Source organism: Myxocyprinus asiaticus, chromosome 1 (genome assembly GCF_019703515.2).
Source record: "Myxocyprinus asiaticus isolate MX2 ecotype Aquarium Trade chromosome 1, UBuf_Myxa_2, whole genome shotgun sequence".
In the NCBI taxonomy this organism is placed as follows: Eukaryota; Metazoa; Chordata; class Actinopteri; order Cypriniformes; family Catostomidae; genus Myxocyprinus; species Myxocyprinus asiaticus.
In genome coordinates, this window is record NC_059344.1 from 48,725,040 (window position 1) to 48,790,301 (window position 65,262).

At 36.7% G+C, this 65,262-nt stretch overlaps 1 protein-coding gene across 1 annotated transcript; it reads right to left on the reverse strand.

Annotated features, from left to right (window-relative positions):
• Positions 1-24,939: 24,939 nt before the first annotated feature.
• LOC127446648 (very-long-chain 3-oxoacyl-CoA reductase-B-like) lies at positions 24,940-60,375 on the reverse strand. Its single transcript, XM_051707747.1, has 12 exons — positions 60,073-60,375; positions 33,457-33,503; positions 32,974-33,049; positions 29,927-30,034; positions 29,700-29,764; positions 29,533-29,577; positions 28,460-28,494; positions 27,390-27,471; positions 27,066-27,131; positions 26,688-26,837; positions 26,085-26,187; positions 24,940-25,267 (listed from the first exon to the last, which is right to left on the reverse strand). The coding sequence occupies exons 1-12, from the start codon at positions 60,224-60,226 to the stop codon at positions 25,230-25,232; spliced, it is 969 nt and encodes a 322-aa protein (XP_051563707.1). The 5' UTR covers positions 60,227-60,375; the 3' UTR covers positions 24,940-25,229.
• Positions 60,376-65,262: the final 4,887 nt, after the last annotated feature.

Below are 65,262 nucleotides of genomic sequence, written 5' to 3' on the forward strand. Positions count from 1 at the left end.
GGTGCAGTTTCAATCTCTCCCCCTTAGATCAGGACACTTCACACAACTCATAGAAGAGGCACTGACCGCACAGAGAAATGCCAGTTTCAGAGTTTGTAATTATTACATGATCTGCTTCCATATTATTTGAACTTTAATAAAGCTATAATGCATTAAATAAAACTGCAATAAAGATGTAATGCCAGGGTGTTTCCTTTAAAGAGCTCTAGCTCCACTTATTCCACAACGAGAGTGCTTCTGTATTTACTTATTTTGTATTTTTGCATTATAATTCCCTCATACTTATGATCTATATCACCTGAAGCTGTTTAGAAAGATTAGAGTGCATCTGGACTGTGAGCTGTGTTTTCTTCCTCTCCTCAGTCAGGCACGAATTGCAGTGCTGCTCTCGCACGTCATCATCATGTAACTTTAAATGAGATCAAACGACTATTCGACAACAAACATTTTTGTCAACAATTTTTTATTGGCAATTTTGTCAATAACGTCGACTAATCATTTCAGCCCTATTCTTCAGCTCAGATCACAGTCAAAAAAAAATATATTTCAGACTGGTCAAGCTGATGTGCATGGACGTTCTCAAGTTAACTGACAGGCAATGTCTGCATCTAAAAGGTGTTTGACTCTTTTAATAGTAAGGCGGGACTTCCTTTTCTACATCCACCATTTTAGGCATTCCAATTTCTCCCATTCATTTAAATACAAGTGCTCTGTCTCAGGTTAAATAGTCTCTGGTCTAGTTTGGAAGAACTTAACTGGCTTGCACAAAACCCAGACCTGAACCCCACTGTAAACTTTGGGATGATTCGGAATGCCAAATGTGAGCCAGGCACATTGCTCAACAGGCACATTTGGGTGTGATGTTTTGGTGTCCACATACCCTTGGCCAGAAATATGTGAATGTGTGCACTGTTCATGTATAGTATATCAGGGTTGTGCACCATTAAGAAGTGAATAAAGAATGCCAATTCAATTCCAATAACATTTCTGAATTTGGACTGAATTTGAATTGAGGAAGTAAAAAGGATGTAGAATTGTAATTAGAATTTGAATTTAAGGAAGTAGAATTAAAATGGAATGAAATTAAAAAGTTATTTATAAGAGTGTTTTTAAGTTCTTTTTTTATAATAAATTAGATTTTTAGTATAACGTGAAACATGTTATCACATTGTCATATGCATAACAAATGGGGTATTTCCAGAAACATTACACTGTATAAAAAAAATAAAAATCAATGTTCTTAGATCAATTTAACAATGCTGAAAAAACACTGAAGGATTTACTTGATTATTCTTGTTTTTTGGGCTTAGCAACTTCAAGAAATGCAAGTAATGCACCTTAATGCAGCTTTTCTATTACAACATACTTATTCGAACCAACAAGCACAGCAGCGAGTTGGATTAATGCATTTATTTCGGTTCAGATTGGCCTATACAACATGTTTACATGGTTCAGTCCCATTTACCCTCTTCCCAGCATGCACTGGGGCTTGAATAATAGTATGGTTCCATTGTTTGGCCATTTGCAAGCTTTTCTTTACATTGCTGATGTTGATTTTGTTTTCATGGTATGTAACTTTTTGTTTTGTGATGTCAGGACGAGTTTGTTTTTCTAGTAAAATTATCAGTATGTTGATTGTTAACCTTGTTGTGTTTTATGTGCCAAGTGTTGAGGTCTGTGCATTTTAAAATACTTTATATGTTTTGTTTTTTTCTCATAAGTGATCGTGTGATTAGTAAAAATGTGAAATTATTGGTTTAAGAGAGCAAGCACATCGCTCTCCATGACATATACAGTACGTTTATAGAAATGTACATGTAATGATCAGATTGAACCAATTAAACCATGTAAAAAAAGGAAGAAATAGGACTGAGTTTAAGAAATCTTATTTCAAATTATTTTAATTTAAATGTCATTGTTAAATGTGTACAATTAATATGTAATATGTACAGCTAATATGTAAAGAGAAATGCCAGTTTCAGAGTTTGTAGTTATTTACATGACCCATGAGGCCAGCGGGGGAGTGGGTACAATCGAGCTTAGGCACGGTACAAGGAAACTGGGCCTAGTGTGAGTATGCCCTTAAAAAAGCAATGCAAACTTAATTTATGTTCTACAAACTCATCACTTTTTATATGATTAAAAATCAATAATAAATACAATAAAATGTAATAATGTTTAAAATGCCATCAGTAGAAATGTTTATTTAATTTGCTTCACTATATTTAATATAGAGTATTTTATTTTATGGACCTTGGTGGAAGAACACTTAATTTCCAGGAGTGCTCTAATTTACTCAATATATTCATTAATATGTTATCTGAAAACAAAGTGGTGGAACATTTTTGGTGATGTACAGCAAAAACAAAAAATTTTGATGGCTATGTTAATTGTATTTTATTATATTTGGGTTTTTTTTAGATAGAAAGATTTATGTCCATAGTTAATATATATATATATATATATATATATATATATATATATATTATTATTATTATTATTATTATTATTATTATTATTATTATTATTCTACCTATTAGGAAATAAATAGACATATTAGGTAAAAAAAAAATATATCTATATAACATAAATGTTTGTTAGAAAATGTATCTTGGACTAATGAAATTGTGTAGTGTGACTGTGTTGAATTTCTTTGAACTGAAATTCAGTAAATTCCACTTCCTATTATTCAAAGTCAAATTCCTGTGGGACGTGGCCAGTTCAATTCAAATTCCACCTCATCAATTGAAAGAAAGTTAATTCTGAAATTCTAAATTTTGCACAACCCTGATATATGTGAGTGTGTTTGTGAGTATGTGTGGTTTAATAAATGTGTAACATTCAAAGAATGCTGTAATTAATCTTACCTGTCACTAGAAGATATGTAGGGGAAAATCAAAGAGTGTTAGCATAGAGGTTAATACAGAGTAGCTCCATGAGTACCTGAAATGGCAATAAGCCAAAAATCTAATAGTTTCATACATAAATATGCTAGAAGGACTCTTTTTTCATTTAAGACCAATACCATTCATCATTTACTCATAAAGAAATAATAAACTATAGAGTGAGCTCAACAAAAGTGGTTGTAAGAGACCTGGACAGCACCATTATAGATGAAAGCAGTTCATGAATATCAAACTCCTCGCAGCAATTTGTTGGGCAACTCAGTTAGAAAAACATTACATGCAATGCAGGTTTGTTGACCCCCCGTTAATAAGAATAGCTGCTTGATAATGCAGCATGGGGAAATTTGGAGCCCTGATTAGGGTTGCTCAGTTTACCGCTATTAACGAAGTATCGCATTACCAAAAAAATTAAAACGGTAAGATATCATCTTGTTGCTAAATTCGGTACCATATTACAGTATGCTGTCGTAAGCAAAATGATATGAGATGTGACAACTTTGAGATCATTAAACAGCAAAAGGATGTAATTTAATGAAATAATATACAGTCACATGCTACAGAATGAACAAGAGGTGACGCTCTGCTCTGTCATATGATTCACACGCACAAACACACAAACACACTCAAACTTGTTTTATATCATTGTGGGGACTCTCCATAGACTTCCATGCATTTTATGGGTTTTATACAGATCTAACGATAATTGCTATTCCATAACCCTACTCCTAAACCTAACCCTCACAGAAACCTTTTTGCATTTTTACATTTTCAAAAAAAAAACATTGTTTAGTATGTTTAATAAGCCATTTCCCTCGTGGGGACTGCTGGCTGGGCCCCACAAGCTAGGTGATCTCAGGTTTTACTATCACAATGTAATATAAAAATGTACACACACACGGGAGCACATGGCAGCACGCATGCGCACACACTCACACAGATGCACCACACACTGCTGGTGCTTAATTTTCATGCAGTGTGTTTATAGTATAAACGGCTGTTAACACTTAAATGAACTCTTCGGGAGCAGCTCAGAGATTTCAGCTAGAGAGTTGTGATGGGAGTATCCCAGCATTAATGAGAAGCTTGATATAACTAACCTGTTAAAAACAGGAAGAACTCAAAGGTCTGTCAAAATAAAAGTCCTGCTAACATGAACGCTCTATTCAAATGGATGCGTGAAATTGAAGACAGACAAATATAACTACTGTATAAAAATGTAATATTCAAAAAGTAGCAATAATACTCATAATAACAATTATGTAATTTTAAATGCCTGTATTATTATTACTATTATTATTATTATTATTATTATTATATGTAAGCAATATCACAGACACAAGCAGCCTTGTGCCACAGGTAATCAGATTTTTTTCATTAATGTTTTCATTAATACTGTGAAACTCTGTTGTGCAGCATTTTATTTTACCAAATATAAAATTGCAATTTTTTGTAAAATAAAAACAAAAACAAAACAAAAAAATATATAAATATACACCTATAACTTGTTTTGAAAAAATAGTAGGTGCCCAATAAAATATCAGTATACTTATCTAACATGACCATCTAGTTTAAAACAGGTAATTTGTTCACTGTTCATACAGATAGTATGAACAGATAAATGTACACACACTACCGGTCAAAAGTTTTGAAACACTTACACATTCTTTATTATAATTTTTTTTTTCACATTTAGAATAATAGTAAAGTCATCAAAACTATGGAATAACATAAATGGAACTATGGGAATTATGTTGTGACTAAACAAAATCCAAAATTAATCAAAACTGTGTTATATTTTAGCATCTTCAAAGTAGTCACCCTTTGCCAAGAATTTGCAGACATGTACTCTTGACATTTTCTCAACCAACTTCTTGAGGTATCACCCTGGGATGCTTTTTAAACAGTACTGATGGAGTTCCCATCTATGTTGGGCACTTATTGGCTGCTTTTCTTTATTATTTGGTCCAAGTCATCAATTTCAAAAATGGTAATAAATAATGAAATAAATTCATATGGTGGCACAATTATATTTTTGTCTACAAAACTAATTTCAAACATTTAAGCATTCGCCTTCAGATCAAAAGATTTTTAAGATCATGAGAAACATTTCAGTCAAGTGTTTCAAAACGTTTGACCGGTAGTGTGTGTGTGTGTGTGTGTGTGTGTGTGTGTGTATATATATATATATATATATATATATATATATATATATATATATATATATATATATATATATATATATAATATTTTTATTTGATTAAAATTGTGTGTATCAGTTTGATTAAACAACATTTGATAATAACATTTAATTAAAACATTTAACATGGAATCCAGAAAAAATGTAAACGGAAAACGCATAATTTGTATCTGTAAGACTTTATGTAATTCTTTTAATCAAGTCATTTTCTGTGTAATTTCATCAAAAATCTGAGGCTTTTTATTTGTTGATTATAGTATCGATTTAGTATCGATACCAAGGTACCAGGGCTGGCATCATACCGAAGCCAAAGGTTTGGTATTGGAGCAACCCTAGCCCTGATAAGTTGTTTCCAGACAAAAGCGAACAGGCCTCTAAATGATGTGGCCCTCTTCTCATGCATAGTAATGGTTCTAAGCTCTGGCTCACTAGGCTTGATTTCTTTATCTGCCTGCCTAATTATCAAGGCATGAGAAAGGTCATTTTGCCACTAAATTATCTGCTATGCATTTGATTACCTAGACTTCTTAGTGATTGAGCACTGGATAACCTTGGCATTCAGAAATACAGGCACGGTTGCAAAAGGGGTGCCTCTTAATTCACACTTTTAATTCAAAGAATATCTTCTTTATATCTACACTTGCATATTCTTGCTTTGGTGCATCTTCTCAGTATATTCCAGTGTATTTCTATAATATAACTGAGGCCTCAAAATTATGATCTCTTGCATATTATTTCCTGTTGTGTGAGACTAATATCATTAAAGGTCAGACAACTTAAGGCCCGAGTGTAAGTTTTTTTATGTTCCAGATTGAATTGCACCTGGCCGACCGCGTTGCCTTTCTGAGTATACTCTTCTGACCACGAGCAAATACGAATGTGTTCGATACATGTCCAATACAGCTGATTGTGATGCATACGCCAACGATGCGCACAGACGTGGACCGTGTCCGCATGTCAAGAAAATCTGGACTGTATACGCATACTGTGCACAGAGCGATTAGCAATGCGGACAACTGAAGTATACTCAGGCATTTAGATTAAAAAGCAATACATAAATTACAATTAATAATAAATACATAATAATAATAATTATTATAATAATAATTATATATATATATATATATATATATAATCTTCAGTTTTTTGGCAATTTCAAGCATTGTATATATATATATATATAGACACACACACATATACAGTATATGCATGGTATTACTATCTGTATGAACAGTGTACAAATTACCTGTTTTAAACTAGATGGTCATGTTAGATAAGTATACTGATATTTTATTGGGTACCTACTATTTTTTCGAAACAAGTTATAGGTGAATAACTGCATGCTCTGTGCTGCTGTTTCCTATTTGTAAATAAGTGGAGGTCATTTCATAAGACACACAAATGCTGGAATCAAGGCCCTGCAGTAAAATATGCTCAGATCTCCTTGCAATTCCAGTAAGTCTGAAAGTCTAGTCATAAAGCAAAACTTGAGATGCCCTTCCTGCACACTTAGGGTACAGAGGTTGGGACTGTTGATTTACAATTCAAATCAACCAAATTTCGTGAATGTTTGGCAAGAGTTATCCTCTGCTAAAGGGCAAGATTAGAGCTATCTGCATAGAGCAAACTAATCATAAATAATTTGACACCAAAAATGACTTTTACGTTTTTATTGCCATGCTGTCATATTTCTCCTCATGTCAGACATGCAAATGTTGCCCTGCTGTGGCTTAATTAGCTCCTCAGTCACACAACTGTTTGCTGATCACACGCTAGTGGAATTTTCTGAGGAGAAAAAAGACCTCAAAGGGGTTTAAAGGAATAGCTCACCCAAAAATGAAAATTTGCTGATAATTTAGTCACGCTCAGGCCATCCAAGATGTATCTGAATTTCTTTCTTCATCAAAACAGAATTTAAGACTTTTAGGATTTCATTTCAGGCCTCCTCCTCTAAACAATGCAAGTGAATGTACTCCATTTTTTGACGGTCCAAAATGCATATTTAGGGTGCATCAAAATAATCCACACGACTCCAGTCGACAAATAAAGTTGTTCTGAACCCAAATTATTGATTATTTTAAGAAACAAAACAATAGTTATATATTTTTAACTACAAATATTTGCTTCCGTACATCTCTGTGATGTGCGCTCATGAGAGGGATGACGTAAGCTCGTTGGTAAGGTCATGCGTCACATGGAGGAGTCAGGAAACACGTCATTGTTTACAATAGAAACTTGCACAGAGCACAGACCAAGCGCCTTTCACAAACCAAAACAGTCCAAAACTATTTCAAAACAATATAAAATAAAATAAAAAATAATTTCTAAATAATAATAAAAACAATGTAAACAATGATGCACTTCCTGACTCCTCCTCCACGTGACTCGTGACCTTACCAATGAGCTTACGTCATCCCTCTCATAAGTACAAAAAATGGTACAAAAGCATGTGACCCTCATAGGTACACCCAGTGTACCTTCATTACATCTTATGGTACCAATATGTACCATTTAGGGACAGATAAGACTTTTTAGGTACTTATACTGCATGTACCTTTTGCACGTTTGCACTTTTTTTTCTGACAGTGTATGTAATGAAATCATCATTATATACAGTACTTTGCAAAAGCACATTAGATGTTTGACAAAAAACAAAAAATAATTGTCTTAAAATTTAATATCTTATGCTTTAGTGTGTGAATGGGAAATAACAATTTTCGTTTCCAAAAATGTCTTGAAAATAGAATAGAATAGAAATAGAACAAGGAGCTTGAATGTGTGTAGCTGGTGTTGTGCTCATACCTCCTTGGCTCATTCACAGAAAACACCATTATGAGCAACACTCTGTTTGTAGCAGATGCTAGCGAGCATAGCGCTAATTAACTTTACCATGAGGCACATACAGACTACACAATTAATTAAATAGCAGCCTTTTGCAGCTTATCAATCACTTTAGGTCATGTAGCCTCCTGTTGTACCGGAAGTGAGAAGCTACCATCAGAAACGGCAAGGGCTTCAATAAAAACTCCATTTAAATGGAAGAAGTTAAATACATTACTACTGCATAGTTTTGTACAGTAATATTCACTGGAATACTACAACTAATAATAATAATAATAAATCAGAAGTAACTGTATTATATTCAAGCAATATCTCAGATCTTTTATACTCTGTTATGCAGCACTTTACTTGACAAAAATAACTCCAATGTTGATTTTGGATTGTGCTGTGAGGTTCTGTATAAAAGGGCATCTCATTTGATAAAAAATTATAAAATATTATGTTGAAAATGAATTATTCTATTTACATTTGATAAAAGTTTTAATGAATACATTTTGATGATAACATTTAAATAAACTGTTAACGTGGAATTCCGAAAACATTAAACAAAAAACAGTTATCGTTCTGTCTATTAATGAAAAGAATCGGTACTCATTCTCATTCTAGAAAAATGGAGTTTGGACATCCCTACTTATTCCAGCAACCTCAAACTTTTGTCCTAAAGGGCAACCTGACACTGTATTTTTTTCTGGTCCAAAGGTATTACATATGGTTCAAGAGCTGTGCTAATTCCCTAAATCAGGTGCATAAGGGGCATTCAGAATGGAACAAAAATGCTTTCTTAGAATATCTTGAAGGGCAGAAATTGGGTGCCTTTTAATTAGAGAACTTAAAAAAGGCTAAATAAAAACTGAATAGATGACGTTCAGATTCCCTGTCTTCTAGGAAATTAGATTTTCTTTCTGTGTTTTTCAAGTCTTGTCTGAGAGAACACTTCATACCACTCTTTAATTTAGTCTTGTGTTTCAGGTGGTTTGAGTGAGAGGTGGCTGTAAATAGCATTTGCATTTGTTAGTTTCATCCCTTGTCTCTGCATTTCCATTGAGTTAATATGAGTGTGTGTGTGTGTGTATATGTGTGTGTGAATTTCCTATTTTGGTGAAAATGGATTTGGGCTCCATTAGCTGATTAGCCGTAAAATTACATTATCTCTCAAAATGTGAACATAAAGCCAGTCATTTGAAGATGGATTACCCTTTGCAGAGAGACCCTCTCCCCGTCAATCACTTCCAGCAAGGCTTGTGGTCTAATATATATATAGTATATGAATGATATATAAACTCAGCAAAAAAAGAAACATCACTTTTTCAGGATACTGTATTTTAAAGATAATTTTGTAAAAATCCAAATAGCTTACAGATCTTTATTGTAAAGGGTTTAAACAATGATTTCCATGCTTGTTCAATAAACCATAAACAATTAATGAACATGCACCTGTGGAAAGGTCGTTAAGACACTAACAGCTTACAGACAGTAGGCAATTAAGGTCACAGTTATAAAAACCTAGGACACTAAAGAGACCTTTCTACTGACTCTGAAAAACACTAAAATTAAGATGCCCAGGGTCCCTGCTCATCTGCGTGAACGTGCCTTAGGAATGCTGCATGGAGGCATGAGGACTGCAGATGTGGCTAAGGCAATAAATTGCAATGTCCATACTGTGAGACGCCTAAGACAGCACTACAGGGAGACAGAAAGGACAGCTGATTGTCCTCGCATTGGCAGACCACGTGTAACAACACCTGCACAGGATCGGTACATCCGAATATTACACCTGCGGGACAGGTACAGGATGGCAAAAACAACTGCCCGAGTTACACCAGGAACACACAATCCCTCGATCAGTGCTCAGACTGTCCGCAATAGGCTGAGAGAGACTGGACTGAGGGCTTGTAGGCCTGTTGTAAGGCAGGTCCTTAACAGACATCACCGGCAACAACGTCATCTATGGGTACAAACCCACCTTCGCTGGACCAGACAGGAATGGCAAAAAGTGCTCTTCACTGACGAGTCACGGTTTTGTCTCACCAGGGGTGATGGTCGGACTCGCGTTTATCGTCAAAGGAATGAGTGTTACACTGAGGCCTGTACTCTGGAGTGGGATCGATTTGGAGGTGGAGGTTCCATCATGGTCTGGGGCGGTGTGTCACAGCATCATCAGACTGAGCTTGTTTTCATTGCAGGCAATCTCAACGCTGTGCATTACAAGGAAGACATCATCCTCCCTCATGTGGTACCCTTCCTGCAGGCTCATCCTGACATGACCCTACAGCATGACAATGCCACCAGCCATACTGCTCATTCTGTGTGTGATTTCCTGCAAGACAGCTTGGCAAGTTCTGCCATGGCCAGCGAAAAGCCCGGATCTCAATCCCATTGAGCACGTCAGGGCTAGGGCTATTCCACCCCTGAAATATCCGGGAACTTGCAAGTGCCTTGGTGGAAGAGTGGGGTAACATCTCACAGCAAGAACTGGCAAATCTTGTGCAGTCCATGAGGAGGAGATGCACTGCAGTACTTAATGCAGCTGGTGGTCACACCAGATACTGACTGTTACTTTTGATTAGACTGTTACCTCCAATTGGCAACGCCAGCAGGTGGGTGTGTCTTTAAGACCAAGCCTCTACAGTCTAGAGGGGGTCCAATAGAATCTATGTAGAATCTTGAATTGTATAAGTTGCACCCTTGCATCTCTAGATGCAGTCTTGATGTTTTTTAGAATCCCAGCCCACACTCCATCCTCCAATACCAAATTAAAATATTTGTAATTATAAAAAATTATAATTATTATAATAAAAAGATTTTCGAGCGATGTGGACAGGTGGGCTTCATTACATTTATCAATGATTGGGAAGGTTAATGTTATTAAAATGAATTGTATTCCAAAATTCAACTATCTGCTACAGTCTCTCCCTGTAGTTGTCCCCCTCTCTTATTTCAAGCAATTTGATAGCATAGCGAATCATTTATTCAAAATTAACTCCAACTAAATCAGACAAATTTGCTGGAAATAAAATACACAAATACGTAATGCCCTGTTTGGGCCACTGGAAGGCGCCCGGCTGGAAGGCCGCTACTGGACAGTATGCTGTCAGAGCCAAAGCTTCGGATTTAGCCCAATTGACATTGTATCCTGAGAATTTGGAAAAGGAATTAATAATTCTGTGGAGGCAAGGCATAGATCTAGTAGGGTCAGAGAAAAATAATAAAATATCATCTGCGTAAAGCAGAAGCTTATGCACCATACCTCCCGCAATCACCCATGGAAAATCATCCTCCTTTCTTATCGCGGCTGCTAATGGTTCCAGGGCAAGACAGAACAATAATGGGGAAAGAGGGCAACCCTGCCGAGTGCCCCTATTCAGAGTAAAATAATCTGAAATTAATCAATTTTTTTGTACCGCTGCTACAGGTTGTCTATAAAGTAACTTAATCCAGTCAATAAATGTACTCCCGAACACATATATTCCAAAATCTTAAAAAGATAATCCCATTCTACCATATCAAATGCCTTTTCGGCGTCAAGTGAGATGGCAGCGACCGGAGACTGATCATTCGCTACTGACCACATGATATCAATGAAACGCCTAATATTATCAGAAGAGCTACGACCCCAAATAAACCCCACTTGATCTATATTTATAAGAGGTGTCATAACCTTACTTAATCGGTTAGCCACAATTTTTGCCAAAATTTGTACATTTAGCTGGATCAGGGAAATTGGACGGTAACTTTTACACTCTCTTGGATCTTTGTCCTTTTTAAGAATCAGTCTGATCAGGGCATGTGTCTTGGTTGGCGGAAGCTTCCCATTCTTTAATGATTCCGTTTAAACTTCTAACAAAAGTGGAGCCAGTTCTGTAGCATAATATCTAAAAAATTCAGCAGCAAAACCATCTGGCCCCGGAGCCTTGCCTGTAGGTAAGGCCTTAATTACCTCGTCAAGCTCCTCCAAGGTTATCTCAGAATCCAGAGAATGTTTTTTGATCAGTCATCAATTTAGGGAGTTCTAATGGTTCCACAAATTTTCTAATATCTTCATCAGTAGATGAAGACGTGGAACTATAGAGATCGAGATAGAATTCTTTAAAGGCATTATTAATATCAATGGCCAAGGTAAAAATTTCACCACCAGCAGATTTCACTGAGGGAATGGTAGAAAAAGACTCTCTCTGTTTTATATATCTAGCCAAAAGCTTCCCTGCTTTGTCCCCCGACTCAAAGTATGACTGTCTTGCCCTGAATAGCCAAAACTCCACTTTCCGCAATAAAATAGTATTAAATCTGTATTTCAATCGGGTCAGTTCTCTGAGGCCATCAGACGACATTCTGCGCTTCAGCTCTGCCTCTGCACTTTTAATATTCTCTTCCATCTCCATGAGTTCTCGTGCTTTGGATTTTTGGGTGAATGAGGCATACTGTATGATCCGACCCCTAAGAGCAGCCTTTTGTGCCTCCCAAGCTACGCCGACAGAGGATACTGATGACCAGTTGGTCTCCATATAAACATTGATTTTAGTCTTTACCATTTGTTGGAAATCAGGATTTTGCAAAAGGGACACATTAAGGTACCAACTATATGATTTATTTTTCTCTATATGTGGCAACCAACAATCAACAACAGATGAAATGAGGGACTTAGATATATATAAAACAAAATCTACTCTAGAATAAATCTAATGGACTGATGAAAAAAATTTATAGTCCCTACTAGTTCAAAAGTTGCCAAATATCTGCAAGACCAAGATTTTTACACATCCTGTGAAGCATCGATGTTGCTCTAGGGCACTTACACACTTTTGCTGCACTATGATCAAGGACTGAGTCCATCAAAAGATTAAAGTCTCCTCCCAATATTATAACATGAGGGGTGCCAGCAGCTTGCAACATCCCTTCAAGATCTATAAAAAAGCCCTGATCATCAGTGTTAGTTGCATAAATATTAGCCAAAATCAACCATTGCCTGCTAAAACAATAATGACTCTTCCTAATTTATCTTTAATCTGTTTGAGAAATTTGAATTGTAGATGTTTATTTATCACTATAATGACTCCCCTGCTCTTACTTGAGCCAGCACTAAAGAAAACATGTCCACTCCATATCTTCCCAAATTTTTCCGCTTCCTGCGAGAAGAGATGTGCAAAACAGATTTTAAATCTGAGTTTTTATTTTTTAATACTAAATTAATTTGAAATGGATATACTGTATTTGTAGACAATGGTCTCAGCTAACAAACCATGTTAGTGAACAGTTTTTTATAAAAATGACTCTTATGAAAATTGAAATTTTTTCACTTCATACTGTAACTTTCATCTTACTGTAATTTGTGTCAACTCCGTCAGACACACTAAAAAGCAAGCTATTATAATTGTATCCATCCAACAAGAGTGTAAAATCTTTAATCATCTAATAACAGTGTTCAGTAAAGGAGTAAAGTGATAAAGTACATTCTATACATTAATGTTTCTGTTTTTACACTATTTTAAACATTCAGACGGAGTAGACAAAACTGAATATTTTTCCATCTCAACCATGTTTTGTACACTGGAGCCATTCTGTTTTTTCCTCAGTTAAAGCTGCCTCTATAACCTAAACTAAAATGCGAAAATTATTCCACAATTATTAACAGAAATGATCACAATGGGATGACAGAGTTGAACACAGAGACTTAAACATTGTTTGTTAAAAATATAAAAAAAATATTAAACTTACCAGACCATGTGTCCTAATGTTGCATCCACCATGAGCAGGAAGTGGGAAAGGGTTACTCAGAGTTTTAGCTGACAATGACACTGTCTGATTTATTCAGGATTATAAACAAAGACGCAAAGTTAGGACACAACTTTGATAGGCACTTTTTTATGGAAAATATAATTTCAGGTTTACTTTATATATTATATATTTAATTGATATATTACAGATCCCTACGTTTCATTTGATATTTATATTTATGAATTTGTTGCATTGTTAAGCACTTTGCTTGGCAGTTTAACATTGTGACCTCTTTCTGAGAAGTATGAGCATGCATTTAAAAAAATAATTATAATTTTTTTAAATATAAGTAATGAATGCCCTGAGTATACACATTTCCTTTAGATGTAACTTTTTCAGTATTTTTATTATTACACATTTCTTGATTTTTAACATAAAAATGACTTTTTTATGTTGGACTTGTTTTGTCCCTTGTTTCAAGAATCAGTACCAGATTACTTTAGCTCGATACTTCATGTGATTTGAGTCGAGGCCCAATCACAATGTTTATGTATGTAGAAAATGTTTTTCCTCTGTAGATCTTTCCTCAGGTGCGTGAGAAAACTAATCACACAGAGGTGTTGTGATTTCATTATGCACAGTATAATGTGCCGGCTGGGAACCCTCTGGATAATCAATGAAAACCTGATGTAAAAGATGAGTTTGCCCTGTCGCATTGAACTATTGTCATGTATAGAAGATCTGTAGGGGAAAGAAAGACAGAAAAAGAAAATGGCTCTGCAAGTTGTTGACATAAAAGAGAATGTCACATTTACATTTCAAATTAGTGAAGTGGTTGGGGTAATGCTTTTCTCTAATTATTTAGCCCCAAAGATTACAAGTGGAATCGAAGAAACCTTGGCTCTGTCTCACAGTAATACAATAAACAGCTGTCTGTAAACTGGAAAGGTGGTGCTTGTGTATGCGAGCCATACTATACACATAATCTATTATAATAGCCATATTTTTTGTCTAGGTACTATTCAATATGGTTTCAGTCTCATTCTTTCTCACAATCTGAAATACATTTCAAAAGCCAGTATGGATTTGCCTCATTCTCCCCAACACTATGCAATGAGAGCCAATAAACTGAAAACAATATTACTAATGTTTGTGAGGGAGAATACATCTCTTAGAGACAATTTCATTACATTTTTGAGGTTGTTGCTAATATGAAGCCTTTTTAATGGGCTATAATTTGAAGTGATAAGAACAGGGATCTGAATAGCCCTACTCTCAATTTCCTTCTTGGTTCTTATGTCTCTTATTGAATTGACTCTTATCAGTCTTTCCCTGTACCAACATTATCATAGATAGATCAAATGAAAATACTCCAGCCCAAAATGTATTGTCCTTATGCTCTAAAAAAAGAAATTCATTTTCAGTCTTATAGCAACATGACCAAGGATTCACAGTTAATTCACACAAAAAAGAATGAAATTGGAAGCTTTTCTTATTTCAAGGCCTGAATTTCTATGATTAATTGTGTTAATGGCATTTTTTTTAATTTTTTTTTTACCATTTATTCATATAAGGTTAACATCATAAAACTGACCTGCACTGTGGCCTAACTTATGTAGCACACATTGTAATCGCTAAACCCACTCAAATTGTTTTTAAAATTTTACCCTTGACTTGTATTTTGGTTGATATGAAACGAAACCTGAAGTCATCAGTAAGGGTATATTACCTCTGCTAGCTCTATAGTCTGTGAAATGTGATAAAAAGTGTGCTTTGAAAATGTTTGTATTGGAAATTGTCCACTGGTCCTTTTATTGAACCAAGGGTGTTGTGGCTTGGAGTCAGAAGAGTCTTTAGAGTAAGGAACATTAATTGACTTTGCCAAGTCAACCTTTAATGTACAAATCACCGTAGAAATACTGTCCTTGCTACCATTTTCCTTCTTTTTCATGTGGCAGGGAGCAATCTGCTCACAGTCAAGTAGACATTAATTCCTTTCAATCTTCACACTCAGTTTATTCTGAAATGTCCCTGCCGATATGCTTGGTCCTCAAAATTTGTGGTGGTGAATTATACAGTGAAGAAAGAATGGATGAAAGAAAAAACTTAATCATACACTATGGCTGTGAGTGGGAGTCTAGTATTATGAAAAGTGTTCCTTCTACCCCAAGGATATGAGTAGTCAATAAAGGGATGTAAGCCAGTGGAATAAACCAATAAACACAAAAGAGCTAGGATAATTAGGTCTTTTAGTTCTGCTTTGGATTTTTTTAAAGACTGTTTTTTCTATTCCTGCATCGTTTTTATTATTAAGTGAAGGGTGAAATTCATGAATATCTTTAAAAAGTGCAAAACTGTCAAATTTTTTGCAAGTTTATCTAATCTCCCCAGTCACTTGCCTCAAACTGTCCTGATACGGTTAAATTGCTTAAGCCCATCATTCCATACACTCATAAATCAAATGTATTAGAATACATGTGTCCACCCAAAAATACTATGGTGAATGGAAAACATTAATTGTAATGTTTATCAGCTCAATTGATGCACAAAAGTTTCATCATTAATTCTGGTGGGTGGGAAAATGAATGATGGGACTGACATTCGAGGAGAAGAAAAAACTGAACCATTATAATGAAGAAATTAACCTCTCCAGCCACCCCAAAAGACGCAGGCATTGAATCTGATCCATCCATCAAAATTACATGCAAATTAGGCACCTGTGAGCCATATGTGACTTTACTTTGAGGTCAAAGGCTGGCACTGGTGTCACCATCATCAAAGTCTATCATAGTGCCCTTGTACAGACAGTCACTGCTGTATACTGAAGCTATTCAAGGGTTATTGTTTTGCGTTGAGGAGTAGCCTACAGTTCACCATATTAGGTGTAGTACCATTTTCAAGGGCTCAGGGTAGTGTGAAAAGTGCAAAGTGATAGACCCTGTGTGCAGACAAGGTCTGCAAGCTGCTGTCACATACTGTATCTCAGGCACAGAGTCAAGCATTGCTGATGCTGAATGTCTACAAAAATGTATTTGTCTACTTGAGGGCTTGAGATGGTTTAAGAGGAATTATGATGTGGCAACAGAGACCCCTAATGGAGAAGAGAAATCCTCCATCCTTTTATGAGAGGACCTGCCAGAATGCTCATTCAATGGCACAAACTAAATAATGATTAGCAACATCATGACCAGTTTGCATTATGCCTTGCTTGTAAACAAACTGACACAAGCACAAATATATGCCTTCATAGAAAATTTCACAAAAAATATTCATATCTGGTTGTTGATACATTGTAGTAAGGTACGGAGAGTTATGTAAAAAATATTCTCCCTAATTGTTTATCTTGATGTTGTATGTCAATATGTAAAAAGTATTGTGACATTCTTGAAACCTTTTTATTGATAAAGACAACAGCCCTGTTTGATTAGAAACAGGCATCAAAACAGAACAAGAGCAGCAAACATGAGTAACATTACTACTGTTTCTAGTTATTTAGCAGGCCAAAGTGACTGAAGCACATTTTGACAACAGATACAATCCCTCTGCAGCAGGTTACTTTGCTCAAGGGACACACAAGGCACAATGGTAGTGGCTCATGTGTTGCCCTGTCTAGATCAACAACCTTTGGGCCACCAAAGGATTTAAAGGCTCATGCATAGTGAAAGCCCTGATATTTAACCACAGAGCCATGCTGAGCCATTTTCATCATCTAAAAATCTGTGGAAAATGACAGTGCACAAGTATCATCTGACTGACCTGCAATATGGAACAAGGCCATAATCACACTTGAACAGCATGCAAAGCTGGTACAGTGCATCCGGAAAGTATTCACAGCGCTTCACTTTTTCCACATTTTATGTTACAGCCTTATTCCAAAATGGATTAAATTCATTATTTTCCTCAAAATTCTACAAACAATACCCCATAATGACAACGTGAAAGAATTATTTGCAAATGTATTAAAAATAAAAAATGAAAAAAATCACATGTACAGAAGTATTCACAGCCTTTGCCATGACACACAAAATTGAGCTCAGGTGCATCCTGTTTCCACTGATTATCCTTGAGATGTTTCTACAACTTGATTGGAGTCCACCTGTGGTAAATTCAGTTGATTGGACATGATTTGGAAAGGCACACACCTGTCTATATAAGGTCCCACAGTTAACAGTGCATGTCAGAGCACAAACCAAGCCATGAAGTCCAAGGAATTGTCTGTAGACTGCCGAGACAGGATTGTATCGAGGCACAGATCTGGTGAAGGGTACATACAAATTTCTGCAGCATTGAAGGTCCCAATGAGCACAGTGGCCTCCATCATCCGTAAATGGAAGAAGTTTGGAACCACCAGGACTCTTCCTAGAGCTGGCCGCCCGGCCAAACTGAGCAATCGGGGGAGAAGGGCCTTAGTCTGGGAGGTGACCAGGAACCCGATGGTCACTCTCACAGAGCTCCAGCATTTCTCTGTGGAGAGAGGAGAAACTTCCAGAAGAACAACCATCTCTGCAGCACTCCACCAATCAGGCCTGTATGGTAGAGTGGCCAGACGGAAGCCACTCCTCAGTAAAAGGCATATGACAGCCCACCTGGAGTTTGCCAAAAGGCACCTGAAGGGCTCTCAGACCATGAGAAACAAAGACTGAACTCTTTGGCCTGAATGGCAAGCGTCATGTCTGGAGGAAACCAATCACCTGGCCAATACCGTCCATACAGTGAAGCATGGTGGTGGCAGCATCATGCTGTGGGGATGTTTTTCAGCGGCAGGAACTGGGAGACTAGTCAGGATCAAGGGAAAGATGAATGCAGCAATGTATAGAGACATCCTTGATGAAAACCTGCTCCAGAGCGCTCTGGACCTCAGATTGGGGCAAAGGTTTATCTTCCAACAGGACAACGACCCTAAGCACACAGCCAAGATAACAAAGGAGTGGCTCCGGGACAACTCCGTGAATGTCCTTGAGTGGCCCAGCCAGAGACCAGACTTGAACCCGATTGAACATCTCTAGAGAGATCTGAAAATGGCTGTGCACCGACGCTCCCCTTCCAACCTGATGGAGCTTGAGAGGTCCTGCAAAGAAGAATGGGAGAAAATGCCCAAAAATAGGTGTGCCAAGCTTGTAGCATCATACTCAAATAGACTTGAGGCTGTAATTGGTGCCAAAGGTGCTTTAACAAAGTATTGAGCAAAGGCTGTGAATACTTATGTACATATTATTATTTTATTTTTTTTATAAATTTGCAAAGATTTCAAACAAACTTCTTTCACGTTGTCATTATGGGGTATTGTTTGTAGAATTGAGGAAAATAATGAATTTAATCCATTTTGGAATAAGGCTGTAACATAACAAAATGTGGAAAAAGTGAAGCGCTGTGAATACTTTCCGGATGCACTGTACACGTTTAGCCAAAAGAAGGCTATTGTTTATATTGTTTTTTTATTATCAGTTCAATAAAGGGGTTTCAATACTAAGGTTCTGAATACAGGTACTTGCAATAAAACTTGATTATTCAAAAGCATCAAGGAGTATAGTCAGTAAATCAACAGTCCAGAAACCAACCTAAACTTTTCTGCAGATCATATAAAGGGGGTCTTCTTTTCCAGGGGTCAGTTTTTGGATTCCAACTGATTTTTAATTTGCTATTTGAAGGTCCAGACTGAAAGATCACATTAAATCTGTCTTGGAAACATTTACCATGCCTTCATAACTTTTCACAACTTGTCAAATGTCTAGTATGGATAAACTGACTCTTACCCTGAGCAGACTTTCAAACAAATATTATGAAAATCCATTATAAAAGCACAAATTATTACATTTAATACTATGATCTAAACAAAAATAAAGTAAAATAAACAAACTACCTCAATATTTAGTGTGTGAAAAGGATTCATATATACTGTATATTTTTTTTTAAATAAGTGTCTTTGAGCATTTCCACCACAACAATGTTGTCCTTGTAAAGTAAAAAAAATAAAATAATAATTCAAAAGTTAATGCATTGATATGGAATTTGAGATATGTGCCATGGTAAGAAAATAAAGAATTATTAAGGTAAATAATCACTTTATGCTGCATTTCTAATCAAACTGCAATTTTGTCAAATTGTGCAAAATATTTAATTGTGTATTTAGAATACATACAATTCTAGCTATTAAATAGTTCTTTTTTTCATTGTATTCCAAAAAATTTATTTGGAAATAATAATAAAAATGTATTCCTATTTACAGTATATATATATATATATATATATATATATATATATATGTATTTATACTTATAAAAAATTTTTATTTTATTCCAAAAATGTCATTTCCACCACAGCATGCTGAAAAGAACAATTCTTAATTTGAGTTGTGGTAAAAAATGACAGTGTGGTGGAAATGTGATACAATCTGAAAAATTAAAAAAATTACATCCTTCTTTCCACTGTTGGACATTGTTAGTAGACAAATTATATAATATTGTGAGAGTATGAAGTGTTTTAAGAGGGTTTATTTAAAATTCCACAAGACCAAAATGGCCATAGTTAAAGAAACACCGAAAGACAAATGAGACAAAATAGAGAACAGTTATTTTCATATGCCTCTGTGTGAGAACAGTCTTAAAGTGAGATTTTGTCTTTGACAAAACCCAAATGATGCTAAAGTTTAAAAAGAGCTCCACAGGTTTTTTTGTTTTGTTTTGGGTTTTTTTTGGTTTTTACATATGAAAAACATGCACACATAATAGTTTTAACATTAACATGCTACACATTAACCATTTACTAGTGCAGAAGAAATCAGAGCACAAAGTATTCATATATATATATATATATATATTACAACTTCATTAACAGCAAATTATCCATCTTTGTTGGTAAAAAAGGAAAAAAAACAGCTGGGTCAGTCAGTCTGGCTTCATTGTAAAGCATCTACCTTGACTTTTCCCTTAAAATGGTCTCCATTCTACACTGAACCTCAGTCCATCGTGGTTCCGAGGTCCAAGCTGGCCTGCATGCTGGCCTGGAGTCATTGACATCCCTGTGTGCATCTGTGCAGACTCTAAAGTGACTGCAAGAAAGAGTGGCATGCTTTGTCCTCCTCCACTGCAAATGGTCCTTCCTCGTCCACCTCCTCTGCAATCTTGTTGCAGCTGTACTGGGTCTTTCTCCGGAGGATGGATCGGGCCTTCTCATAGTCAAGGACCCTGGGTGACCCCACCAGGTGAGGGAATTCCTCCATAGCCAAAGCCATTCGGTGACTGGGAAAAGGTTTCAAGTGGCTTATCTCCATTGCATGTGTGGTCATTCCAGAGAGGCTATAGGTTTGGTTGAGAGAGAAATTATTCTTCAAATTCCTATTGTGGAAATTAATTCATGTAAAATCTTAGACATTGCTCGTCCTCATGTACGTACACAAAGTTCTATGCCAAGTGAGTTAGTCCTCCAAATCCACGCTTTGAAATCCAGATTGTGATGTAGATGAAGATAGTGGAGAGATGCTCTTCAGTCTGTTTGCTGCTCTTGTTCAGTATCTGCCTTGAGTATTTTAAACCTACAGCCACTGTGTGGCCTTATATAGGCCTTCTCATCCCACTCACTCCTCTCACAGTGTCTGATTTCCACACGGCTCCTCCTTCATCACAGAACTGTCACACTTCCGACTTCCATTCTTATCCTCCAGAATCACCCCTACTACTGTCTAGAACCGTCGCGAATGCAGTGTGCGGCAGGGAGGAGGGAGAGGGACAGTGCTAAGGATATGGCAACATAAAGATAGATCATGTGCATCTATCAGATAAAATCTACAAAGACAAGAAGAATTCATTTCAACCAATGATCAAAGAATAGGTTTTTGGAAGCACTGGAATGCAGTTACTAAAAAGGCTTACTGTATGAGTTGGTTGGGCATACACTGTTGCTGGCTGCAGGGTAAAAACAGAGGCAAGAGAGAGGGGCATATGGAAAGCTCATAAACAGATAAGGATGTCTAAGCTAATTGATGTCATGACACAATATCCAATGATGTTTGATGTTACTGACATGTCGCCATATTTGATTTAGCCCCTACATGAGTTCATCAATGATTTGATTCGAAAGTGAATAATGGCATCAGTTTCAGTCGGTTCATTATACAAACTGATCGTATGCCTTCCGAAGACTTATAATATGATGCATGTAGGGTTGCCACCCATCCAGAATTTTACAGGATCGTCACAGTTTTTGGCTCTCCGTTCTGGAAAAAAAAGGAAATTACATTCTGGGATGCAAAATGTCCCGGAATTTGAATATTTTCACGCAACATTAGAAAGGTATCCCGAGTGGTTCCTGTCAGGCTACTGAGCCTTACAGGAACAATTCAAGGCACTTTTGTACAATGGGCATTTATAAGAAAGTCTGATTAATTTTATCCTTTTAACTTCAGCCTACTTACAGTGCTTTAATGTTCTGGAAAACATGTCCAAAAGAGGAATGTCCTTCATACTGTAAGATCTCTTAAGTTCATAATGGCCAACACTCAATAATAATGCTAATAATAATAATAATAATATATACTGTATACATATATATGCAGTGCATTCATAAAATATTCAGACCCCTTATGTTGCAGCCTTATGCTAAAATGCTTTAAATTATTTTTTTTTTCACATCAATCTACACTCCATACCCCATGACGACACAGCAAAAAACTGATTTTTGATAACTTTGCAAATTTATTAAAAAGAAAAAACTGAAATATCACACAAGTATTCAGACCCTTTGCTATGACAGTTGAAATTTAACAGGTCCATCCAATTTTTCTGGATCATCTTTGAGAGGTTTCTACACTTTGACTGGAGTCCACCTGTGGCATATTCAATTGATTGGACATGATTTGGAAAGGCACACACCTGTCTATATAAGGTCTCACACAGATGAAAATATCAGAGCAAAAACCAAGCCATGAGGTCAAAGGAACTGCCTGCAAAGCTCAGAGACAGGATTGTGTCGAGGCACAGATCTGGGGAAGGTTACAAAAAAATGTTGGCTGCATTAAATGTTCCCAAGAGCACAGTGGCCTCCATAATTCTTAAATGGAAGAAGTTTGGAACAACCAGGACTCTTCCTAGAGCTGAACATGAGAGAGGTGACCAAGAAAACCAATGGTTACTCTAGTTGACCTTCAGAGGTCATGTGTGGAGATGGGAGAAACTTGCAGAAGGACAACCATCACTGCAACACTCCACCGATCTGGGATTTATGGCAGAGTGGCCAGACAGACCCTCTCCTCAGTGCAAGACACAAGAAAGCCCATTTGGAATAAAACATTTAAAAAAATACCTAAAGGACTCTTATACTGTGAGAAACAAGATTCTCTGTTATGATGAAACAAAGATTAAACAGTTTGGCCTCAATTCCAAGCTTCATGTTTGGAGGAAACCAGGCACAGCTCATCACATGTGCAATACCATCCCAACGGTGAAGCATGGTGGTAGTAGCATCATGCTGTGGGGTGTTTTTCAGTGGCAGAAACTGGGGGACTGGTCAGGGTTGAAGGAAATACAGAGATATCCTTAACGAAAACCTGGTCCAGAGTGCTCAGGACTTCAGACTTGCCGAAGGTTCACCTTCCAACAGGACAATGACCACAAGCACACAGCCAAGACAATGCAAGAGTGGCTTAGGGACAACTCTGTGAATGTCCTTGAGCGGTCCAGCCAGAGCCCGGACTTGAACCCAATCAAACATCTCTGGAGAGACCTGAAAATGGCTGTTCACCTTTCAACAGGACAATGACCCTAAGCACACAGCCAAGACAATGCAAGAGTGGCTTAGGGACAACTCTGTGAATGTCCTTGAGTGGCCCAGACAGAGCCTGGACATGAACCCAATTGAACATCTCTGGAGAGACCTGAAAATGGCTGTTCAACCTGAGAGAGCTTGAGAGGATCTGCAGAGAAGAATGGCAGAAAATCCCCAAAACCAGATGTGCAAAGCTTGTCACATCATACTCAAAAAGACTTGAGGCTGTAATCGCTGCCAAAGGTGCTTCAACTATACTGAGTTGAGGGTCTGAATACTTGCCAATGTGATTTCAGTTTTTTTCTTTTTAATACATTTGCAAAGTTATTAAAAATCTGGTTTTTGCTTTGCCATTATGGGGTATGGAGTATAGATTGAGGTAAAAAAAAAAAAAAAAAAAAAAAAAAACTAATTTAAAGCATTTTAGCATAAGACTGCAACAACAAAATGTGAAAAAATGAAGGGGTCTGAATGCACCGTATATATATATGCACTACCGTCTTGTGTATGTCCTGTCTTATTGAGTGTTATTTATTGTTTGAAATGTACTATTGTACATTTGAATTGAATTAGACAATTGTAGACTATTGTCTAATTCAATGCCATGCAGATAGCCCATCCTATTATATGTGTGCTCAAATGTACACTACCGGTCAAAAGTTTTGAAACACTTGACTGAAATGTTTCTCATGATCTTAAAAATCTTTTGATCTGAAGGCATATGCTTAAAAGGTGACTACTTTGAAGATGCTACAATATAACACAGTTTTGATTTATTTTGGATTTTGTTTAGTCACAACATAATTCCCATAGTTCCATTTATGATATTCCATAGTTTTGATGGCTTTACTATTACGTATTCTAAAATGTAAAAAAATACATATAATAAAGAATGAGTGTTTCAAAACTTTTGACCGGTAGTGTATTTTAAATGTTTTAGTCCAATGACCTGCAATTCAAAATAAATGACAATAATCATGACTGAAATAATAAAACAATGATCTATTGTTCAAAATGAAAAATAAACACTATCTGGGCACTTTGGTTGTCAAACATAGTGGAACAGTTAATGTTAGTGATGAATAGTTAATGTGACCTGTGTTAACTCTGTGAACTTGAGAGGAACTGATTTCATGCATTCACTAAAAGTGACCATGGGTTCAGTTGGTAAAAGTAATTGCAAAAAGTTAGTTCTGATCTACTCTAGCATCATTTGTTTGCAGATGCCACATGGATTGATTTTTATCTAATGCAATGATATTTATACAAAGTATTTCTCTGCATATTTTGCTGATAAGATACTATTTGCAACAAACAAAAATGTAACGGCTTCAATTATCATCATTGCTGTGCACACTTACCAAATGTGGCCCTCTAGAAAAAAGCTTTGCAGATCACACCACATCACTGTTCAAAAGTCACTAATAATTAATTTGTAGAATCTATAAATATCTGGGTCATTAAGGTTTTACAGGAGACAGAAAGTTTGCATTATAACAAAAAAAGGCATGTGTTGCATGCAAACAGTCTTTATTATGAACGTCCAATGAATAAAAATCACTGTGACTCTCAACCTTCCCACTTCCCACTTCCATCATCATTTTACCAAAACACAATATATTAAGCACAGCTAACCATCAATGCATCAAACATACGAGGCAGAGACCTTTTTTTTTTCTTTTTTCTTTTTTTTTTTAAATCATTGGTTTTATTTGAAATGCAAGATTAATTCAGAAAATGATATGAAGATCCTCCTACATTACTGTACATACTCAAGTGCTGCTGTAGTTGCCTTTAGTCTGCTGTTGCTGGCTTTAGACTGGCATCTTGTAAAAGTTATTCACAGTGAAACCTGAAAATATGACACCATCATTTAGGAACACTAAGAATAGTACAGTGTTGTGGAGAAAATAGTGCATTATCACTGAACTTAATACTGGAACTGCAGCCTAAGCTTCACATTTCTAAATCAAATCAATTGTTGTCTGAAGTAAGTTTGCTTTCCATCATCAACCGTACCAGCATTACAAAGTTAATGACTTCCAACAACAGTGTCAGTGCAATATCACTGCATCCCTTTTAAAGAAGATGCTTTACAGTTACAATGTTGTGCCATGTAAGATTTAGTTTTTAAACAACTGCATTGAAAGAAAATTAAAAACATGGACCAAGATTATAAGCGTCCTATTTTGTAAATGACCATTTGCTAATTTCAATGATTGTACTGTAGGATTCCTGTACAATTTGAGAACATGTCTCTCATTATTTATGTTCATTTGGTGACTTCTGAAATGGAGCTATAAATTAATTCTCTCTACATTTTAAAAATAACCAAACACACTGTATTTATCTACAGTTACAGTATGATACAAACAACAGAGATTTCGGAGACTTCAGCTATTCTGCAGTTGTCCTTAGTTAACAGAGCTGGTAAGAACTGTTGATCAGCAAAGGCTGTTCAAGCAAATCATGTTTTGGTTAGCTACGACTCTCAAAAGTTCAATACACCACTCTAATGTGTGGAAAATGCAACCCTTTATTCAAACCATCTCAATGGAGAGATTGGCCCCTGACAACAAAAGGGAATATTTATGAAATTTTTTTTGTTGGTCCCTTGTTTCATTTTACACCACACCATCCCTCTGTCTGTCCATTAGTCTTCCTCTAACCTTGCTTCTGTTTCTTCAGATAGCGTGCACGCTGGGACAACCCCATGCTCATAACATACTTGTTGAGCAGTTTTGCAGGAAGCAGAGCAGTAGTCACCCAACCCTGCAGCAACAACATAATAATTACAGACTTGTTAGACTGTCAGAATCCAGAAAATAAAAACAACCCAAAAATTTGCTTTAGTACTATAGTTCTCCAACATGGTCCTTTTTTAACCACAATTTGTAGGACTAAATAGGTAGTAAGGAGCTTCTTAATTGGGTGATCACTGACATGGAGTTGCCCTCCCTTTTCTGCTATAACAGCTTCCACTCTTGCGGGAGGGCTTTCCATTAGATGTTGGAATATGGCTTTGCTACCATTGAGACACAACAGCACCAATGAAGTTAGCTACTGATGCTGGGCAATAAGGCCTGGCTCACAGCTTTCCAATTTATCCCAATGTGTTTAAGTCTGGGCTTTGTGCAGGCCAGCCAGATTCTTCCACCTCACTTTCTGCACTAAGGGCTGTTTGTCTTAGGAGACTGCACGGCTGTATAGTCAGTTTTATGTACCTGTTAGAAATAGATGTAGTAATGTAGTGTACTTTAAGAGGTTCTCACCATGATGGCATGAGGGAGGTAACCGTTGGTCTGAGTCTGCAGCCCTACAGTGCTCAGCTGGGCTCTTACATAGCGTTCTGGAGTGGGAATGTCAAGAGAGGCCCTCTTGATCTTGCTCAGTTTGGTCGTCACAAAAAAGGGTAGCACACTCTACAAGATGTTGAAGTAAGCATTTAAACTAGTATAAATCTGGTTTAACAGAATACATCATCAACCTAAACCTGGAGCACTCTAAATTTTAAATGGATATGTATTTCAAATAATTTTTTTGTATAATTAATGTTACTTCAGACAGCAACAATATAATACAGTGAGGCCTGAATCTTGTTTTGTCCCTCTAGAAGCCTCCCGTTTTAAACTACTCTATCTTTCACTCACCTGTATGATAATCCCTTTGCTTTTGTACTCGGCATCAAGTCCACAAGAAAAGAAGTCCACAAAAGCCTAGAGGAGTGAAAATAATCATGTATTGTGTTGCATTCAACATTATGAAAGTAACAGACTTGCATTAAAAAAAGACTCTTCAAATGACCCAAAACATCAGCATTAGAAAAGTAAAAGTAATACAATTACTAAATTAGTGCTGATTAACATCAACTACTAAACCTCAAAAATACTGCTAAACGCAATTAAGAAATTCCCTGAGGAAACATTCCATAGCCAATATTATGGAAAAGAGAGGTGGAAAGAGAGGCGACTTGCCTTTGTGGAAGAATAGAGGGTAAGGAGAGGAACTGGGTACATGCCACTAGCCGAAGCAATATTCAAGATCACTCCTTTAGACCTAGAAAGAGTTAAGTCAACATTTATGTTCAAACTGTTGTACTACAACAAGTAATCATGTCTAATAAAGATAATTTTGCTTAAAATGTCCCAGGTATTTGTTCCATTTACACTTTACTCATTTGACAGCACAAAATTATCCCTTCTAACTCACAGGTACCTGTTAATGGATTCTTGCATGGCCCTGTTGCTATGGCAACTGGTGCCCATGCCAGAGTACATATTGTTGCATTGTACTACTGTGCAGCAGACTCTAGTGGCATAAAGGGGACAAGCAACTGTCTGAACTCCAGGCACTTCCAGTTTGGCTTTTTCCCCCAAATTAAGCAAATTCAAAACATTGATATTAACTGAGAAAAACTATTATTGGAAATCTTCCCTAAATCCCTTTTAAAGAAGATGCTTTACAGTTACAATGTTGTGCCATGTAAGATTTAGTTTTTAAACAACTGCATTGAAAGAAAATTAAAAACATGGACCAAGATTATAAGCGTCCTATTTTGTAAATGACCATTTGCTAATTTTAATGATCGTACTGTAGGATTCCTGTACAATTTGAGAACATGTCTCTCATTATTTATGTTCATTTGGTGACTTCTGAAATGGAGCTATAAATTCATTCTCTCTACATTTTAAAAATAACCAAACACACTGTATTTATCTACAGTTACAGTATGATACAAACAACAGAGATTTCGGAGAATTAAATTAAGCAAATTCAAAACATTGATATTAACTGAGTAAAACTATTATTGGAAATCTTCCCTAAATGTTTTCCTTTAATTCTGTGATTATTTCTTCTGTGCATGTGAATTTTAGCTTGACACCGTCAGCCTCTGCAGCAAAAAATAATTAATCGCTTATCATCAATATGCAGTTATAATTGCTAGGGTGATAGATCAAAGGAAAAAATATGTAAAAGTTTAACATTTGTTCATGAGTCCTAAAAAAATTTCACAATACCTCATTCTGGTAAGTTTTGAACTTACCTATCTACCATCCTGGGCAATACCAGCCGTGTCATCTATGAAAAGAGATGATCTGGTAAGAGTGCATACGTTTATATATGATCAGAACTGAGGCACAACTCAAATACTTCTGCAGCATTTAAAGATAAATTAAGAACATGGGATTATGAAATTTGACATATTCCAAAGATTTTTTTTTTTTTTTACTAAAGTTACAAATGCAAAACAATGTACACTACAGAAGTTGGAAAGACCTGGTCCATGTCTTTTGCACCAACAGAATAACACACTTTGGATCCAGAGGGTGGCAGCATTAACTTAAACTTTCAGGCTGCATAGAGGTGCAGTGGCAGCAAGCTTCACACAACTTTGTTGAGTACACAGAAAGTGTTTATACATGGGGAGAGTTTTATATATGTAAATGTATATGTGTTTCATATATCTATTCAAATTTGTTAAAAGGGTCATATAATGGGAATTCAAATTTCCCTTGAACTTTTGAGATAAGAATTGATTGTACTATAAAATCCTACTGTAACTGAGAACTCAGAAATTCTCCCCAGTGAAAAATTGACCATTTATTGAAAGCAAGCTGCAAAAATGCCATGTTCTGAACTTCTGCAACCTTCTAACATCAGATGAACATATTCGAACACATCCACATTTACACATCAGCAATGCTTTGCAAAAAGGCTACTATTGAATGAGCCAATACAGAAACAAATCTAAATCCAATTTCACATGAGATAAGGGCATTTACTTTAAATAGGAGTCTTAAAGGCACAGCACCAAAAATGGCCTGTTAAATTCTAAGGATTACAAACATCTTCACATTTCAGATAAAACTATGTATGTAGGGTATATTTTGTAGACATCTGTGGTCTAAGGCTGCTCATGATGAGTGTGTTAAGTGTTCATAGTCTACATGCGTAAACATCTGTATTTAAATATACATGTACAGTATATACAGTATAGTCTGTATCATCTCTGTGTACACTGTATATCAAATACACATGAAAACAATCAGACTCAACAGCATTATGCTCTAAAAAGCTGGCTTTAAGATTTGCGTAAAGAGCAGAAATGCCACTGACCTGACAAATTGATGTAATATTGATGTTGATCATGTTGTTGATGAACTGCAATCACAAAATTCAAGAGATTAAAAACCAAAATTGACAATTGTGAAATTACACTTCTATCTTTACAAGAGTAGAGTTCTGCATAAAACACAGATCACAAAAGTAGTACACAAACTCACACTGTCAACATTAGGAATATTGAGAAAGAACTCTGGGTAAGAATAAGACACTCCAACATTGTTAACTGCAGGTGAAAGACAAAAAAAGAAGAAAAAATGAATTTATTAGGAAGTTAATTGAAAAAATCAAAGCAAAGAGATCAAGAAACACACAGGTTACTTTTGAGTATGACTTCTACTTCCCCACAGCTGCAAAACACTTAAAATACCTACAAATAGTAATATACCTAAAACTCCTATTTCAAGGCCAACCAGTCCAGACTCAATCTTAGGGTAGATGTCCAGGGATCCAAAGTCTGCAGAAATTGTTTTGGTCTCTACATTATACTTGCTTTCTGGGGAAAAAGAGGAAAAGCAAACATCTATTCACTCACTCACTCTACTAGATGACTGTGTCTCGTTTGGAAGGATGCGTCCTCCGGAGGTCGCATTTGTCGGACCCATACGTCATCAAGGCTGTCTAGTTTCAGAAAAGAGAGTAGGACACTTCGAATGCGACCAGGAATTCGGAGGATGCATGAGATGTATCCTTCGTGGGCACTCATAACCCACAATTCTTTGCTTCAACGGAAATGTCTAAAAAAAAAAATAACGCCAATTTGCCCTTAAATATGATGTTCAAACGCAAGGAATGTTAATTCCCAAGTTGAAGTACCTCAGTAGATGGGTGCAGAGTATATAATATCTATAATTATATTAATATATAATTAAAATAAAGTAATAGACTAAAAGTACACCTGTAAAATCTATTTTCTTTTCTCTTTACATCATAACTCCTAAAATGTACCTCATGCATTGCCTTCCAGAGGGACTTGTTAAAGAGTGGCGTGCTGTCATAGCAACCATGTTACGTTCTGTTTCCGTTTGTCCTATGAAGGCCATCTCATTTAAACGAGGCTTGTTTAAAGGAGGACACTCAGTATACTGCAGCCTTCAAAGGACTCGTCCTATCTAGCACGCAGCCTTCGAAACGAGACACAGAGTCATGCTTAACTGAAAGAAATGAGCAGGTGCATTTGTGATGGTAAAGACATGATACAACTTGGCATATTGGAAATCATAAGGATTCTTAAAAGCCTACTGTTAACTGTCACTTTTGCATTTTGTTTGTGTACTGTATAAATGTAATGTGTTGTATAGGGCTGTCAATTCATGAAAAAAATTGAATCAAATTACTGACAGTATAGATTTATTAAATAATTTAGTTATAAATAATCACAAAACAGTATTTGGTAACACTATTGTGGCAGAAAAGTAAAACACTGACCAGACATTACAGAAAGTGACTTTAGAAGTCAATTGTTACTGTTTGTTTTATTCATTGAACATAAGCCTGTCAGTCACCTTCAGTCCTCGTCAACCCACTTTCCAATCAGGTTTGTCAAATCTGTCTCGGGTAGATTTAAGGGCTGTTCATATTCTTGCATTCCATCAGTAATCTTGCACTGTTATTTTTTTATTATTATTGTTGGTCCATATACACATGCATCAGACAGACATCTTTGGCTGTTGTACCATATCTCGCTGTTTTCTCAGTATCATACGCCAAGAGTATAGCATTTTTTTAAAACATATCTCGAGACTACTACATTCTGTTTAATTTTTCTATACTGTGTTTTTCTGTTTTGAGCGCACAAACGCACACTGTGTGAACGGCTCCTAAGGCCCGAAACATACTGAAGCACATACTCAAACATAACATATGTAAGAACGTGAATGCCGGTGCTTATAGCAATGCAAGCTTTACATTTTTGCATACCGAAATGCATCAGGCTGCAAATCACAATACAACGCAAGTACATGTTACATTCTCAGGGGTACAGCATGCATTAGTGTTGTCTTCTAGTAATCTTGCTGAGCAAGTTAAAGCCAATATGTTAGTAACAAGCTACGGTAGCCACCTGAATAACAACACATCTAGATTAATGGGACAAACATTTGAAGTTAACTATATCACCCCCTTGACTACTGAGGTTCGTTAACACCAGAGCACACAAGAGCACGCATTATGCATGTTCACTGGGACCAATGCAATGCGTTGGCCAAGCATTCGCACCTGTATTTGCGTGTGAAGTACGTTTCTGGCCTTACTTGCTCTTTGCTGCCTGCTCTAGGTTTGTGTGATTTGGCATATCGGTGAACATAATACATTCATTAATTTTTTTCTTGAATTATTATATTTAATAAATTAACAAAATTAACCTCATTTAAAATAAACTAAACTTTGGACCACACCACACATGTAAGGAAAGAGTCATATGTACAAAAACTCATTTGTCAAAATACTCCAATTCCGTCTGATGACAAGTGCCAGTGTTCAGTTGAGGTCACTGGGTTGATTTCCTCCATTCGCTGCTCACTCTCTCTCATGCCAGCCATAACATCTCCAGGATCCACCTACATCTGTGAAGTCGCACTTTGCAGCAGCAGCAAGCCAGCTCAATTGGCAGAGTCCCTGCCTTTCAACACAGCGCTAAAAATAACCCAGCTCATTAACATCCACATTCATTTAGCAGAGGGAGACACTCACTGCCTCACTATTCATACACACACACACACACACGCGTGAATAGGTACCCCACAGGTCCTCTGCACAAGCACACACAAATGCACATTTGCCAGCACATGGGTGCACACATGTGCGTGAATTCTCTTAAACATGCCATAGTCCTTAGATCAATAGTCAGCCAACCAAAAGTGTGGATAAAAATGAATGGGTGCTGCTCCATTCATTCAATGATGTTATACTAGCACATCCTGCCTTTGCTTTGCTTTTGTAGTGCCAGTGGTACAATAGAACCCAATCACACATTCAACAGGGGAAATATTTATAAAATTAGATTTATGAAATGTAAGCTGTCTTATAACAGTGATAAAACATACATAAAACAATAGTTAAGCAATAGAGTCTTGATTTAATAATATTGTATAAGCAATGGGTAAAGTGAGTGCATTGATAAATATCAAGTAAATATCAAGTAGGACAGTATTTGACCATTTTGAGATGGCATTATTGGCACTGGCAAATAATTATGATAAAAGTGTAAGAGAAAAAAAAAACAGTTCATAAATGAATAGTTAACATTGTGTTTTACATTTTTTAGTGAATTTTTCCTTAATATTTGCAACAAATATTAGTTACAAGCACTTTTGTTTACATCTCATATGCTGTAATTAAATTGTGTTATATGTATATGTTAGTTTTATATCGGCCATAGAAAAACCCATAACAGCCGGTCTATAGAGTGCATTGAAGGTGGAAGCGGACACCTACCGATAGCTTTGGACACTTCATCCAGCTTTTCTTGAGTACGGCTGATAAGAACAATAGCGAAACCTTGTCGAGCAAGCTGCACAGAATCAGAAAAAAACCCTCAGCATTTAAACTGAATTCACATGATCAGATCAAAATTACAGTAAACTAGCCCTCCAAGTATCCTTTCTATCTGTATTACTCTGCAAAGACAGAGCATAAGTATTTTTAAAAGAATGACTTCATTACAGAATCAGATGTCATTATCAGATCTATTGTTTTGAGCATAATAACTCAAAATTGTATACAATATCAGCATTCATAAAGGCCATCAAACAGTAGCAATGAGAAGCAGAAGGGTGGTAAATGCTTGCCAGTTTATATGAGGCAAACCTCTGAGAGCAGAGTCCTCCCTGAACTCTTACTGAGACCTCTACTTTGATGACTCATTGTGATTTCCGTGAAGAGAGGGGAAAAAAACACATAAAACCTGAGGAATCTTACCTCCTCCGCATAGGCTTTTCCGATTCCATCAGTGGCCCCAGTCACAACTACAGAGAAAAAGACAAGTGTCAGATGGAGGTTACTGAGGGAAGGATGTAAATTACCAGCACACTGAGTGAATACAAACATATTAAGCAACAATGTACAAAAGGCTGTGCAATATTGGGCATATTGTCACGGCTAAAGTTTATTGTTAGGCACAATGTTCAGCAAAGGGCCTAGAACTGTTTTGCCAGAACTATTAGCACCAATATAGCACAGACTCAAATGTCTTCCTGGTGACAGAAAATGTTCACTAGAAATAATGACACTATTCTTTTTATTATTATTATTATTAAAGCAAAGTGCCATTCTTCTGCTAGAAAATATAGTCCCTGACTAGAGCCATATATATGATGAAGAACATACTTAAAATATTTAGGCATGCAGGTGAGTAGTATGAATATATTCCCACAATTTCCCAGACATATTTCATACGAGGGCATTGTCCAGTGATCCGAATATATGATGTAATGACAACAGCAAAAATAATTTACTCTGGTTTGTTTATTAAACAAGTACAGTGGATCCTTTTTACACCTCCAGGTTTTGGAACAAGGAAGTAAATGATTGCTGGGTAAACTTCGAAAGCGGTGGATGGCAGTGAATGAGAGACCACACCAAATAACATTTTTGTCTACCCATTTGCTCCAACATCAAGAGAAAAATGCCACTATTACGTTTCCACAACTAAAAAAAATGAGAGCGATGGATTACAACCGTCAGAAGAGAGAAGATGGCAAATTTACAGTCACTTTCTCAGCAGCTGTGTTAGAAACCTCATCGCATCTGTGGTAACTCATTTTTAAAAACAAATTCCAGGGTATTATAATTCAAGGTATAATGTTATACATTTACACTAAATAAAAAAAAAAGCAAATCTAAAAAAAAAAGTTAGCTAGATTTACGCTGCTAAAGGCTGTATAGCACTTTCAGTGCCTGACTTGCGGCTCTCCACAGTTTATTTATTTTAGTATTTTTTTCTAAATTTCTCAGATGCACATTTCAGAATGAAGTGGGTCATCCGGGTATTTCTCACCTACTGTTTTATGAGGTTTCAGACACCCCATGCTATTTGCATTCGGACGTAGCCAATCAGATGTTTTGCTTCATAGCTGTTACTATATTGTGAATGTTAGCACGTCTGTAAAACTATTGACCAGTGAGGATTCCAGACCTGAAAAATTCCAGACCACTTTTTATAATAAAAGTGCAGTCACACTAGCCTTTACTTATGTGAAATTACTTTGGATTATGCAACAAATATTAGCAACAGGATGTCGTTCAAATATGTTATGGTATGTTAAATATACTATCTACTTCTTTTCCCTGCAACACTGCAAACCAAGCAGCTTTTAAATCTGTATTTTTATTTATTTTTTTGCATTGAGCTACTCTGACATTTAGGTCCTCTACTGGTCAAATGTCTTTTCATCATACAAATTCGGAGGTCAGAGTATACCACTTGAACTTGAACTTAGGTATACAAAGGAAGACAAAACTTCATATGTGCTTGCATTTTTGGTCTACCACATTTGCATGCGTATAAATGAATGGAATTGAATTGAGAGCATCTAGTGTGTGAAGTCTAGTGTGACCACACCTTAATGTGTTAAAACACACTGACAGCATGTGCAATAAACTTTGAGAAACAGTGCTTAAACTACAAATACAAGAGATCACCTTTGGTGAAAACAGACTACGCTCACTAAAGAAGCATTAAAGGGTTAGTTCACCCAAAAATGAAAATTCTCCCATCATTTACTCACCCTCATGATATCCCAGGTGCGTATGACTTTCTTTCTTCAGCAGAACACATTTGAAGAAAAATGGAAAAATATCTCAGCTCAGTAGGTCCTTAAAATGCAAGTGGCTGGTGATCCGACTTTTGATGCTCCAGCTGTTAAATTAATGTCTTCTAAAGCGACATGATCACTTTTGGTGCGAAAACCATAAATATTTAAGTACCTTTTAAACTCTAAATCATCGCTTCTGGTCAGCAGCAGTATGCACGTGTAACGTAATCGCATTGACACATGAGAACTGACGCACGTGCGACACAGCAGGAAGAGAAACGCTGTTTACAACCGAGTAGGAGGAACGCTGTTCAGAAGCTTTGTTGGTTTTGGTTAAGATCTGTATTTGTATCTGTATTTGTTCCTTTACTCACAATAGTGCGTTTGTGTGCTTATCCTTGATGTCTCAACCGAACGTAGAAAGTGAGATTATGTCCATAACATGCCAACACAAATACTGTACGTCACACGAGAGACCACGTGAACTCCACTCTCTCGTGAAGCTTACTGGAAGCTATGGTTTATAGTTTTAAATATCGATCTTTTTTTGCACCAAAAGTGATCGTATCACTTTAGAAGACATTGATTTAACTGCTGGTGTCGTATCGATGAAGTTTATGGTGACTGTCTGTGATTTTTGGAGCTTTAAAAGAGAAATCTTCACTTGCATTTTAAGGACCTACTGAGCTAAGAAATATTTCTATTTTTCTTCAAATGTGTTCTGGTGAAGAAAGAAAGTCATACACACCTGGGATATCATAAGGGTGAGACAATGAGAGAATTTTCATTTTTGGGTGAACTAACCCTTTAAGTTACTCGTTTACGACTACACTATCACACAACCATTAAAAGGAAACTGAACTTCTGTATAATTTACAAACTATTACTAAATATGAACTGGAACTCTCAGCCATGTTAAACATCACAGCAGGACAGACATCATGTTTCTATGCAGTTCTCTCAGTTGTCCTGGCTTCACCTTGATAACACAAATGGTTCATATGGTTCACCTCTCTGTAAAAATAGCTCAAAGTGAAACAAAGAGGCAAACGACCAGTAGCTGCTTCACGTTTACAGGAAAAGCTTGAATTTCTCTCTCTTAACTGGGCATCAAGTACATGGGTGGCACATCTCCACTCTTTAGCCTGACATGTTTGGTGTCAGAGATGCCAGCACTGTTTAAAGATTTACAAGGGCAGCCTGCATACACTGACTGGAGTAACACAAGAGAGTGTTGAGTGGGAGGGGTGGATGACGAACAATAAGACAGCGCAAGGGAGGAGCGAATGAGGACTGATCCTGGGGGCAGTTAAAAATAGAAAGGGAAGAGCAAAAGGCAAGCAGCTAACAGAGAGTACAGTTGGGAGGGGGCGGCACACAGTTAGAGGCAAGGGAACCATTTTCCAAGTTATTTTTAAGCACATTTACAATACATTACTCCACATGAGTGAAGGAACCAACACTGGGGACGCATAACGCTCCGAGCGTGTACTGTTAGTGAGGACAGAGAGTGAAATTTTGTATGAATGCTGCTGTACGGCTAATGCCTCCATCTCATAACACACCCCGGGAAATGTCCTCAACACATACTGAAAACGTGAATGAATGAGATTCCTATTCAGAAAAATCATGAAAGCTTTGCTTTGTAAACAGTATCACATCAAATCACTATGTTCCAGACATCCAATATAAGGAAATAGCATCCATTCACATTCGCATCTAGTCTGCAGGAAGATGGGTTATCTTGATGCGAGTAAAGATGACACTTTTTCCATTTTGACAAATAGGAGTAATGCACAGTCAAAAAAAGAAAAAGAAACAAAACATTGGAATGTAGAGAAAAAAGAAAAAAAAACACTTGTGACCTTTACACAAAATAGTCAACACATTAGTGATATCATTAATATTTTGAATTTTCCAAGGCTTTGGAATACTTTTTTTTTTTAAACAAAAGATAACAAAAAGAAGTGCTTTGGAAGTTCATTAGATATCAAAATATCCTTGTTCATCTTTTAAATGAAAGCAAAGGGATGAAAGAAGTGAAGTCAAATTATTACAATTTCACAGACCTTAAAACAAATTATAATATAAGATATACAATGTGCAAGTCATGGAAGAGCTACTTGCTGACTGCAGTTAAATAAAAACTATTAAAAATCACAATGTATCACACTATTGGGTCATTATCAAAATATACAGTATGTTGACAAACACGTCCCTTGAATTTTCAGTCATAAAAAAAGATTTCAAATATTTAAGAAAGCCCCATTTAAATAGCATCTTTCTATAACCTAACCATTTATTAAATAATATGAAATGGTTTGAACCTATAGACCATTTCAAGGACTATTTGTAGGTTTAAGGAAGTGACGACTTTGTCCCTTGAACATTTCCAGCTAGTTGTTAAACTCATTCAAAACAATAGCGGAAGGTGCTTCATTCATAGTGACTTTGATACGATTAACATCAATAACCATAATACGATTGTAATAGAATGTCATTATTAAAATTTGGACCATTGTTGTTCGGTGGCTGTAGGATCTCTGGGTCCCTGGAACCAATGGAAAAGTGTTTAGATCTCTGGAATAGCAACCACAAATGGACGCATGAACTTCTGCAGTGAAGCAAGATGGCTGGATATGTACTAAAAACTGTAGCACACATCTTATCTCTGGTAGGTGAATAACATTTTTAGTAAGTATGCCAACTAATCGTAAGTTTGATAGGTAGAGTTTAGCTGGCTTGTTAAGTCAGAGTATTTCTTTACGGACTCTAAAAGTGACAATAGATCACCCCCTACTATAATGAATGGAGCTGTGCAAGTCATTTACATTTAGTCATTTAGCAGAAGCTTAATTCCAAAGCGACTTACAAATGAGGAACATAGCCTAAGTATTTTGTCACACAAAAGTATCTTCACTATCACACTGCCAAAATCTCAGAGTAGTTGGAGTAGAATAAAAGCCTGCACAGAAGTAAACACACAAAGAAAGCTTTTTGCAAGTCAAGTGCTTACAGCAGGGCTGGGGAACTTCAGGCCTCAGGGCCTTATAAGGCCTGCGAGACCATTTGAGACATAATTTGAAAAGCAAAAGAATGGCCTTGATTCAATAAACTGTTAAAAAAAAAAAATACAATTAAAATAATTATTAAAAATAATTGTAAACGCTAACGCAAAATATTGTATAATAGACAGACTTTTTAGCGTTTTTTCTTGGTGCGTGAGCACGTAACGGAATGCGTACGTTAATTTCAACCCACAATCAGATATTGCAAGAAATTGTATGGCCTGCGGATAATTTGTAAATAATCAAATGGCCTTTAATGGGAAAACGTTTCCCCATCCCTGGCTTACAGCTTCATTGGCTATAATAGGAGTGATCCAATATTCCCGAACTTTCCGCTGAGGAAATAATTGTGAGCATCTAAACTATGATACCCTTCCATCGCCTCTCTCGCATAGACGCTCAGTATCAACAACACGTCTACTCTGGATAAATCACTTCAGGTAAACGTTTGATGTTCTTTGAGAAAATTTGTTGGATCAGTCTTATTTAAAGGATCTAGTAATGACACCTCATTGTTTATTTTCAGTTTTTGCACATATCTTGTTGTCCTCTTTTAGCTAGACTCTAAAAGAATGCGCTAGTCATTTTATTTTGACAGTTCTGAGTTATAAAAATGCCTCTACCGGAAATGCTTCAGGGCAAGACATACGCAGTAGCGTTTTAATTCCTTTATTATTGTTTACGTCCTTGAAACGGTCTATATTGTTTTAAAAAAAAAATTTATTATTTTTTAGAAAATATATTTCAATTTGTCAATTACCTGAAAAAACACTTGCCCTCTTCATCTGGTACACCACTTCTACATTTAGTTATTTATACTTTTATTTTATATTAATTTTGTTTTCTCAAGTCAAGCAACCGTGAAAGGCCAAACAGTTGTCCAAAAAATTAAAACAAATTAAGTAATTATTAATTTAAATAATTTCAACAACAGTCATTTGAACACCAGTCCAGTTGTCCTTTATGATTACAAATAATGCCTGGATGTTAAAAAAAAAAAAAATTACCCTCAGCTTTTAAGAGCGAAAACTGAACTGAATTCAGAATTGTAATATTTTGTCGGAAAGTCAAAATTTCTGAATAATGACCCTATTAATGCATAATGAGAATCACAATATTTAAAGCAACACAACCCAAGTACTGTAAAAAACACTCCTATCCTATTGGAGCATTTCACTGAAGGTGCCATACAAAAATACCCCACTTTATCCAATACCAACAGTTACCAACAGTAGTAGGTTACTTTCTAAAAATCTGGAACAATATTTAACTGAAATAGAACACTAAGCCTACATAAAATTAAAAACATTCATTGAAACATTCATAGATTGACGGTAAATCTGAACCTCGCCTAAACTCTTCAGCAGGTTATTCTAAACCTGGCAAAGAGGTATTTGGGGCAGTGTAAATCAACAGTCGTGAAGCCAGTTTATCTTTAAACTATAGGCTACTGCACAACAATGACATTAAACCACCCAGTCATTTAATTTATCCCACCAACTGTAAACTATAGCCAGATACAGCATCCTCAATTTAACTGCACCTTCTCTCTCACATCTCAAAACCAACTGAGAGAACCACAAAAAAGTATTCACCAAAGAACTGAGAGAACCACAAAAAAAAAAAAAAAAAAGGTTTTATGATCTGGAGAAGCATTTAGCGACTTTTGTGAACAAGGTGTACAAGGTGACAATTGGGAAGCACACCTTGGACATTTATTATTAGTAACTGGCAGGATGGCAGAAGGTAGTAGAAGTGTTATTCTTTTACCTTCTCAAGCTACATATGAAAAGATTAAATGCTGGAGTCTGGTCAACTGAGAAATGATCTTATAAGAGTGAAGATGCCCCCTCACAGCGCACACTGATGCTGCTACCGCTAAATATTTAGAGGGCTAAAAAAAGAACAGGAGATTAAAAATACCAGGCAGGCACTGCATCCTCGTCTGGAACAGCTGCAGCACTTGAATACAAACGAGCATCAGCTTCCCCCAGCATCACATGCACTGCAATCCTCCTCCTCCTCCTCTCCGGGCTCACAGGCCAGGTTGTACATGCAATCGCGCAGCCACACAGAGCCCCATGCATCAGATGCAGCATTTACTGCAGCTGCATGTCACACAAAGCAGAGCTGTTTAGTGAATAAGGACAACTGGCAAGAATGAGGATGTGATAATAGGGGTAACACCATCTACAAAGCTCACCACTTGCAGCCTAGAGATCTCTTTGTTAATGTGTTGAATCAGATGCTCTTAATGTAGACAGGGTGTAATAACACTGCTATGTAGATGCATATTTAAATGATTCATGTCAATTTTATTTTCGGACTTGTCTGGATTTCTCCGCCAACACTACAAGTTTCTCTTTCTCAAACCTAGTAAACTTTGAGAAAAACAAAAGTGCCATCCCTCACTGCCCTTGGATGTTCCCATGTTTGCAGTGTTATGTAATAGCACACCCCTCTCCGTCCGCATACCGGGATCCTCCCTCCTCATTGGATGCTGCAGTAGAGGATTCAAAGTGTCTCCTGGGCCCCCACTCCCAGTAACATGCTTCTATAAATAGCAGGGGTGCCACGTGCCTCTCTTGATGGCTTTATTTGCTTCACATCAGCAGCACTGTTCAAAAGGACGGTTTTAATATCGGCTGCTCTAAAAATAGAGCTAGATGCATTTATTTTTCCCTGAGGCAAGATATTTTCAGAAAGGGGTAGAGAACTGTGTCTTCTGCGATCAAATGTGCAGTGCAGTACTGTTACAGCAATTCACAAATATCTATTAATGAAGCATTCATAACAATTTGCAAAAAGAGGAAAAGTCTTCAATTAGGGAGTACTAAAGGAATGTAAATGCAGAACTGCAATCGATACTCGAGATATGTTGAAATATAACATAAATTAATGTATAATTATATAACATTATTGTGGTGAAGTGCATATGTTTACTCTGCCCATTCCAGTAGTTTTGACTCAGAATGGTTTGCTATTTTACTCAATAATGCAGTTCCTTGGGATAAAGATGGCAATGATGAATCACTGAAATCTATAGCTGCCATGGACTGTATAATGGTATAAAACTTCATGTTCAGGTATCTATATATTAAGTATAATTTACTAGGTGACTGACAATTAAAACTTCTACAGACATTATCTATGTATGCGCTTGCTTAATACTTATTAATATAAACAATGTAAGGATAAAGCAGTTTAAATACACCATGGGGTGGGAGAGAAAGAAGGGCACAGAGGAATCACTGTGCACATTGTTTCATGAGAAAGAGACGGGAATGACAATAAAAAAGACAGCTAAATGGGGAAGAGATATGCAAAACAAAGAGACAAGGCACGTGTTACTGTGGGTACTTTTCATGAGGTGTAAATACACATAAGAAACCATAGGCCTATGTCCAATTGCAGCTCCCGTTCACAATCAACCAATTATATCAAAGCACTACTTGAGCTAACAAACGGCTTCATTCACAAAAATAGATACAAAGGCATGCAGATGATTCTATTCCAGAGATATTAAGAGAACAATTATATCAGGAAAAAATTGGTTCTGAATATCAATATGACTTTACACTAGAAAAAACATATTTGTTTACTGTCCATATTCCAACATTACTTTATGTTATATAAAAGTGTCTGCTAAATCAGTGTTTTCCAACCACTGTGCTGCGGCACACTAGTGTGAAAGATTGTCAGGTGTGCTGTGGAAAATTATCAAATTCCACAAAATAAATAAATGCAAATAAAAAATAAAAAATGTATTTCAGGGATGCAAACTCCTCACCTTTCTGCTAAATTTGCCATTTTGAAACCATAATCGGTCATTTTTGTGATTGTGAAGAACTAAGCTTAACATGCAAAAGTGACTTATATTTATACACGTTAAGGGTCTTTCACATGATTTGCATCAGCGCTGAAGAATACAATGAAGTATATGAAGTGACGCCACTTTACACCAAAGTCTTTGCATCACAAATAATGTCTTTAAGAGTACAAAACAACAAGAAATATTTCAAAACTGTCCAAATTTTTATTGAAGATATTGAACAATTTCTTTTAACTAAATATTACCTTATTGTTTACGAATATCAGAGACCCCAGTTATTGATCTAATTTAAATTCACCAAGATTACGCTAAGACCCAAACATAAGACAAAACAACAGATTTTTTCTCTCTCTCTTCCAAATACAAGTTTTCCATTTTTATTGTGCGCAACTCCCGCTTTTTTGCGTGGCAAACTTCTAAAATCGCCCCTCTGTGATGCTTTCTGCGACGTTTGTCATGTGGAGGGCAATGCGGCACTTGACGTTGGCTTGACGCCTCGACTCAGCTCATGTAAAATGCACTTTACATTGGCGAAAGAACATTACTGAAACTCAAAATTGTTATTATAAGGCTAATGTCATCTTTTCTGATAAAAGTCATGCTCAGCATTTTAAATCTGTAGGAAAATGATAGCCTACCGTAGATCTGCTTCATATTTAGTCAGTAGATTTGTAGTCATGCATGTTTTAATGAAGGAGAAGGTTAGGATGTTATTGAAACTCACTATTATAATTAGATTATTATTGTTGTCTTTTTGGATGAAAAATTATGCTCAAACTGAAGGAAGACTATAGATCTGCTTTGTTCTTTTAATGCTTAAACACTATAAAGTCTCTTGGTAGATTTTGGTCGTGAATGACTAAAAATGATTCAATGACTCACTCATAGCACATAAGAATATCATTTATCACCACCTAGTGACATCTCCAGAAGGGGTCACTGAACTAATTAGTTAATAAAATGTAACATTTGTGACAGAAACAAACCACACCAAAATACCCTTTATTTTTGCAGCCAGTTCTGCACAATTGTGCAGTTAATTTGCTATATTTGAATCACTAATATCACTGGAATTGGAGCTTGTTCTTTTTATTTAAAATTTTTTTTCGTGGACTAGTGATTGTCACCTTTTTTGCCCCTTTTGAGTTTGCATCCCTGTAATTTGCTGTGGCATTGCAAGAACAAATCTACAAATTAGAAAATAAGCAAATTTGTTGTTTTTTCATTACCCAATTTGCGCTCTTGCCACTTGTGACCTCATTATATAGCATACCTACGTGACTTGATTTTTTGCATAGCTGAATTTCAAACATTAGCTACAAGTAAACACACTACCAAGACGGACAGGAAACATGGACAAGTTCTTGAAAAGGAAAACTATCGAGGATGGTTATGTGGGATACATGGTGTGCCGTGGTATTTTTTTATTCGTAAAAAGTTTGCCATGGCAGAAAAAAAGTTGGGAAACACTGTGCTAAATGTTATAAATGTTGTCATATCTAGGCTAATTTTAACCAGTCACAGTTGGTTATACAAAAAGAAACATTTCCACCTGCTAAAAAGGAAATATTAAATAGCAGACTTCACAGGCATCGACAGGGGCAGACTGGAAGAAAATTCGGCCCGGGATTTTACATAGAAACTGGCCCAAAAGTTGTTGGGGGGGGGTTGCTGTCCTTTTCTGCATATCGCTGCCCCCTTCCACATACCGCGGCACCATTTTGTGGTGCGTTCTGCATAACGCGGCGGCCCATGCGGCACCATTTCGCAGCCGGCCCACCGGGAAAAGTCCCGGTTCTCCCAGTGGCCAGTCCGCCACTGGGCAACGGAGAAGCATCAAACTCAGGCAGGTGTCACGAAATGTAGCCGAGAATTAGAAATCCTGAATTAAAAAAGAAAAAACGACTCCCTAACAAAGGTTCAGGTTACACAGTAGGTCAAAGGCTCTCTTCTCTTGCCAACCTTTTTACTTGAAAAGTGGAGCAGGAAGAACAAAAAAAAAAAAAAAGTCAGTCTAGAACAAAGACTCCATCAAAACCAGGTCCAGAATATCACTACACAATTCTAAACTGGTCAATATGTGGTCAATGTTGCAATTAATGTTGTATTTTGAAGTACAGTACAGTTCAATTGATGATTTGATGGTACAGTGCATTCAGAAAGTATTCAGACCCCTTCATTTTTATTTTTTTTCACACATTCTTATATTGCAACCTTATGCTAAAATGCTTAAAATTATTTTTATTTTTTTTCACATCAATCTATACTCCACACCCCATAATGACAAAGCAATATCTGGATTTCTGATAACTTTGCAAATTTATAATTTTTAAAGTTTTAAAAAAAAAAAACACTGAAATATCACATAAGAATTCAGACCCTTTGCTATAACAGTTGAAATTTAGCAGGTCCATCCAATTTTTCTGGATCATCTTTGAGATGTTTCTGCACTTTGACTGGAGTCCACCTGTGGCATATTCAATTGATTGGACATGATTTGGAAAGGCACACACCTGTCTATATAAGGTCTCACACAGATGAAAATATCAGAGCAAAAACCAAGCCATGAGGTCAAAGGAACTGCCTGCAGAGCTCAGAGACAAAATCGTGTCGAGGCACAGATCTGGTGAAGGCTACAAAAAACAAGAACCTGATGGTCACTCTGGTTGAGCTCCAGAGATCATGTGTGGAGATGGGAGAAACTTGCAGAAGGACAACCATCACTGCAACACTCCACCAACCTGGGCTTTATGGCAGAGTGGTCAGACGGAAGCCTCTCCTCAAGTGCAAGACACATGAAAGCCTGCTTGGAATTAGCAAAAAAAAAAAAAAAAAAATCACCCAAAGAACTCTCAGACTGTGAGAAACAAGATTCTCTGGTCTGATGAAATGAAGATTGAACTGTTTGGCCTCAATTCCAAGCGTCATGTTTGGAGGAAACCAGGCACCACTCATCACATGTGCAATACCATCCCAACGGTGAAGCATGGTGGTGGTAGCATCATGCTGTGGGGGTGTTTTTCAGCGGCAGGAAGTGGGGGACTGGTCAGGGTTGAAGGAAAGCTGAACACAGCAAAATACAGATATATCCTTAATGAAAACCTGGTCCAGAGTGCTCAGGACTTCAGACTTGGCCGAAGGTTCACCTTCCAACAGGGCAATGACCATAAGCACACAGCCAGGACAATGCAAGAGTGGCTTAGGGACAACTCTGTGAATCTCCTTGAGTGGCCCAGACAGAGCCTGGACATGAAACCAATCGAACATCTCTGGAGAGACCTGAAAATGGCTGCAGAGAATAATAGCAGAAAATCCCCAAATCCAGGTGTGCAAAGCTTGTTGCATCATACCCAAAAAGACTTGAGGCTGTAATCGCTGCCAAAGGTGCTTCAACTAAGTACTGAGTTAAGGGTTTGAATACTTATGGCAATGTGATATTTCAGTTTTTTCTTTTTAATAAACTTGCAAAGTTATCAAAAATCTGGTCTTTGTCAATATGTGGTATGGAGTGTAGGTTGATGTGGAAAAAAATATTTAAAGCATTTTAGCATAAGACTGCAACATAACAAAATGTGAAAAAATGAAGGGGTCTGAATACTTTCTGAATGTACTGTATAACTGTTAACATGGCTGAATATTTCTTTTTTAGCATTTATAAGATCAATCGGTATCGGGTAAAAGCCAGACTGATCTCACAGTAAAATTGGACACAGTAGGTTGACTTTTCTTTTGCAAAAATCGGTCTGTGCTTATCGAAATTCAAAACACTGCCCCCCGTGGCCAAAGCTGTAATTGTTGTTGGGCGTATGGCCACATGTGACCTAGAGGTCTGATATTCCTGCAGAACTCCTGCAGGACCGATCAGTTTTCTTGCAGAGTTGAAGGCAGTAGCGGATGGTAAATCCATGATTTGTGCAGGGGAGTGGGCAGTCAGAGAAAAGCCTAAAAAAAATGTGGATAAATATATTTTTTATATTATTAATTTATGAATGCCAAAAAAAAAAAAAAACAGAAAAAAAGAAAAAAGAAAAAACTATTATTTTACAATTTAATAGAAAATCCAATGCAACAATGTGCACACAACAAGTGCATCAAATTATCCAATATTTAGAGCAGGCTACAGTCAATGGAGCTTTACAAGAATGGCAGAACAAAGCGTGGACACACTGTCATCAAAGGATATGAAATTTAGGTGATAAAAAAAAACAACCTCGGGCAAGTAAGATTGGCATCATGTCACGAGTCATCTGATAATTGCAATAACAGAAAATGAAAACATTATTTGTGTATACTTGTTGTCTATTCGTATGGCTTTTGCCCTATGTGGAAAATAAATGTGGGGTTGTGGGAAAGGGAGCGGTCAGGTAGAAAATCACTGCAGGCAGAGTGCAGGTTAACCTGGAGTAAAATTCAGTGGGAGCGTTCAGGTGTTCCACTTGCGGGAGCGGGTGGGAGCAGGATGGAAAAAAGCAGTACTGCGCAGACCTCAAGTGTGAGCTGCACTTTGTGGGTGTAATGTCCATGGAGGGGCGTCAATAGTGAGTTGTGAAGAGAGTTGTTTTTAGCTGTACAGGCAGTTATACGGTGAAGAGAAATGCACGTTTTATAAACTGTACCCACCAACACAAACCAAAACCTAAACCTCAGTGGAGTAAAAATGAAATGTTAGAGAGGAAAATGCAACCTCCACATCGCGCTTGTCACTGATTATGAAAACTTCCTGGTTTCAGTGAGGGATCTGAACCCGGATCTTCCATGTTGCAACATGCTTCCGGTCGCACCACATGTGAGGTAAACATGCCAGAACCAATGCAAATATGTTTGATAGGAGATGGCACTTGTCAGGTGTCTCTGCATTATGTGGTCAATCCTAGGGTACTGGAACACTCGGAAACAACATGCCGACTTCCTGTACGATCATGCTGTAAAAGCATCTGTTACACTTAGAGCTGGTGCTGAGCAGTGTTTTTGGGTGTGTTAGGCTATACATTACAGTAATCAGATTGCTTTTTGACCATCGCATTGACCATCCTTTCCCGTGTCCTCAATCCAACAAATAGTGTTGGAATCTCTGAATCAATTTTTTGTTTGTTTTATTCTTTATTAAAACATCTAAACAAACAAAATTCACTTCACAATTAATGAAACTTTCCAACTCTACTTGTGAGAGAGTACATTGTAGAAAAGTGTGCTTCACAAACTTGCTTGCCTGTGCCTATGCATGCACTCTATGAACTCCATGTGTTGGCACATCAGCAAGCCTACATAGGTGTGAATTTTGACCAAAAAAAAAAAAGACACTTTTAATCTTGAAATTAGGGCTGGGCGATATGACGATATATATCATGGTGACGATATAAAATGTCAATCATCAGAGACTTTGCTATATCGTGTATATAGCGATATGTAAATATCCATGTGCGCAGCATGGGCTTATCTATCAGTGAGCAGGGCTTCACGTGAAACTGAGGGAACTGAAGAAACGTGGACGGGGTTTTTCCGGCATTGAAAAATTTTTTGCAGCCAACCAAGCAAATTTAATGACCTTCATCACGTGTTTGGCGCTTTAAAAGCGCTAAATATTCTTCTCATCTGACACACAAATGTTTCATGTGACTGTGGTGTGCGCTGTCTCTGGAGCTCCGAAGTGCGCGCAAGTCCAGGTGGCTTTCCCGATATTTGTGCTCCAGAGACAGGAGAGCTCAGAGCCGGATCACTCGTGCTACTCAACAATTTTTGACACAGGAAAACCCTAAATGGAGAATGAAATCTCCACAGAACGGGACAACTCCCAAACAGGTCAAGAAAATGATGAGGAGCTTGTTATTAAAAAAGGTGCGACATGGTGTACAGAAACATTTTATCTGCAAACTGATCCGCGCAACGATAATCACTCGTAAAACAAGCAATCTGTTTTACCACATCAAAATTAAGCACGCAAAAGAATATTATGAAAGCCAAAAGATGAACTCTGCATTAATTCTGTCATTTATTTTATATTTATTTTCTTCAAAAAGTGTTTATTTTCATTGTATTATTTTTAATTTTTTTTTATGTTTTACTTACGTTTTATTTTTTGCAATGCTTTGAGAAGATATTACGTTTCTTGAGTTTATAATAATACTAATAACAATGGTCAACAACATTGTAAACTGAAATGTGGCATACTGTTATATTTAGCATTTCAGTAAGGTTGATTTTTGAAAACAAGTAGATTTTTATATATTTATATACTTTGACATTGTTTGTCTTGTTCCAAATAAAGAGAAAGTAGTTTTCATTTAATTCACTGACTGTAGTTCCAAAAATAGGTATTACAATATGGTTATTTAATATATAAGCCAATTTATATGTATTTTCCAGAAAACTTTTACTATATTGTGATATACACTATATTGCCAAAAGTATTCGCTCACCCATCCAAATAATTGAATTCAGGTGTTCCAATCACTTCCATGGCCACAGGTGTATAAAATGAAGCACCTAGGCATGCAGACTGCTTCTACAAACATTTGTGAAAGAATGGGCCGCTCTCAGGAGCTCAGTGAATTCCAGCGTGGTACTGTGATAGGATGCCACCTGTGCAACAAGTCCAGTTGTGAAATGTCCTCGCTACTAAATATTCCACAGTCAACTGTCAGTGGTATTATAACAAAGTGGAAGCGATTGGGAATGACAGCAACTCAGCCACGAAGTGGTAGGCCACATAAAATGACAGAGTGGGGTCAGCGGATGCTGAGGCGCATAGTGCGCAGAGGTCGCCAACTTTCTGCAGAGTCAATCGCTACAGACCTCCAAAATTCATGTGGCCTTCAGATTAGCTCAAGAACAGTGCGTAGAGAGCTTCATGGAATGGGTTTCCATGGCCGAGCAGCTGCATCCAAGCCATACATCACCAAGTGCAATGCAAAGCGTCGGATGCAGTGGTGTAAAGCACGCCGCCACTGGACTCTAGAGCAGTGGAGACGCGTTCTCTGGAGTGACGAATCACACTTCTCCATCTGGCAATCTGATGGACGAGTCTGGGTTTGGCAGTTGCCAGGAGAGTGGTACTTGTCTGACTGCATTGTGCCAACTGTGAAGTTTGGTGGAGGGGGATTATGGTGTGGGGTTGTTTTTCAGGAGCTGGGCTTGGCCCCTTATTTCCAGTGAAAGGAACTCTGAATGCTTCAGCATACCAAGAGATTTTGGACAATTCCATGCTCCCAACTTTGTGGGAACAGTTTGGGGATGGCCCCTTCCTGTTCCAACATGACTGCGCACCAGTGCACAAAGCAAGGTCCATAAAGACATGGATGAGCGAGTTTGGTGTGGAAGAACTTGACTGGCCTGCACAGAGTCCTGACCTCAACCCGATAGAGCACCTTTGGGATGAATTAGAGCGAAGACTGCGAGCCAGGCCTTCTCGTCCAACATCAGTGTCTGACCTCACAAATGCGCTTCTGGAAGAATGGTCAAAAATTCCCATAAACACACTCCTAAACCTTGTTGAAAGCCTTCCCAGAAGAGTTGAAGCTGTTATAGCTGCAAAGGGTGGGCCGACGTCATATTAAACCCTATGGATTAAGAATGGGATGTCATTTAAGTTCATATGCGTCTAAAGGCAGATGAGCGAATACTTTTGGCAATATAGTGTATATCGTTATCATGACATAAAATTACTCATATCGTGATATAAGATTTTGGTCATATCACCCCAACTTGAAATAACTCCAATCCCGGTATATTTTGTTTCTGCTGCCAGTGTTTCTTTGTGTGGTGATGTTTAAGTAACAAACATTACATGTACAGTATGAAGCATCCTGCATGTAATCGGTTTTTGGTGTCAGAGCATTTTAACATGTACAAGTACAATTCCATGAGCACAATATCAGTGCAACCGTAGTTGTTGCTCTGTGTGGCTTTTTTCTCATGATAAAAAGAACAATTGTTTGGTTCCTCCATGTTAAAGGAATAGTTCACCCAAAAATGAAAATTTGCTGATAATTTTCTCACCCTCAGGCCATCCAAGATGTATCTGAGTTTCTTTCTTCATCAAAACAGAATTTAAGACTTTTAGGATTTCATTTCAGGCCTCCTCCTCTAAACAATGCAAGTGAATGTACTCCATTTTTTGACGGTCCAAAATGCATATTTAGGGTGCATCAAAATAATAAGACTCCAGTAAACAAATAAAGTTCTTCTGAATGCAAACGATTGATTATTTTTGAGAAACAAAACAATACTTATATACTTTTTAACTACAAATGTTCGGTTCTGTACTTCTCTGTGACGCGCACTCATGAGAGGGATGACGTAAGCTCGTTGGTAAGGTCACGTGGAGGAGGAGTCAGGAAGCTAGTCATTGTTTACATTGTTTTTTTTTATTATTATTAGGATGATTTTTATTTTTTTATTTTATATTGTTTTTAAATTGTTTTGGACTGTTTTGGTTTGTGAACGGCACAAGTTTCTCTTGTAAACAATGACGCGCTTCCTGACTCCTCCACGTGACGCATGACCTTACCAACGAGCTTACACAAACACATGACAGGCAGCTGCCCATAACTCTCACTCCCTGGAATTACCGCCTCTGGTCACCTTTATCCCTCTCGAGGGCTTGATTAGCATTTAATTCACAAAGTTGAATTAATTGACAAAGTTTTCAGAATATATATATATATATATATATATATATATATATATATATATATATATATATATATATATATATATATATACACACACACACACACACACACACACAGTGTTGGGGAGTAACGGAATACTTGTAACGGGATTTTGTATTTAAAATACAAAATATTTACAAAGTATTCCACTACAGTTACAATTTAAATCATTGGTAATTAAAATACAGTTACATTCAAAAAGTATTTTGATCACTGAAGAGATTACTTTGCAATTTATTGTCATTTGTTTAATTTAATATTTAGTCCTTTCAGATGGAAAACATTTATACATATAAATGATGCGATCCAAAGTGCATCTGAACAGCGGTGAAACACTTTCTTATGATGTGTTACATTCATACGAGCAGACAGAGAAGTACGTTTGAAGTAAGTTTGGAGCAGAAGAAATAGAAATAAACCTTGTGTAAATTATCAGCTTTACGCTAAGCTAAAATGCTATTTCAAGCCATTTTACATGCACATGTTACCAGGCACGATCATATTTTTTTTTATCAAGAAAATTCACGTTGGATCATAATTTCTTTTTTTCTAGTAAGACCTCTGATATTATGGCAAAATCGTATTCTTGATAATAATTTTTGTATTGTTTTCCTGTAAAAATATCTAAAAATCCTTAAAACAAGATCAATTTGATTGATCTTGTTTTAGAAACAACACTGCATAAGATATTTATGTTTTTCAGAGAATGTATTTTTAATGTGTATTTTGTCTTACTGTACTGGCAGAGTTTTTATAGTCAAAACAAGTGAAAAAATCTACCAGTGCTGAAGAAGTAATCCAAAGTATTTAGAATATGTTACTGACTTTGAGTAATCTAACGAAATACGTTACAAATTACATTTTACAGCATGTATTCTGTAATCTGTAGTGGAATACATTTCAAAAGTAACCCTCCCAACCCTGTATATATAAAACAATCATAAAAAGTAATACATTTTCTTCGTTTGTTATAATCCAAGACTTCAGGTAGCTCTGTGAGGAATAGACTCAAATTCAAGCCTTTTATTCAGAGATCTCCGTCACCATCTGCCGTAGCGCCTGCAAAAGCATCAACCTGCTTTTCATAATTAAAAAATTAACGCCTCAAGCAGCAGTGATGTTGAATGCTCATTGGCTCTCACGTGTCTCGTGAACAATTGTGACATGCTGTGTTCCGTTATGTATTTGTTTGAATGAGATATTACAGTGCAGTTACGGAGTGCATCAGGAGACTTTCAGTACTTAATAACTTAAATTCCGCTCTCATCCTCACACAAACCTATTGTATTGTATGCTGTCAGGGAGCATGTTGCATTCAGCACAGTTTGGACTATTTTGTACTGGATTTTGCCATTTTTCTGTATCAATTTTGTGAGTAAATGTATCTGCCTGTTACATTATATGATTAAGAAATGGTTATGGTAAGGTTTAGGGGTAGGGTGGGATTAAATATATAAAGATTAGTATATTGTAACAAAAAACAACTGTCACATTAATCTGTTTACATTAACCTTTTTTTATTGTTGAAATATGGTTAGGGTTAAGGGATCTTAAATATCTATTAAATAGTAAAAAAAAATAAAAAATAAAAATTATATATTTAATATAAATATATAATAAGTAATTTATAAAAATGTATTTATACTGGATTTGTAGATTCAAATAGATTTAGTCCTATAGTGGATTCGTAATTATTTTACGATTCTAAAGCTGTAAATACATAAAAGGTTTACATTTTTGATGCTATCTAAACTATCATATTGTACTGTTAGGCCTCATGTATTCAGATAGAAGACAAAGGCAGGCCTAACACAGTCGTAAAACCTAACTGAGGCCCACACACTCCGTTAAAATCTTACTGATAAAAACCACGCCAAAATCAAACAAAGGGAGTACAAAACAGACTACAAATCCCATGAAGCCTTGCTCACTAAAGGATCGAACTCTCGACTCCTATTGGATGAGGCACAAAACAGAACGGCCCTCAACCATGACGTCATCGGGAGTAGAAATAACTCTGAGATGCTTCCAGGAATTGCTTCCAGCAACTTTGCTCGCTGTGCGTAGACGCAGCTCATCGGTGCTCTCAGGTGCAACCTCATGGCACAAGGAATTAACATCCGCATCTTCATCCGTTTGTCTGCAGAAGTGAAGAGAAAAGATTTCTCTTCCCTCTTCAATCAAGTAGACGTCGCTGATTTTTCCGCCAGCCCGCCGAGTATCAGCAGCCGTACCGCCCGTCGACAAAACGAGGAAACGGCCTCCCGTCATCACCCGAGACTCGAGGAACCGAATCGGAGTTAAAGGACGGATGAACACACATTCGTCTGCATCCTCATGCGATTCAAGTAAGAGGTTTACGTCTGGGCAGAGATAGAATATTATAGTGTGTTATTCTTGTGTACCAAGGTTGTTGCTTGTACAGTTTACGGACCGCCGAGTCCACTCATTGCTGCTAATAATACTCAAGGTATTACTGTAATGTACTGTTATCACAAATGAGATCTGCTGTGTTGTAGTCCAACCACATTGGACTGATGTGTATTTCCACCATCGCGGGTGAGACCAGCACACTGAGTTTATCCATTAAAGAACCAGAGACCGCGGGATGGTTTACGAGCCGTCCACCGCGTCTCTGAGTGATAAACTAACAGCTGCTTTCTCTCCCACGATCGCGAAACCAGCTTTGGTGCCGCCACTTTATTCTCTCTCTCTCTTGTACTAACCACATACACACACGACCCCTCACAAACATTCTCGCACACATTTTTGGCTAGTAGTTAACTCCGTGATAAAGCTCAGCTTTGTCCCTAAGTTATCGTACAAGCAGAGACACGCGGTAAACTGCCAGACGCCATTGACCGGCTTCTCCATATTCTCTGGCCGGGAATCTCACGTGACGTACTCTCCACGAAAGTCACGTCCGCCAATTTGTGCGCATCACACCTTACACACACACACACACACACACACACACACACGCACACACACACACGCACACACGCGCGCACACACGCGCGCGCACACACGCGCGCGCACACACGCGCGCGCACACACACGCGCGCACACACACGCACACACACACACGCACACACACACACACACGCACGCACACACACACACGCACACACACACACGCACACACACACACGCACACACACACACGCACACACACACACACACACCTTCCTCTCATGTGCTATAGGATTATTTTGGTTACCATATCTAATCATGTCACTGTTTAGTTTGTAGTTGTAAGTCGGAAGTTTATTGACTGCATTGTATTAATTATTAATTGATATTACTGCATGAATAAACTTTGTTTATATTACAAAGAGAAGTGTTTTGGTTTGTTTTGCATACACCTGTGTCAAATGCTGATGGGATGTCAGTGCTCGGATTCAAGCCTTCATTGTTTCTTTTCGAAAAATCGATATTCTTCGGATGTCGATTTTCCTAAGAGAACAATCTAATATTGAGACTGTTATACTAATATCGCCCCGGCGATATTAATCCTCATTAATATTCTATTGATTTTTGATAATTGATAATTATCTTTGATGATTGTTGAATTTGAAGAATCAATAAGCTAGTGTTAATTTTAATCAATGTTTCATCGATGTTAATAATTAATGATTATCTTTGATAATTGTTGATTTAAAGGATTAAAAAAAGCTAACATTGATTCTCATCAATGTTCTATTGATTTTAATAATTAATAATTATCTTTGATAATTATTATTGCTAATAACCAAACCCGCTCTTGAACGTGGCACACTACATTTAATGGTGCGCCATGCGAGGTTTAGAGTTAGATGCTATTATTTAATTTAAATATTAATTAATAACTAAAGAAATAATTATTAATTATTTCTGATAGTAACACTGATCTAAACAACCAGTAGAAAAGTACGTTTCAGAGTCTAACCAAACGTACAAATATGTACATTTAAAAGTTCAAATAAAAACGTTCAAATTGCTACATATAATAATGAAATCAACCTGGTGTATCTGTTGCTGCCAATATAATAGCATTTTTTTTTTTTTTTTTTTTTTTTATAAAATAAAATATAATTTGCGTAAAGCAAAAGCTTATGCGCCACACCTCCTGCAACCACCCCTGGAAAATCATCCTCTTATCACGGCTGCTAATGGTTGCCGGGTGCCCCTAACCAGAGTAAAATAATCTGAAATTAATCCATTCGTTTGTACCGCCACTAACGGGTGTCTATAAAGTAACTTAATCCAACCAATAAAAGTATTCCTGAACCCATACATTTCCAAAATCGTAAAAAGATAATCCCATTCTACCATATCAAATGCCTTTTCGACGTCAAGTGAGATGGCAGCGACCGGAGTCTGATCATTCGCCACTGACCACATGACATTCATGAAACGCCTACTGTTCTCAGAAGAGCTATGGCCCCCAATAAACCCCACCTGATCTATATGTATAAGAGATGTCATAACTTTACTTAATCGGTTAGCCAAAATTTTTAACAATATTTGTATTTATTTTGTTTTTTCCTCCCCTTTTCTCCCCAATTTGGAATGCCCAATTCCCAATGCACTGTAAGTCCTTGTGGTGGCATAGTGACTCGCCTCAATCTGGGTGGTGGAGGATGAATCTCGGTTGCCTCCGCTTCTGAGACAGTCAATCCGCGCATCTTATCACGTGGTTACCACGGAGAGATAGCATGTGTGGAGGCTTCGCGCTATTCCCCGCGGCATCCACGCAAAAATCACCATGCGCCCCACCGAGAGCGAGAACCACATTATAGCGACCACGAGGATGTTACCCCATGTGACTCTACCCTCTATAGCAAACGGGCCAATTTGGTTGCTTAGGTGACCTGGCTGGAGTCACTCAGCATGCCCTGTATTTGAACTTGCGACTCCAGGGGTAGTAGTCAGCGTCTTTACTAGCTGAGCTACCCAGGCCCCCATTTTTGACAATATTTTAACGTCTAGCTGGATCAAGGAAATTGGACGGTAACTCTTACACTCACTTGGATCTTTGTCCTTTTTAAGAATCAGACTGATCCGGGCTTGTGTCATGGTTGGCGGATGTTTTCCATTCTTTAATGATTCTGTATAAACTTCTAGCAAAAGTGGAGCCAATTCTGCAGCATAAGATCTAAAAACTCAGCGGCAAAGCCATCTGGCTCCGGAGCCTTGCCTGTAGGCAAGACCTTAAGGTTATAGCAGCTAATTCCCTCTTCGATAACTCCAGATAATCGATCTGTTTCTCAACATCCTCTACTCTTGTAACCAACCCAGAGAACTTAGTCACCATGGCAAGACCTTCGTCAGCACTGCCGACATGTTCAACATTTCTTGCCGAATTTCTAAAACAAGATCGGCTTCCTGGCTTGGGGCTTTTTCAGGGGTATCAGCTTGAGCACCTAAGTGTCTTTTAATGTCTCCAGAGCACGAGGATTTTGAATTCTTTGACATATTGTCCTCCTAGAACAGTTACGGAACAGAGTACATCGAATCTCACCGGTTTTTGTCATTAAAAGTGTTCAAACTAGCAAAGTGCGCAGAGCTCGCCGTTTACATGTCCGAACCTCGCATGGCCTCACATCGTCTTCAATAATCGTGTTTAAATAAAACTGTAATTCCAGAATCTGTGCAAGTAAATAAGCTTTTCCACATCCCTCTCTCATGCACCTCACTGAATGTTTGTTGAGTTTCGTGCATGCGTGCACAGAAAGTCACAAGTAATTTACTGAACATAAGATTCATCATGCGAATGGCATTCCGCATCACTGTAAGCGAGTGATGCAATAAAACTTTCGCTCCTGTTTATAATCAACAAAGCAAAAGCTGTCAACATTACAAGCATGCAAAGTCAGAGCGATCTAGTTTTCCAGCATTTCATATCGCTCCCTCATTTCATATTATAGCACCTTAGACAAGAAAGGCAGACAGCAAATATGCTTTGTGTAAACTGCTACCAGAACTACTCTGGGTGAAGAGAACCTACAGCAGGGCGAAGAGAAACAATTAAACACCTGTTACATCTGTCATCTCCATCTATCTGGTGCTCCATCTGACCTGTACAGGTATTTTCTCTGTGAATCAGTCAATTTTAATTAGTATGTAAAAATATGCATAAATAATAATAATATAGTAATATACATACTATAATATTAATAATAAACATTATGAAAATACATCCTTTTCTATCTTTAATATACATCTAATATAAACAAGGATCTCTCTCAGGATTTCATCTTTTAGCATTTTGTCAACAATAAATGGCCATTTTAATGGAACTGGTGAGTATTGACTTGTACTCTTAAAGTGACAGTAATTCTGTCATCACTTGCAAACGTTTATGATTTTCTTTCTATCATGAAACTCAAAAGGAGATGTTAGGGAGAATGTATGGGGAAAAAAATTAGTGAAAGTGCATGGTGACTTGAACTAACATTCTGCCAAACATCTCCTTTTGTGTTCCGCAGAATAGAAAATTCATAAAGGCTTGGGGTGAGTAATGACAGAAATTTAATTTTTGGGTGAACTACCTGTTAAAGTCTTTGTTAAAGGTATCTGCCAAGAACAACAACATAAATGTAAGTCAGCACATAAGTGCATCAAGTCTTGCTGAGAAACAAGTGACTGAAGCAGAAGACCATAATTAGGCTTTATACTTTAAAAATCATTGCATCTGAATAAAACTAGAGTTAAGAACTGTAACCCCCATGAGATTTAGGTAAGCTCGTTGTAAATGTTCAGATGTTTTAGTAAATTTTTCCACCAGAGCCCTTCTAAACCCCCATTATACTGATTCTAAGGTCGTTTTAAGCTATTCTTCCACCGACGTGCGTAAATACAGGTCCGGCATTGCAGGTTCATGGAGGCTTCACGCCACCCACCGCGGCAACCACGCTCAACTCACCACGCGCCCCACCGAGAACGAACCACATTATAGCGACCACGAGGAGTTTACCCCATGTGACTCTACCCTCCCTAGCAACCGGGCCAATTTGGTTGCTTAGGAGACCTGGCTGGAGTCACTCAGCACGCCCTGGGATTCGAACTAGCAAGCTAGCGAACTCCAGGGGTGGTAGTCAGCATATTTTACCACTGAGCTACCCAGGACCCGTGATTTATTATTTTAATCTATTGACGATCCTAGTTTCCAGGGGGAGGGAGCCTTTGATTTTTTTCTTGGACAGTGGGGGGCCTTGAAGTCAAAATGGTTGAAAACGACTATGTTTGGAACAACATGAGCAAGGAAAATGATGACAGAATTTTAGTGTGAACTATTCCTTTAATTAGAACTATTCACTTTCAAGAGCATGTCATTTTTTATAAAATTTATTTTTGGATGCCTTATAAACACACATTCTCTATTATTTTTCATTAAAAAAAAAAAAAGAATTTATGAATTTTAATAAAGCTTTTTTGAAAACATGCATAAAGTGTATAGTTTCTCTTCAATCAACTTATTGGGTTGACATTAAATATATGGACCATGGTCTGAAAGCAAAACTAGACAGCTGGTTACCTACGCTGTTCCATTATAACTATTTTTCCTCCATTGTGCTTTGAAGTACTAATTGCAAATAGACAAAAAAAAAATAAAAATAAAAATAAAAAAATTTTCAGATGACTCTTAAAAGGGATAGTTCACCCAAGAATGAACATTTACTCACTCATTTACTCACCTTCATGCCATCCCAGATGTGATTGACTTTCTTTCTTCAGCAGAACACAAACAAAGAGCTTTTAGAAGAATATTTCAGCTCTGTTGGTCCATACAATGCAAGTGAATGGTGACCAAAACTTTGAAGGTCCAAAACGGACATAAAGGCAGCATAAAAGTAATCAAGAAGACTCCATCAGTTGAAATGATATCTTCAAAAGTGATATGATAGGTGTAGGTGAGAAAAAAAAAATCAATATTTAAGTCCTTTTTTACTGTAAATCTACACATTCACATTTTGGTGTGGAAGTGAATTTCACTCTCACATTTTGCACCTTCTGGTTGGGGCTGGTCAAAGGTGTACATTAATAGTAAAACATGACTTAAATGTTGATCAGTTTCTCACCCCCACCCATCATATTGCTTCAGAAGACATGGATTTCACCATTGGAGTCTTATGGATTACTTTTATGCTGCCTTTATGTGATTTTTGGACCTTCTGAGTTCTGGTCACCATTCACTTGCATTGTGATGATCAACAGAGCTGAAATATTCTTCAACAAATCTTAATTTGTGTTTTGCTGAAGAAAGTTATACACATCTGGGATTGCATGGGGGTGAGTAAATGATGAGAATTTTCATTTTTTGGGTGAACTGTTCCTTTAATCTATGATATACATTATCTAACACCATCTATGATTTACTGTATATGGAGGATAACTAATCCTGCCATTTAACATTTGTGTAACTTTTAAACTTCCAACTTGTAAGAATGAAGCCATTTGATGAGATCAAAATCAGAGCAATGCATGTTGTTGAGAGGCGATAGTATGATGGACTTTTGAAACTCCACGTATGATAAGTCAATGGCCAAAAATCTGCAAATGTCTACCCTAAAGCAAAAGAACTAGGGAGTGAAGGTACTGAGCACATTGGTTAAGATACCTCCAGATCCCACCCACCCAGATCACCATCAATTTCATCCTTTTGTCTAACTGAACACGTCAATCATGACGTCCCAAACCTTCTGCATATGCCCAGAGCATTTTCTTTTACTCCACAGTGACCCTCTTACAGTTTCTGCAACTGTGAGTGAAATATACACCACATTAAGTACTGCTCACTTTACAAATCTCATTACAGATTGCATGTTATTCTGTAATCCTGTGCTGCCATTTAACTATTAGACCACCACTAAAACGAATAGCCAGTAAACTCACCTGACAGAATGAGGTGGCCTAGCAAGTTCATTCATTAGTCATACTCGACTCTACAGTGTTGTATTAAAGCACTTGTTTAAATTGTCATGGTTTATATAGCATTTATTTGTCTTTAAGAAATGGTGGCTTGACCTTAGCTCAACATTTATTTATTTTTAAACTCTTTAAACGTGACCTCCACTGATAAGAGTAATGAATGATGCATAATCCTTTGAACTGTTCACGGTAACTGTCATTACACAGTAACTGATGGCTGGCTGCTGGAGTGTCTTGTCTGCATGATGAAGGTGTTCAATACATTTCTGGGAGCACCTGTCAATTCAGTGTATACCTACCGGCCCATTTCCCCAGTTTGGATGCCCTGATCAATTTCCCATTGCCCAGAATCCACACACGAATCCCGTTGAGCAGACAGAACAGCGTGCACACTGACACCCAGGCCACAGTGACAGCACCTATCCAATACAGCAGCTCGTGCAATGACTCCATGATAATAGAAGCAATGCCCCGAAGTGTCTTTAGCACATAACTTTTGTTTGACACCTTCCAAGAAATATTTGATACAGTACACCTAGCAACCCGCGGTGCAACACGCTGTCAGTTGATTAGCGTGCAAAATGCAAGCGCATCCTCTTCCGCATTAGTGACGTACTGCTACGACTGTGTGCAGAACGCGCGTCCTGATTGGATAGAAGTTCTGTTCGTTGAAATCGGGTTATGGCGCGTTCCAGCCCACAATCTCGTGCGCCTTAACAAAATTGAGTATCAGGAAAGAAATAAAGAAGATTCAAGGTGTAAGTCAACTATTGTTGAGGTACCGGAGTACTTATAGACATATGGACGTCTCCAGTGTTTTGCTTTAAGATTGTGATTCAAAATGTAATTATATTAAACTGGATTTATAGGTAGGCTATGCAAAGGGACGGTTTAAAAACTGTACGTGAATTCCTGTGAAGACAAACTTTAACGTGTCAGGAAGTCAGTTATTGTTTTTCAGGAACATATATACAAATAAATAAGTGAAAGACACAACTTAATCTATACAGTTATGAAGCATCAATACAAAAGGTTTTTAGCTTCAAATGCTGTTATGAAAATGTTATAAATAGCATTTTATTTATTTATTATTGTATCATATTTTGTTTAGGAAAACACTACCTAAAATCCACAAAATATACCAGTGTCTTTTAATTAATATTATGCTGCAGCTGCAAACGTCTGAGGGGAATCCTGCAGGGGTAGATGTCAAGCTATCTTCTGTTGTCTGCTAAAGCTGCAATATCACACCATATTATATTTAAATATAGTTATGAATACATGTCATAACTATATTTAAGTTAATATATTGTACATAACTATATTCTACCATTGATCGCTCACACACATAAATGCCCTACGTCATTAAACCACCAACACACTCATTTAAACAGATGACTGTGTAAAATACCAGGTTAAGAAAGAGAGGGAAGAAAGAAAAAAAAACAGGCTGTCATAACAAAAAAGAAACAGGGTAAATCTTGCATGACTTTTGCAGTGGCAAAAAATAAATGCATAAATAATAAGTTCTCATGAGTTTAAGTTTCAAACTGCATTAAATAGGTGGTCAAAATGAATGGTTAATGAAAAAACACAAAACAGTTCATATGTTTTACAGCTGATGTATAATAGCATGATACTAATGATATTTTTCATGCAAATATTACATCTAAACTATCTAAAATAATATCTTTTGAAACTTTCAACAATTCTTTATCTATTTGTGATGCTCCAGCTCAAACAATATGATAATATGATGTGCATTGAAATCATGTTCATTGAAAGCATTTGTGTTCAATAGCAACATATATTTTATAAAATGTAACAGACATGCCTTACTGTTACATAACTGCTTGTGCTTTGTCGTGTTTCTTTTTTGCCTTGTTTTTTTTCTTTCTGTTGTTTTTATTTGCTCAAGCCTATTGACTAAATTAATATGTTTTTTCTTTTGTTTTGTTTTTACAGAATGCCTCATACAAAACACAAAGTAAGTTCAAAGTATGCACTATATGCAATACATCCACCATCGCACTAAGATGTATTCTTCATCTGTCCAATTAATTTGTGGGCTAGCCTGCAGTATTACTCATTAATCAGCACATTAAAGTGTATAATATAAAGAGCAAAAATATGCTTATTTAGAAAACTATGATGAGTGAGCAGGTTATGGTTGAACGTGTAAAATTATAAATCTAGAATTTAGATGTTGGGAAAAAAAAGGGACCACCAAGAGACATAGAAATAGTCAGACTTTTTATACATAAAGAAAACATAATTTCATTGCACATCCTTGAAAGTCGACACACACACACACACACACACACACACATTGCTCTCTTAATGGGGGCATACCATAGACTTCTATTGTTTTTAAACCCAATTATTACAAACTAACCCAAAGATTTTGTTTTGTTTTTTCGTTTAGAAAAATTTTGTTTACTTTATTTCTAAACACATTAACCCTTTTTTGGTATCCCACAAATATGTTTTGTCAGATTTATTTCTCCTAGGGATATTTTCCTTCATTTGTATTATTAACACATCTTTTACACAGACATAAAGACATATCTTTAAATCTCATAAGATTCTTTATATTGAGAACACAACAAATGTGTTTTCAGTAGTCTGAGTATTTATAACTATTTGATTGTACTTTATTTATCTTTGGGACAATTTTATGTCCATCATTTTGTTGTTTCTGACACATTCTTGACAAGATTTTATCTGTGTAAATTCCGGAGAGGTGTTTTGAATGGTATGTCATTTAGACCACCAGTTTAACAAAATACTAAGTCAAATAAAATGATTTCTCATTTCTAAACATGATGTTATTAGCAACTGACAGAATCTAATTTCAAACAAGGTATGTTTCAGCATTTTCTAGACATTTTAGAAGTGCCTGATTCAATTTGTTTTAGTAGCCTATATGAACAGGATATGTAAAATTGTTTTAACTTCAAACCAGAGTGCACTTTAAAAAGGGGCAACATGCAATTGATGTTTTTTGCCATAACCTGTTATTGTATATTCAGGTTGCTTTAGTCACATTAAATAATCATTGTGACTTGAATAAAACAATATACTTTAGATGTTACCACACAAAGCACAATTTTTAGGTTACCTGCCAAAACATTTGTTACTGTGAGGCAAGGAAAGATGATTTGGTTATATAATTTTTTATTTATCATTTTAGATCATTTAGTAGATATTTCCCTTTGAAAAGAAGTTATATTGGTCAAATGCCATTTCAAAGAGCTCAAGTCTCTTCAGAACACAACAATTCAAAGACCTGTATTATTTGTACTCTGGTAACAAACATATGAAATATATTATATGGCAGACAGAAATGACTGGTGTGTGCTCACCCCCTTGCTCCTTTTTTTTTTTTTTTTTTTTTTTTTGTCATCGTAGTGTTTAAATTAACAAATCATAAATGGTACTTTTCAGTAGGTTAATGTAGTATATTCTCCTATGTTTTTTTATTTAATAGTGTCTATGAAAATAAGGGTCAGATTTAGGAGTTGGAGACAGCTTACCTGGGCACAATTCAAATGGACAGATCTAAAGCAGAAACATTACGTAAGTGGTAAAAAATATGATCTGTGTAATTTAAGTAAACCCATTATTCTTTTTCACATATAGGACATTTCTAAAAAAAAAAAAAATTGTTGTGGCACTTGAGAAACAATGCAGGTAGTTGTGGCCACATCTCAGCCGTGAGTATTATTTTTGGCAGTTGTATTCCAGACTCAGTACTCTGAATTTTCTTTATTCTCAAAAATGCATCATTTAAAGACAATTGAATTATTGTAATGTAAAGTTATATTATCTTAATGTACCATGATGTCTAATATGAACCTGTCAGAACAAAGAAAAACTTATTGTGTAAGGACATAACTTTAAATAAGAAACTTGCCTCATATCACTTCATCCTCTAAAGGAGTAACAAAATGTGTATCCAAGAAATTTCATTTTGAGGATTCATATCTTTATAAATAAATCTGTAACAATGTAATCTGAATAAAACTTAAGCACTATATGGCAAATTAATGTTTTATAAATCTGTGTTGCACTGTGTGTTTTTCTAATCCACAAGAAAACTAGTTAACAAAACAATTAGCATGCACAGTGTGTGTTCTTCATTGTGTGTTAAAAAAGAAAAAGTTATACCTTGTTTGGCTATCAAAGATATTAACACATTTTGACATTTTATCATTTTTAAGAAAATATGGTTTGAGTAAATCATGTAGTGAGGATTGTTCTTAAAAATCATTCTATTGGTTATCACTTCATTGTTTAATTTAGGTGATGTAGACTGCTGAAACAATTTGTTCAAGAATAATTGCAAAAACACTGTCATCACTTTGAATGCTACGCTGAAAATAAATGTTAGCCTAAAAATGCGCTTCATGTGGTAATATCTAAACTGTTTTGAACATCTCTGAATCAACTTAAATAAATTAGGTTATACCAACAAACTTGATTGTAAGGTTTAGATCAAGTAGAAATATATCCTTAAGGGAAAATAGCATATTACCACTTTTTACAGTGTACAACCTCAGTAACTTTTGTGTACAACATGCTGTAACATAAGTAATGAAACGACAAATTCAAACAATTTATTAAGCATTGCAATATGTTAGAGACTTTCTTGGCCGACTATAAGTTACGTCAACCTAAGGCTATAACAATGTTTGAGTGCAAGTACTTTGCTTCTACATGCATAGACTAAAATCAGTAACAGCTGGAAAGGAAATTAATCATTACAATCAATACATAAGAGTAAAAACTGCACCTAGAAAAGTTTCATGTCATTTTTGCAACAAAAAGTCTGCATCCACTTTCCCTTGGAAGAGAATCTGAAAATGAATAGACCACAGTTTAAAGGCAACTTTCACCTAAAAATTAATTGGTAAAATAAATAATAAAACAGAAAAAACTAAATCAGATATAAAAACTTTCTTTAAGGTATAATGTGTATATTTGTATAATGTGCTGCTAAAGACGGTAAATATGTACATGCCAAGTCATCCATCAATGCTTCCTATACATGTTATATTCAATTCTTATTTCATATTTTATTGATCTAACAGTATAGTCAATGGCAGTAGGCATGGGTGCATAGACAACCGAGTTTTATATTGAAATAATTTAAAATAATTCAAATAAATCATTCAAAATACTTTTTTAGTTATTATAATTATTATATAACTTTATGAGAAATAAGGTTTGCTGTGTTCAGTATTACAACCTGAGTTTTGTCTCGCTTGAGACCTAACATGGTGTGTTCACTAAAACAAAGTCAGTTTCACCGCAGTGATGTTTTACCATATTACAGAATTAAAGAGAACGATAACACTTACTTGTCATTATAAATGTTTATTTTCTCATTGATGGGTTAATACAAATTGAAAACCACTGTTTATACACATGCTTTAGAGCAGTTTTTAAATGAGAGTATAAACTCATAATTAATATATAGAGTCAGG

Excerpts from the sequence above, each read along its gene's own strand:
- LOC127446648 (XM_051707747.1), bottom strand. The coding sequence starts at position 60,226 with ATGGAGTCATTGCACGAGCTGCTGTATTGGATAGGTGCTGTCACTGTG. Across the intron at positions 33,050-33,456 it reads GAAAAGCCTATGCGGAGGAG|CTTGCTCGACAAGGTTTCGC; the intron begins GTAAGATTCCTC and ends GATTCTGTGCAG. Across the intron at positions 27,472-28,459 it reads TTGCCCAGGATGGTAGATAG|GTCTAAAGGAGTGATCTTGA; the intron begins GTAAGTTCAAAA and ends AACTCTTTCTAG.